Source organism: Zingiber officinale, chromosome 1B, assembly GCF_018446385.1.
Source record: "Zingiber officinale cultivar Zhangliang chromosome 1B, Zo_v1.1, whole genome shotgun sequence".
Lineage (NCBI taxonomy): Eukaryota > Viridiplantae > Streptophyta > Magnoliopsida > Zingiberales > Zingiberaceae > Zingiber > Zingiber officinale.
Window position 1 is genome coordinate 22,328,905 of NC_055986.1, and position 72,089 is coordinate 22,400,993.

Below are 72,089 nucleotides of genomic sequence, written 5' to 3' on the forward strand. Positions count from 1 at the left end.
TAAGGTTTAAAGTATCCAGTTGTCTGTGTGACCGATTGACTATAAAGTTTAAAGTCTCCGGTCATCTGAGCAACTGATCGACTGTAAGGTTTAAAGTCTCTGGCCGTTTGTGTGATCGATTGACTATAAGGTTTAAAGTCTCTGACCGTCTGAGTGATCGATCGACTATTGATGGAGAATAGATCCACTTACTCGGAAGATTGTATAGACTTTTTAGATAATGTTGCTTGCACGTGATATTAATTGTACAAAAAGTTGAACAAAATACATGAATAGGATACAGGCGTACTTGTTAGGTTCTATAAGGTTGCAAATGATTAGCACTCCAAGGTCTATCCCATCTTCGACTTTCAACATCTTTAAGATAATAAGAGCCCAAGGTAAGTTTTTATACCATCCTAAAGGGTCCTCTCTATTGTGGCTCTAGTTTGTTAACATCTTCGATCGGCTTGACACGCTTCCACACCAAATCACCCACTTAAAAGAATCTAGGAATAACTCTTCTATTATAGTTCTGCCTCATTCTTTGGCGATATGACATGAGCCTAGCTGCCGCCTTATCTCGCACTTCTTCTATTAGGTCGAGCTCCATAAGACGTCGACCATCATTATCCTCATCATATAAATATATCCAGTCAGATTCCACGCCCATCTCGATCGAGACTGCTGCTTCACCACCATATACTAAATGAAAATGAGGTATACATGTTGATTCATGGGGAATTGTACGATATGCCCATAATACACTCGGTAGCTCATCCACTCACCTACCACCAAAGTGATCCAGCTTAGTTTTTAGTCCTCTAATAATTTCTCTGTTGGTTACCTCAACTTGCTCATTACTCTGTGGATATGCCACAGAGGTGAAAGATTGTGTAATGTCATATCCCAAACATCATTCTCAGATTCTTCTTTCTTGGAATTGCCTTCCGTTATTAGAAACTAGCTTATGTGGATACCAAATCTGTAAATAATATATTGCCATAAGAACTTAATTACTGTGTGTTCAGTAATCTTGGCCAATGGTTCAGCTTCCACCCATTTAGAGAAGTAGTCCACAACCTCTAATAAATATCTTCTCTGAGCCGGTGCTATAGGAAATGATCCTACTATATCCATAACCCATTGATCAAAAGGACAGGATACTGATGTTTTTAACAAGATAAACATATTCTCACAAGTTGGGCAACATCTATTTGCAAAGTGGGCCAAAAACATCCTACTAATAATATTTTTCTAGCAAGAGACCGACCTCCCATATGATTACCACAAGAGCCTCGATGTTCTTCTTGTAAGATATATTGCATGTCATCGGGTCCTATACACTTAAGTAAAGGACAAGAGAAACTACTTTTATAAAGATGATCCCTAATCATAGTAAACTGTCCAACTCTTTTCTTGAGTATATGTGCTTGCTCTCTATCAGTGGATAGAATACCCTGTTGCAAGAATAGAATGATTGGTATCCTCCAATCACCTTGTATCTCTTGAGCAACCTGTCGTTCAATACAAGCCACCAATAATGTTTGTTCTATAGACCTATCCAAATTCCAAGGAATTATGGTAGAAATCAATTTAGCTAACTCATCTGCTACTTGATTATCTGAACGGGAAATTTTTTATATCACTACTTTTTGAAATTCGGCTTTCAACTTACTAAATGCCTCTGTATATAATTTGAACCTTTCGTTGTTGATCTCAAAATTATCGGACAACTATTATGCTGCTAACTGAGAATCATAATAGATTAAAATCTAAGCAACCCCTATGTTACGAGCTGCAAGTGCACGGCTACATCGTCAGTAATACAAAAGATATCGAACCCACAGGGACTGTTGATTAAGCACTAGTTAACTTCGCACAGTGACCTATCTAGACAATCAAAGGTTAATTAGAAAAGAGAGAGTGAATAAAAGAGAGAATGTAAAGAGTAGAGAAAGAGGGAGAGTTGGATTTGGGGATGGATAGATACTAGGATTTCGATTTCACTATGATGCTAGTTAATGACCCTATGTATTATTCATCTCCTTACCTCCATTCTTATGCACATGTAGAAAGTTACCTGCTCTATATAGGGTAGTTAGATCAACATCCCTTGCAATTAAATAGAAATGATTCCTATGAAGTTCGTTAGCGAGATCTGCCTGTCACTAGCCTCCCTCAGTCATACAACATGGGAACACATGCACAACTTAATAAACATAAAGATGAGGATTACAATTGACTACGACTACCTACTTCCTTATAGAGAATTTCTTCTCCTTTTAAGTTGATACCCTAGACATCTGTTAGCGGGATCTGCCTGTCACTAGCGTCCCTTGGTCATACGATCTAGGATACCCCTCTACAAGATCTGCAATCAATCCACATCTATATGTTTGCACCATTCACACACTTCATCAAACACATAGAAGGCACAACACAAATAGAACAAGACATAACACTTCATTGAATAAGGAAATATCCAAATACATAGTCCATATATCCACAATCACATCATAGCTACTTCCTACATCCTAGATTTAGAGATCTACTCTATAGCAAAGGAAATACAACCAAAGATGAAGAAAGAAGCAAATTACAACCCAATACAAAGAAGTAGAGAGAGGAGAGTGCTTATCCTTGAAGCGTGGCATTCTTGGGGGGTATTCCCTTGCTCTGGAAGTGGACGGATCGGCGAAGATGAGGTTTCTAGGGTTTCCTCAAGAGGGAGAACCCTTTTCCAAGGAATGGGAGAAAGCCCCAAGCCAAAGATTCATGAAAAGGGGAGAAAACCCCTTGATCCGGCGGTAAGAATGGGGGACCCACTTCCTGAAGGGTCTCAGCTTGAGGACCGATGAAGGGCTGACTAAGTGGTTAATGGCCGCGCCGAGCGGCTTAGTAGGTCCGAGCGGAGCTAGAGATAACCCATCCATGGGCTTGGGTTTCCGACGCCAAGGCAGGAGGATCGAAGGGCCGAGCGGGAGTCCGCTCGGCTGGAGCCGAAGGGCCGAGCGGGTTGTCCGTTCGGCCCAGATAAGGGCGAGGGTACAAAGGTGGCCGAGCGGCCTATGCGCTCGGCTCGGAATATGGGATATCAGCAGAAGCATGTCTGATGATTAGGCCGTACACAAGATCGCACGATGGAGGATCTTACCATCACATCATGGAAAGGTTGATACAGTAGCAGTATGGCCTCATGGACGTCTTTCTGACGGATCCATATCTGGACATGGCCCTTCTGACAGACCCATACCTGGGCATGGTCAAATGCAGGTGGTTACTTTGATTGGCGCGCCCAGGCTTCTTCGAGGGGTCTATATAAGGCCTCCATTCCTTCACCGGAGGTATAAAAAATCTTCATCTTGAGGCCACCTTTTTTGTCATTCCTCGCCTGACTTGAGCGTCGGAGGGCCGTCGCCGGGACACCCCTCCCGGCTCAGTTTTGTTGCAGGTTCACCAGAGCACTTGAGGATTCAGCAGGGAGCGCCACGTGCCCAGTGTCCGTTGGCTCCTGGTTCGGATAGGATCAAATTGGCGCCGTCTGTGGGAACGCTCCTGCATTCGAACAAGAACAATGGACGAGGCTGGACGACAACACACGGTGGCGCTTTCAAAAGAAGAACTCGATGCTCTGGTCAAGATGAGGGCTGCCAAACTTATGGAGCAAAGACAAAAAGCATCAGCCGAGCGGCCGGAGCAACAAGCAACATCTGCGTCTGGTGGCTGAGCGGAAGCACCCCAAGCCACCGTCGCATTCCATCGGGCCTTATTTCGCACTCCTGAAGCTGTACCAGCCCGAAGGGATAGAGGATCTTCTTCAGATGAAATGCCGAGGCAGGATGACAGGAAGGGGAAAGCTCCCCGAGCGGATCAATCGCCAATTTTCGGAGGCTATTCTACGAGACCCTCTGCCCAAGCACTACGTGCCTCCGACGATCGGCGAATACAATGGAACAACAGACCCGGATGATCATCTGGGTAAGTTCGATAACACAGCTACGCTCCATCAGTATACAGATGGAGTAAAGTGCCGAGTCTTTCTTACCACTCTCTCGGGATCGGCTCAACGGTGGTTTCGGAGGTTACCGGACGGATCCATCACTAGCTTCAGGGACTTCCGAACGGCCTTCCTCCACCACTTCGCCAGTAGTCGGCATTATCAGAAGACAAGTGTCAGCTTGTTTGCCATCAAGCAAGAGCCGAGAGAATCGCTTCGAGCTTACATCCAGCGATTCAACCAAGTGGCGATGGATATCCCAACGGCCACATCGGAAACGATGATGAATGCCTTCACACAAGGCCTTGTAGATGGGGACTTCTTCCGATCGCTCATCCGAAAGCTGCCCCGAGATTATGATAACATGCTGCATCGGGCCAACGAATACATAAATGTGGAAGAAGCGCAAGCCGCTTGGAAAAAGGAAACTCCAACCGAGCGCGCACCTGTTCATGCCGAGCGAAAACAACACGCCGCTCAGCAGCCACCCAGAGGATCGAGGGCCGAAGCAATTCGATCCCCCCACGCCAGATCGCACGTACAAGAAGTGGCTGCGGCTCGGCCCAAGCCAAAGAAGAGGTGGACCCCTATGTTCTGCTCCTTCCACCAGACGGATACGCACAACACGAGAGATTGCCGAAGTCTTCCCTTCGTGGCCAATCCCGTTCCCAGGAAAGCCGAACGACGGTCTCCTCCCATCGACAGGAGACAAAGGACCCATGAAGCCGACCGGACCCGCACCGAAAGACGACATCAACAGACACCCGATCGGCACCGATCTCCGAGACAGGAGAATCGGCCGGCGTCCAGAGAACGGTCACGACCGTCCACTCGGGAAGAGGAAAACAGGAGCAATACTTCCCGGGGCGAGATCAACGTCATTGCTGGCGGGCCGACCGGAGGAGACTCCAACCGGGCCAGAAAGGCGGGCGTTCGGCAGCTACAAATCCACGCAGTCGGCTGTAGTCAAGAGCGGGCAAGTGGACCGGAAATCACTTTCGGCCCCGGAGACTTAGAAGGAGTAGAAGTGCCCCACGACGACGCTCTGCTCATTAAAGCGGTAATAGCAAATTATACTATTCACCGCATATTTGTTGACACAGGGAGCTCGGTCAACATCATATTCAAGAAGGCGTTCGATTAGCTACAAATTGATCGTGCCGAGCTGCTGCCCATGACGACCCCGCTCTACGGGTTTACTGGCAACGAAGTTCAGCCGGTCGGACAAATTCGGCTAGCTACCTCACTGGGAGAAGAGCCGCTCAGGAGGACCAGGACAATAAACTTCGTGGTGGTCGACTCTCCTTCGTCCTACAATGTCATTTTGGGACGACCGGCGCTTAGCGAATTCCGAGCCGTCGTCTCAACCTTCCACCAGAAGATGAAGTTCCCCGTCGAAGACAAAGTGGGAGAAGTACGGGGGGATCAGTTAGCAGCTCGGCGATGCTATATCGAGATGGTCCGAGCAGAATCCAACTCTGCTCGGAAGGCACCTCGAATCGAGGTAAATGCCATCACCGAGAAACCTCCTGCTTTAATTTATGATGAAAAGGAGGAGGTTCAGATCCATCCGAACCGATCGGAGGCCACAACTTTTATCGCCTCTGATCTGGAGAAGGAGCAGAAGGAGGAGCTGATCCAGTGCCTCCAACGAAATCATGATGTCTTCGTCTGGTCGACACATGAGTTGCCCGGGGTTTCGCCGAGCCTAGCGCAGCATGAATTGCATGTCCGACCGGACGCTCGGCCAGTGAAGCAGAGGAAAAGGGATTTCAGCGCCGAGCAGAATGCCATCATCCGGGCGGAAGTAGAGAAACTTCTGGAGGCCGGCCACATACGAGAAGTGCAGTTCCCGAGCTGGCTGGCTAACGTAGTATTAGTCTCCAAGCCGGGCGGCAAGTGGAGAGTCTGTATCGACTTTCGGGACTTAAACAAAGCATGCCCCAAGGACTTCTATCCTCTGCCCCGGATAGATCAGCTGGTGGACTCTACGGCCAGCTGCGAATTAATTTGCATGCTTGACGCCTATCAAGGATATCATCAAGTGCCGCTCGCCCGGGAAGATCAAGAAAAAGTAAGCTTCGTAACGGCCGACGGCACATATTGCTATAATGTGATGCCGTTCGGATTGAAGAACGCCGGGGCCACCTATCAACGCTTGATGAACAAGGTGTTCAAGGAGCAGATCGGGCGCAATCTGGAAGTTTATGTGGACGACATTCTTATCAAATCCGTCCGAGCGGCCGATCTTTTCAAGGATATGGAAGAAACCTTCCGAACGCTGCGCAAATATGTAGTCAAGCTAAATCCCCAGAAGTGCCTGTTCGGAGCAAAAGGAGGGCGTTTCTTGGGGTACATAGTGACCGAGCGGGGAATCGAAGCAAATCCCAGCAAGGTGAAAGCTCTGCAAGACATGCCGCCCCCAAGAAATACAAGAGAAGTGCAGAGGTTGACCGGTCGGATAACTGCTTTGTCCAGATTCATCTCCAAAACCGCCGACCGGAGCCTTCCATTCTTCAAGATTCTGCGCAAGGCTACTAAGTTCCAGTGGGATGAAGAATGCGACCGAGCGTTCGGAGAATTGAAGACATATCTTAATTCTCTGCCAGTGTTAGGGGTGAGTCACTTTATATTTATTTGTCGTCAACTGAGCATGCTGTAGGCTCAGCACTTGTGAGGGCAAGCGGCGAAGAGCAGCCGGTGTATTTTCTAAGCCACATTTTAAAAGATGTTGAATCTCGTTACACCGGGCTCGAGAAGTTAGCCTTTGCTTTGGTTCTAGCCGCTCGGCACCTTCGACCGTATTTCTTGGCTCACACCATCATTGTCCGGACGAACAGTCCACTCGGAAGAGTACTGTTGAATCCAGAAGCGTCCGGACGGCTCATCAAATGGACGACAGAATTAAGTGAATTTGACATCCAATATCAGCCCCGCTCGGCGATCAAAGCCCAATCCTTGGCTGATTTTGTGACCAAGTGCAAAGGCCGTAACCGGAAGCTATGTGGAGAATATATGTAGATGAGTCCTCCACTCAGTGGGATTGGAATATTGTTGCTCTCACCTCAAGAAGAGAAGATGCACCTATCCGTCCTACTGGATTACAAAGCTACCAACAACGGCCGAGTATGAGGCCCTCATGGCGGATTTGCAGGCGGCCGGCATGTGGGTGCCGTCGGGTGACACTCTATTGATTCACACCGGTCGGCCGAACTATCCGCACCTTTGAAATCACCAGCCGGCTTAAACTCTCTCGAGGCCTTTGAAAAACTCAAAGCTAATTTCCGCGAGGTTCTTATTCAGAAGATTCCCCGAACGGAGAACCAGGCAGCCGATGAGTTGGCCAAACTAGCAAGTTCTATAACGCCGGTCATTATCCCGAAGCCAATTGAACAGGTATCTTTGGTGGCACATGTTGACCGGATGGAAAGCCTCACGTTTCCAGACGATTGGAGGACACCCATCATGGAGTTCCTCCGCTCGGGAGCCACACCTGCCGATCGGGATGCAGCCCAGTTGCTCAGGAGGAGGGCCGGTCGGTTCACACTCATCGGCGATCAACTCTACAAGAAGGCTTTCTCTCGCCCGCTGTTGAAATGCGTGAGCTCGGAAGACTCGGCTTACATCCTCCAAGAGGTACATCAAGGATCTTGTGGAGGACATCCAGGCGGACGATCACTAGCCAAGAAGATACTGCTAGCCGGATACTTTTGGCCGACCTTACAAATAGACGCCGCTCGGACAGTATCTACATGCCTTTCATGCCAGAAGTATCACAACTTCTCCCACCGACCGGCAGAGGAGATGAAGGCATCAACCATCTCGTGTCCGTTCGATCAATGGGGAATGGATATCGTGGGTCCATTTCCGATGGCGACCGGGCAGAGGAAATTTTTGCTGGTGGCAGTCGATTATTTCTCCAAGTGGGTGGAAGCCGAGCCACTAGCCAGGATCACCGAACAGATGGTCAAAAAATTCATATGGCAACACATCATCTGTAGGTTCGGCATCCCTCGACGACTGGTTTCCGACAACGGGCGGCAATTCACAGGGAAGGTGCTAGAAGATTGGTGCAAAAGCTACGGCATCGAGCAACACTTCACGTCTGTGGCATACCCCCAAAGCAATGGCCAATCGGGAAATTCTTCGTATTCTGCGCGCTCGGCTCGACCACTTGGGAGGAAGTTGGCCGGATGAAGTGCCGGGTGTTTTATGGGCCATCTGAACAACTCCCAAGGAAGGAACGGGAGTTACACCTTTCCATCTGGTGTACGGCGGCGAAGCGGTCATTCCGGTTGAAGTCGGTGTCGAGTCCGTCCGGGTCCTGTGTTATGATGAAGGCAACGCCGAGCGGAAGAACATGGAGCTGGATTTGGTCAATGAAGAGCGGGCCAAGGCATCCGTTCGGCTGATGGCGTACCATCAACGGATGAAGCAAAACTACAACCGGCGCGTCATTCCCCGATCATTCCAGGTCGGCGACCTTGTCTTGAAGAAAATCAAGCCGGTCGGCGACGTCGGCAAGCTCGAAGCTCCATGGGTAGGTCCCTTCAAAATCATCGAAAAGCTCCGCTCGGGAGCGTATTATTTGGAGGACGAGGACGGTCGGCAGCTAGATAGGCCGTGGAGCGCGAACCACCTCCAGCCTTACCGGGCAGGGTGAAAGGTGTGCCTATGTAAATCATCTTGTGTACTTTTTTCGACTGAATACTTGAAATGCAGAAACGAAAAATCAAGAGAACAAATAAGACATCGCCAACAAAAAAATGAAGGCCCCGTACCATTCGGACGGAGGTATATTATCCGAGCCAAAATGCTCGACGAAGTAGACCCTGAGCCGTTCGGCCAGGGGGTAATTATCCAAGCTGGTTGAAAGGAAGGCCAAGGTCGCTCGACCTGGTAAGGAGTTAGCCTTAAAGGCCGTCTAGCCCAGACGTTAAACCGTAGAGCCGCGCCGACCGGCTATAAAAACCGAGCGGAAAGCCGACGAGCACCGTCGTTAAATATCGAGAGCCGCGCCGATCGGCTATAAACATCCGTGCCGACGAGCACCGTCGTTAAAAATCGAGAGCCGCGCCGATCGGCTATAAACATCCGCGCCGACGAGCACCGTCGTTAAAAATCGAGAGCCGCGCCGATCGGCTATAAATATCCGCGCCGACGAGCACCGTCGTTAAATATCGAGAGCCGCGCCGATCGGCTATAAACATCCGCGCCGACGAGCACCGTCGTTAAAAATCGAGAGCCGCGCCGATCGGCTATAAATATCCGCGCCGACGAGCGCCGTTAAAAATCGAGAGCCGCACCGATCGGCTATAAACATCCGCGCCGACGAGCACCGTTAAATATCGAGAGCCGCCGATCGGCTATAAACATCCGCGCCGACGAGCACCGCCGTTAAAAAGAGCCACGCCGATCGGCTATAAACATCCGCCCCGACCCAGCCGTTAAATAGAGCCGCGCCGATCGGCTATAAATATTCGCGCCGGCGAGCACCCCGTTAAAAATATCCGCGCCGGCGAGCACCGTCGTTAAAATCGAGAGCCGCCGATCGGCTATAAATATCCGCGCCGACGAGCACCGCCGTTAAATATCGAGAGCCGCGCCGATCGGCTATAAATATCGCGCCGACGAGCACCGCCGTTAAATATCGAGAGCCGCGCCGATCGGCTATAAACATCCGCTCCGACGAGCACCGTAAAAATCGAGAGCCGCCCGATCGGCTATAAACATCCGCGCCGACGAGCACCGGCGTTAAATATCGAGAGCCGCGCCGCCGATCGGCTATAAACATCGCGCCGACGAGCACCGCCGTTAAAATCGAGAGCCGCGCCGATCGCCTATAAACATCCGCGCCGACGAGCACCGCCGTTAAAATCGAGCCGCGCCGATCGGCTATAAACATCCGCTACCGACGAGCACCGTCGTTAAAAATCGAGACGTACCGATCGGCTATAAACATCCGCGCCGACGAGCACCGTCATTAAAAATCGAGAGCCGCGCCGATCGGCTATAAATATCCGCGCCGACGAGCACCGTCGTTAAAAATCGAGAGCCGCGCCGATCGGCTATAAATATCCGCGCCGACGAGCACCGTCGTTAAAAATCGAGAGCCGCGCCGATCGGCTATAAATATACCGAGCGGAAGAACGAATATCAGAGTAAGAAACCGCGGAAACTACAAATATTAAAACATTCAGGCCCGATTGGGGGTTGGTCCTTCGATACTCGGCGTTTGTTGACTTCACGCAGGCAGGATACGTGCAGAGCGAGTAGGCCTCCTTGCTCGGACTTTATGCAATGAGCCACGGAAAGGCGGCGACCGCCCGCTCGGGCACGTATAGTCCAGTCAGTCGGACTCACTGCCTCCTTCGACTAGACTTGAAGGGAAGGCAAGTGATCCGGCGGTAAGAATGGGGGACCCACTTCCTGAAGGGTCTCAGCTTGAGGACCGATGAAGGGCTGACTAAGTGGTTAATGGCCGCGCCGAGCGGCTTAGTAGGTCCGAGCGGAGCTAGAGATAACCCATCCATGGGCTTGGGTTTCCGACGCCAAGGCAGGAGGATCGAAGGGCCGAGCGGGAGTCCGCTCGGCTGGAGCCGAAGGGCCGAGCGGGTTGTCCGTTCGGCCCAGATAAGGGCGAGGATACAAAGGTGGCCGAGCGGCCTATGCGCTCGGCTCGGAATATGGGATATCAGCAGAAGCATGTCTGATGATTAGGCCGTACACAAGATCGCACGATGGAGGATCTTACCGTCACATCATGGAAAGGTTGATACAGTAGCAGTATGGCCTCATGAACGTCTTTCTGACGGATCCATATCTGGACATGGCCCTTCTGACAGACCCATACCTGGGCATGGTCAAATGCAGGTGGTTACTTTGATTGGCGCGCCCAGGCTTCTTCGAGGGGTCTATATAAGGCCTCCATTCCTTCACCGGAGGTATAAAAAATCTTCATCTTGAGGCCACCTTTTTTGTCATTCCTCGCCTGACTTGAGCGTCGGAGGGCCGTCGCCGGGACACCCCTCCCGGCTCGGTTTTGTTGCAGGTTCACCGGAGCACTTGAGGATTCAACAGGGAGCGCCACGTGCCCAGTGTCCGTTGGCTCCTTGTTCGGACAGGATCACCCCTTTTATAGCACTTGGCACAGCCCTTGCACGGGTCGTGACACAGTCGTGTGAATCCATATGGCCATTTGTTGTCTTGGCTCTGGTCTGATGGCACGACCGTGTGGTCCACATGGCCAAAGTATTCTTCTTCTTTGGAACTTCCACACGACCCGTGTGGATTGACACGGCCTAACTCTACTTCTTCTCTAGAAATATGACACGGTCGTGCGGTCCACACAGCCAAAGACTTCTTCTTCTCTAGGAATGTGACATGGTCGTGTGGTCCACATGGCCAAAGGCTTCTTCTTCTTTGGGAATGTGACACGGCCGTGTGGTCCACACGACCATGACTTAACCCTTGCATGACCCCTGACATGGTTGTGCATGGCTATGTCTCATTGCAATATCTTTTAGACCATCAATATGGGGGTTTTCTCTAGTTGAAGTCTTCAGAAACGTTGTAGATCTTGAAGTTATCTATATTTTGATATAAAGAAAATCCCATAACTCTAACCGAGCATAAAGTTATGGTCACTTTAATTTTGGTATGCAGTGCTAAAAATTCCACACAAACTCCACACAGCCGTGTGGATTCCACACGGCCTCTACACGACCTCCACACGACCTCCGCATGGCCAGAACATGGAAAAACTTGATTTTTCACATGCCCGCGTGAGTTCCATATGGCTCGGACACTTTAGAAGCTCTAGACTCCATTTAAGCATCATTTTTACTCCAAATCACGTCCTATCAATCAAAACAAGCAAAGAGTATATCTCCAAATAAAATGAGTAGAAATATGACATTATAATGAAATAGGGTGTAATAAAGATAGATTATGCTAATAAAATATAAGTAGACATGTGTTAAAGTATGCATAAAAGTGTATATAATCTATGCACATCACCCTACGTGTCATGTGGCCTACAATCCTGCTATTAATGCCTTATATTTTTGTTTCATTGTTAGTGGCTCTATAATTTAACTGAATGGATAGTTGCATTCGATCTTCCCTAAGCTATATAAGAAGAATTCCTACACTACCTTGTCAAGTGGAGGACCCATCAACATATATTTTCCAAGTTTCTTCCATCTATGGACCTTGCACTTTTATTATAATGTCGGCTAAAGCTTGAGCTTTGATGGTTGTTCGGGGTTGGTACTGTATATCATATTCGCTAAGTTCAATCGTCTATTTAATCAACCTTCCAGATGTCTCTGGATTAACAAGTACTCGACTCAATGTACTATTAGGTAATACTATAATTGAATGCAATAAAAAGTAAGGACGCAACCTCCGAGCAGCCAAGACCAATCCATAAGCAAACTTTTTGAGTGCAGTGTAGTGGCACTTTGCTCCTTTTAATAAATGGCTCAAAAAGTATACAGATTGTTGTTCTCTTCCCTCCTACCTCACTAATACTGAACCAACAGCATGTTCATTAGCTGATAAATAAATCTACAAAGTTTAGCCCACTATTGGTTTAACTAATATAGGAAGAGTAGAGAGATAGTTTTTTAGCTCCTCAAATGCCTTGTTGCAGTCCTCATCCCATTAGAATTTGGTCACTCGATGCAATACTTTGAAGAAGGGAAGACTTTGATCTGTTGACCGCGAGATGAAACGAGATAAGCTAGTAATTCAGCTGGTTAGTCATTGTGCCTCTTTCAAATTTCATGGAAGGGTCATGTCTTGTAACGCCTAGATTTTGCTGGGATTAGCCTCTATTTCTCATTCAGTTACCATGTAATTGAGAAATTTCTCACTTTTAGCTCCAAACAAACATTTGTTCGGGTTGAGCTTCAGCCCATACTATCTTAAAGTTCTGCAAGTTTCTTCTATGTCTGCACACAGATCTGTAACTTGGAGGGACTTAATGAGGATATCATCCACATAAACTTCCATGTTCTGCCCAATTTGCTTTTTAAAGATTTTGTTCATATGTCTCTCGTATATAGCTCCAGTATTTTTTAGTCCAAAAGACATAACATTATAATAGTAAGTACCTTCAGCAGTTATAAAGCCAACCTTTTCTTGATCCTCCTTGGCGAGCGAAACTTGATGATATCCCTGATAGCCATCCAATATATATATGAATTCACAACTAGCAGTAGAATCTACCACTTGATCAATACGAGGCAATGGATAATAATCTTTTGGGCAAGCTTTGTTAAGATCTATGAAGTCAATACATACTCTCCATTTGTTTCCAGGTTTAGAGACCAGGACAACGTTAGTCAGCCAACTCGAGAATTGCACTTCCCGGATATATCCCGCCTCTAATAGTTTATCCACCTCTTCTTTAATGATTTTTTATGATCAGCTCTAAAATCCCTCTTCCTTTGCTTGACCAGGCGAGCATCAGGTTAGACATGTAACACATGTTCCATGGCCAAAGGAGACACTCCTGTTACTTCTTCAGGCGTCCAGGAAAACACATCATTGTTGCTCGTCAAGCAACTCACTAGCTCAACCTTAAGATCGGGAGTTAGGTCAGCAGCTATGTGTGTGATGGCTTCTGGTTGACCGGGTTAAATCTGCACTTCTTCCTTCTCTTCATACACTAGGATGGGCGGCTTCTCTTGGATGACGTTGGCCTCCATCCTTTGAATTTTTCGAGCGACATTAGCTTCTGTCTTTACTACCTTTACATAACATTTGCGAACCACCAATTGATCACCTTTAACCTCCCCCATCTGATCATCTACGAGAAATTTTATCTTCTGACAGAAAGTTAAAACAACCTTTTGAAATTCATTCAGGGTCGATTGACCTAAAATGATGTTATATGTTGAGGGTGCATTAACAACTATAAATACCGATCGACGTGTCCTCATTAGGGGTTCCTCCCCTAGAGATATAACTAATTTGATTTAGCTGAGTAGTTGGACTTCATTGCCCGTAAATCCATACAAAGAAGTTGACATGGGTTGGAGCTCGCTCGGCTCAATCTGCAACTGATCAAAAGCTTGCTTGAAAATGATATTGACAGAACTACCTATGTTAATGAAAGTACGAGAAATATTATAATTGGCTATCACAGCCTTAATTATCAATACATCATCGTGAGGTACTTCTACCTCCTCTATATCTCTGGGTCCAAGACTTATCTCTGGCTCGACCGCTCGTTCGACACTACATTTGACCTCATGGATGACCAAATGCCGAGCATGTGACTTTCTTGCTCGGTTGGAGTCACCATCATTGGGCCCCCCCACTATCATGCTGATATTACCCCGAGCGGTATTATTGTGATTTTCTTTTTGTCAGATGGATGATTATTCTGGTTGTGCCCGAGCAGACCCTTAAACTTGCTTGGCCGAGAGTTGTACAGTTCCCGACTATGGCTCAGTCACTCGATATTCAATCTTGAGTGAACTATTTTATCGTCTATATAGTCGATGATTTGGGACTGGGGAACGCCGATGATATCTAGGATTACCTTCTCGTTGATTTCACAGACATTCCTCTATGTTATGAGTAGTTGTTTGATGATAGGTACACCACTTTTGTGGAGCCTCTTGAGGAACCGCCACATGTTGTATGGCTTGAAGCCGTGGTTCTATATGCCGATATTGAGGATCTACACGAGGTTCTTTAGGCGAAGGAGCAGATGCTGCAAGGAGCTCAGGAGCAGGGGCAGGTGTGATAAACTCCTTCTTCCGAGCAGCTTGAGCCTCTTCCACATTAATGAACTCAGTTGCTCGCTCAATTAACAGATCAAAGTTGGCTAGAGGCTTTCTAACCAAATCCTTAAAAAAGTCATTATCAATAAGTCCTTGGGAAAAAGCATTTACTAGAATCTTTGTTGTGGCCGTAGGAACATCCATGACCACCTGATTGAACCTTTTGATGTAGGCTTGAATGGACTCCTTAGGCCCTTGTTTAAGTGAGAAGAGACTCCAAGGAGTTTTGTGATATCATCGATTACTAGAGAAGTCATGGAGAAATATCTTGCGAAAATTCTTAAATCGGCGAATAGAATTGTCGGGCAATCGTTTGAACCATCACTGAGCTGCTCCACCAAATGTGGTAAGGAACATCCGGTATTTCACACCATCCGTTAATTGTTGAAGAAGGGAGACGTGCTCAAATTTGAGGAGATGATCTTCTGGATCAGTGGTTCCCGAGTATTCTCCAATATTCAAGTTTTGATATCACTTGGGTAATGGATCATTCAATACCCTTTGAGAGAATGGAGTAGCAATTCACTCAAGAGAACTATCACTAGCTATAACTTTTCCTCTATATCGATCTCGTACAGGTACTTCTCCAAAAGACTCTTGAGGGATTATTCCTTAGCCCAATTGCTCTAAGGGCGTGCGAAAAAGTGCTCAAGGACGCCGGGTTGGTGAGAGAGATGCAGGGAGTAAGCGAGTATGACCTTCTTCTTGAAACCCCCCCCCCCCCTCCCTTTGAAGAGCGTTGGTTGATGCTTCTGAATTTAGTGGTGGCAACATGCCACCGGTATTAGCTTGTTGTTGCTGTTGAAGTAATTTCTACACTCTAGCGTTGATGAGTAACTCCAGATCTTCTTGTGTTAGGGTTATAGTATTGAGTTTCCCAACCTCTTCCATCGCAAAGCTTCAGATTCAAGTGAATGTTCTCACAGACGGTGCCAAATTTGATCCTATCTGGAGGCGATGAGATGGTGTGTTGGATTCGGTGAATGAAGAACTGTACACTTTTCAAGATCTGAAGGGACTCCTTGATGATCCTGCACACACTCAGACAATCCAACAAAGAGTTAGTGACCTAAGATCGAGATGAGAATCCCTACCTAGGCCCTCTAACGCTCAAGTAAGTCTCCTTGCTCAAATAACAGTAATAGAAAGTGCAAGAAAAATGGAACTACGGATGCAGGTGCTTGTGTTTGCCTACCTTACTAGTGGAGAAGAGTCCCCTTTTTATACCACCTCACATAACCTCCACAATCGTGAGGTGGTCCCAGATATGTTAGAGTTTGTAAGAAGATAAGAAAAGTACAACCTAAACTTCGTGCAATAATCCTCTGAGGAATCTTTTTTCTACCCTAGATGTACCCTCTTTATCATTTATGACTTGAATCCTTGATATGATGACATATGCAAAAGAGTACTTCGTTGTAATCGATTAATAAATGAAGAAGCTTCGAGAGAATATTTCTCGACAAGTATGTCAGGCTGTCATGAAGTTGTTGACTGCTTGTCTACTAAATATATATTGGCCAATCCTTAAGTCGGTTGTATTATGAGACACTTTCTGTTGAATATATCTCGGCCGATCATGCATTAAGAATATCTTCTGTTGAATATATTCCGGTAGGTCATGCATTAAGAATACCTTCTGCTGAATATATCTCGGTCGATCATGTATTAAGAATACCTTCTGTTGAATATATTTCGACCGGTCATACATTAAGAATGCCTTCTATTGAATATATCCCAGTCGATCATGTTAGACCAGTTAGGGCCGACAAGAGGGGTTGAGTTTATCTGTCAAAAAGTAAAATAATATCTTTCTCGATCGTTCAACTCAGATTAGCAGCAATAGTATAATTAAATAAATAGCAAAAATTTGAAGGAAGAGGCGTAGGGTTTACTTGGTTACAACCTACATGATTGTTAATTCAAGGACAATGAAAGCTCTAAAAATCTCCTTCGGTGAAGGTAGAGAAGCCTCTTACACTCGTTAATTGCTCATACTATTGCTAGGAAAAGAATACAAGAGTTACTGTCTATTTCCTAGATCCAGGGGTCTTTTTATAGCTCTTGGAAAATCTTATCTGTGGCTTGAAGGTGCCTTCCATAGGGCTGGAAGGCGCCTCCAGCGAGGCGACAAAGGATAAAGTTTTATCCTTTGGCAACGGCTAAAATCAGTCTGGTCGAAGGTACCTTCTATAGGGTTGGAAGGTGTCTTTGTACTGTTCATCGAAGGTGCCTTCTAACCATGGGAGACGCCTTTCACAGTGAAGGTGCAGGGTGCCTTCAATTCACTTTGAAGGCACCTTTAGCATCAATTCCAACCTCCTTTCACTCTTCTACTACTCCGATCACCTGGGTGATCATGGCCATCTGAAATAGGGCTCACCTAGACCCATTTTTTGGCCTTCTCCTCGAGCAGACTTCCGCTCTGGCTTCTCGTCCCTCGAAACGTCTCACACGTCCTTCTCGTCCACTGGTGTACTCTTCCATATTACCTCGTCCCTCAGATGCACCAAGTCCGTCGACTCCCTTCTCGTATCATCTTTCTCACTAGCTGCGTCTTTTGCTTGACTTCTTGTATTCTTAAGCTCCTACACACTTGGACACAATGGTTAAATACAACAAGACCTAACCTGGTTGATCATATCAAAACTACCACGGGGTTCCAACAATCTCCTCTTTTTTGATGTGCATCAATCCAAGTTCAAGTTAGGGTAAAAAAAATGCAATAAAAGTATTGTAAAGAAATTGGAATACTAACTTTTTAGGAACATTAAGTATAATGTTGCAAAATTCAAAATTTTATAATGTTGTAAAATTTAAATTTTATAATGTTGCAAAATTCAAAATTTGTAAAATTTAAAATGTTAAAGTTAAAATACAAAATTCAAAGTGTTAAAGTTAAAATACAAAATTTTAAAATCTCCCCCTAAAAATCTCTCCCTAAAATAAGAAAATAAGATAAAAAGTTAGAAAGTTTTGAAGTTAACTTTGAGGGGTACTTAATAAAATAGTAAACATAATGGTTAAAATTTTCATAACGTCATTTTGTATAAAAAAATTAATGAAAAAACATTTAAAAAGAAATCTTACTTTGTTAACAGGGTAAATCATTTTAACAATTAGTTAATTAAATATCTAGTTCGATAATTGGCTTCCAGACTGTGGTGAGGCACTAGGCCTTCTTGAATATTGGAGCAACAACCACTTTATTAGACAAAGTCTTTTAAAAAAATTAATATTCAATTTAACTCTTTTATAGGTATGATCTTGGAACCCAATATAAGTTCCTATCTACTGGATTAATCAAAAGTTTTAGAGGTACATAATTTTTAGGAATATTCCTAATTTATCTCTGGTGATGTCTAATATACTAGTTCAAATTATTATATCTCCTAATATTTTGATTTTAAGTATGCACGATTTTTCAAGTATTCTATTTTTGTTTTCAGTTTATCATTTTCTATTTTAAAATTATCAAACAAATCTAATGGGCATACTTTTGCTAATTGTCTTTTCAAATCATTGTTTTCTTTTTCAAGTTTTAAAAAACTTCTGTGAAAGAACTTTAATGAACTGAAAAGATTGTTCAGGTGCAAGAGCGCATAGCTCACTTACCTTAAGTTCTGATGCTCCCCCTTCATCATAGCTTTCCTATGTTGATCCTCCCCCTTCGTCGATGATCATCTCTGAGTTGGTTTCATCTTCTGTTTGATGGTCTGCTATTAGGGCTAGTCCAGCGTAGGCTTTGATTTTGGAGTTGGAGGACGACGATTCATCCCATGTGGCTTTTAGATTATGTTTGGATCAAGCTGACTTCTTATTCTTTTCTTTGTCTTTGTTCTTCAATTTTTGGTAGTCATCCTTGATATGCCCTTCTTCATTACAGTTGTAGCATTGGACCATCCTCTTGTTTTGATAATGCTTTCTTGTCTGTGATTTAAATTTATTAGATTTAATAAATTTATTAAATTTTCTTACTAGTAGTGTCGCTTCATCTTCGTTGATTGACGCTTCAGAGTCAGGACCTTCCTTCTTGGCTCTTCAGGAAATATTGTTGTTTGACTTTTCAATTTCTTTAGAATCTGTACATCGAGTTTTGTGAAGCTCAAAAGTGGAAAATAAATTCTCTAGTATGCTTACCTCAAAATCCTAAGAGATGTAGTATGCATCTACTAAGGATGACCATTCTGGAGTTCTTGGAAAGGCGTTGAGTGCATACCAGATTGAATCTCGGTTCATTACTAATTCTCTGAGATTGTTGAGCTGAGTGATGAGTTCTTTGATTCATGCTTGAAGTTGAGCTACCTTTTCTCCATTGTTCATCCGTAGGTTTGTTAGCTGGGTTTAGAGGATGTCTCGCCTTACTAAATTTGCTTCCGAAGTACCTTCATGGAGTTCTAGGAACTTCTCCCAGACCTCTTTGGTGGAGTCATAGCTGCCGATTTGATTGATTTCCTAGGAAGGAAGGACGTTGAGCATATGGAATTCTATTTTACCATTTGCCATGAAATCGGCTTGCTCCTTCTTCATCCACTGGTATTCTTCTTTGTCTTTCGGAACTACAAAATCATATTTCAAATTAACAAAATCTCAAAATCTATTTTAAAGAAAACCTCTATCTAGTGTTTCCATTGCTTGAAGTCTCCCTCAAATTTTGGTGGGTGGATACTTGCATCGACCATCATCTCGTTGCTTCAGTCAGTAGTTAGTCCTTTTGAGGCATCCTAGTTCTGATACCACTTGTTAGACCAGTTAGGGTGCCCGACAAAAGGAGGTAGAGTTTATCTGTCAAAAAGAAAAATAACATCTTTCTCGACCGTTCAACTCAGATTAGCAGCAATACTATAATTAAAATAAACAACAAAAAATTGAAGGAAGAGACACAGGATTTACTTGGTTACAACCTACATGGTTGTTAATCCAAAGACAATGAAAGCTCTAAAAATCTCTTTCAGTGAAGGCGAAGAAGTTTCTTACACTCATTAATTGCTCAGACTATTGCTAGAAAAAGAATACAAGAGTTGATTTCTATTTTCTAGGTCCAGGGGCCTTTTTATAGCCCCTAGAAAATCTTATCCGTGGCTTGAATGTGCCTTCCATAAGGGTGGAAGGTGCCTCTAGCAAGGTGCCAAAGGATAAAGCTTTATCCTTTGGCAACGGCTAAAATCAGTCTGGTCGAAGGCGCCTTCCATAGGGCTAGAAGGTGCCTTTATACTATTCATCGAAGGTGCCTTCTAACCATGGGAGGTGCCTTTCACAGTGAAGGTGCGGGGGCGCTTTCAATTCACTTTAAAGGCGCCTTTAGCAGCAATTCCAGCCTCCTTTCACTCTTATACTGCTCCGATCGCCTCGGTGATCGTGACCATCCAAAATAGGGCTCACCCAGACCCATTTTTCGGCCTTCTCCTCAAGCAAGCTTCCGCTTCAGCTTCTCGTCCCTTAGAACGTCTCGCATGTCCTTCTTGCCCACCGGTGTACTCTTCTACAGCACCTCGTCCCTCGGATGCACCGAGCCCGTCAACTCCCTTCTTGTGCCATCATTCTCTCTAGCTACGTCTTCTGCTAGACTTCTTGTATTTCTAAGCTCATGCACACTTAGACACAAGTGTTAAATACAACAGGACCTAACCTGGTTGATCATATCAAAACTACCACGGGGTTCCAACAGGTCATGCATATTCTTTGCTGAATATATCCCACTCAGTCGTGCATTAAGAATACCTTCTGTTGAATATATCTCGACTGATCATGCATTAAGAATACTTTCTGCTGAATATATCCTAGTCGATCATGCATTAAGAATACCCTCTACTGAATATAATCCTGGTAGGTCATTAAGTCGATCATATGCTAAAAGCTTTATAAGACTGAGTGCCTTTAGGCTCAATCGGTTTTGCCCGGTTGAGCACATACAAGCACCCTTACGCTCGTCCGACCTTCGCTCGACCGACTGTATGCTAGAAACTTTCTAAGACTGAGTGCCTTTAGGCTCGATCGGGCTTTACTCGATCGAGTGCATACGAACACCCCTATACTTGCTCAGCCTTCACTTGGTTGACTGTATGCTAGAAACTTTATAAGGCTAAGTGCCTTTAGACTTGATCGGGCTTTGCCTAGTCGAAAACATACAGGCACCCTTATGTTCATTCAACCTTCGTTAGGTCGATTGTATATCAAGTTATAAGGCGGGATACCTGTTGTCCCAAGCAGATTTATGTTCGTCCAAGTACATGTAGAGAGCATTGTATTCAGTCGATCAATACTCGACCGACCATACACTATAGATTAGATAAGGCTAAGCATATTTGGGCTCAGCCAGTCTTTCCTGTCTGGACATATACAAAGAACCTTATGCTCAACCAGGTTTGGGTGTCATCCCATCCTCTCAACTTTGGCTTCCCCTTTATTTAAAGAGTTCACTCACTATTACCCATATCAAAAGATAATAATCAATTTATGTTTAGAAAATAAGTGAATAAGTGATCAGTTTATGTTTAGCATTCACTTTAAACTTATCTCTTCCCATTTGACATACATCAAAAAGAACAATAATGAAAATAATAGCTAAAAGAAAGTAATGATTGTTCTACAATAATATGATAGTTTCCAAAGACTAGACATTTTGTAAGACAAACTGAACATGATTAACCAAACTAAGTCAAAATATAGATAATTAAGTCAAACTGCAAGACAACCTAATAATCTAGCATAGAGTATCATAGAGTGAAAAAGTTCCTAATACAAAACACAATACAATCAAGCCTAGATAAATGAGGATCTATGATGGAGGAGGCAGCTAACTCATGTGCCAAACTTTGATAAAGTCAAACATCTCCTTTTAACTCTTCATTAGTCTATCAAATCGGTCACTCATTTGCTTGTTTAGTTGCTGAAAGCCTTCTTGCATCTCCTGTATTGATAGTCCAATTGTGGAGAGATTGCAGGAGCTGGAGGGGCTATATCGATGGGTGTACCAGTAGGCTCCACAGTTGGCTAAGCAGTTGGCTCCTCATCCTTAGGTTCCTCCTCGTGTGGTGCACGTGGATAACGATCCTTAAATACCAAGGCCTGACCTCCTGTTTCTATCCCAGCCAAGGACAATTATCTAATGCCTATTTTATCAAACTGAATGGATATAGGTTTGACATTTCCTGTTGTAGTGTTAACGTCGAAAGAACCTAGTAAATATGTGATGACGTGATAATAAGCCATGTGGACTTTTTTGGAAGAACTAAAACCAGAATAATGAATGATGGTCTTCAACATCCATAAACCTATGTCAATGTCAAGTTGATGCTTAAGAGCATACATGAGAAACAAGTGACAGAGTCTAATAATAGACTGACCTCTAATGGCCACTGGCAAAATACAACCAACAATTACTTTATAAAAAAGCATTGTCTTGAGGCCATAGATCAACATAGTTGATTATAGGAGGACGAGGACCTTCAAAGAAATCAGCATACATAGAGTCTAAAGTAAGATGACTATAAGGTTGTTACGTCACCACAAGTACACGGTTTCATCGTCAGTAATAAAAAGATATCGATCTCATAGGGACTGATTATAAGTACTAGAGATGTCTCACGAAGAATTATCTAAACAGTATACTAAATAAGAATTGATTTGGGTAAAGAAACTAGAAATAGAAATAAGAAAGTAAATGAGGTACTTGGTTTTTGTGAATGTTCTAGGAATTCAATTTCATTGTGATATTCATCAATGTAAAATGGTTCACCAATTAATATCCTCAATTAACATGAATTTGTAGGAAGTTGTTAGTTTTCTCCCGCGAAAGATAGCCGACAGAAGATAACCGGCAAGGGATCTAGATCTACACCACTAGTAATCAAATAGATATGATTCCCATGAAGTCTGTTAGCGGGACTGCCTGACACTAGCGTCCCTTGGTCATACAAGATAGAAACACATCTCTACTCAATACACAAATGATGTAGGTAATAATTGTATTCATCCATCCCACTTCCTTGTAGAAACTTACTTCACCTTTCAAGGTGACACCCTAAACGTCCATTAGCGGGACTGCCTATCACTAGCGTCTCTCGATCATACAATCTAGGGTATCCCTCTATGGGATCCATGAGCATCACAAACATTCAATCAAACATGGTAATTAAGTCCACACATATGAATCCACACAAGATTAAATAGATACAAAACATGCTAACATCATCTAGATAAGAAATTGGCATATCCATGAGTTCTTAGATCAAATCAGACCATAATTACTCCCTTAATCCTAGAATAATAGATCTACTCCATAGCACAAAGATAAAGATCCGAAGTTATAAGGATTACAAGCATTCCAATCCTAACTTGGAGAAAGGGAAGAGAAATGCTTATCTAATTGCGATGAGTGATCTTCAGAACCAATCCTTAACTTCCGGAGTCGATATAGAGATGGAGATGGCCTCGGATCGTCGAACCAAGAGCGGAGATGATGGAGAATAGCACCAAGATGGATCTCCCCAAAGGGAGAGCCTTCCTCCTTTAGAAAGGGGAAGAAACTCCCCTTTTATAAAGCAAGGCACATACACCACACGGCACGTGACACGGTCGTGTGGCCTTCACACGGTCTCGTGCATCTTCCTCTCGGCTAGGGTGACATGGACATGTGGATTCCACACGCTCGTGTTCTGCTTTAGCTCTGGATAGCCTACACGGTCATGTGGCTTACACAGTCTGGCCATTCTTAACCTCTGAAAATCCTGCATGGTCGTGTGGACCACACGGCCAAACCCAGCTTACTCTCTGGAAGTGTTGCATGGTCGTGTAGATCCACATGGCTATGCTTTGGATATGCTGCTAAGGTGACATGGCCGTGTGGATCTACATGGCCATGTCATACTCCCCCTTTGATGAAGCCACATGGGTTGTGTGCACCACACGGCCAAGGTCACTTTCCTCCTTGCTTCTTTAACATGGTCGTGTAGGTCACATGGACAGTGATATTTTCTTTTAGTTGTTGTCTGGATTGATCACGAACACTATTTCCTCTACAAATTCAGCTCCTGTCAATAGAAAATACACAAAGAACAAATCTTCGAATAAAGAAGAGTAATTATGATGAAAGTAAGACAAAGAGTATGAAAGTGCATAGATAAAGCATGCGTAAAGTATATGAATGTGCATCAAAACATGCTTAATAAGTGTATATAATATACGCACATCACACCCCAAGACTTAAATCTTTGCTTGTCCTCAAGCAAAAGTCGCAATCTAAACTCATGTGCTCTATAATGCGTCATAATTCCTAGAACACTTTCCTAACTCTATCTACAAGCTTCATTGTTGAGCATGATCATGGAAGTAACTCAAGTATGACCTAAGCATAAGTTTCTTGTGTACAGTGCAATAAGTGACTCAAACTCTTCAAGTCTCAATCCCTATCCTAGTCAAGTCGTCATCCAATTGAGTTTCTAATGTTCCCGGTGATAGGCACTTACCTGCCACACACTTGGTTCATATTCCTCAATCCACCCATGGTTTCAAAGGTGTGCTCGATATCAAGAGAAATATAGCAGTGGTTTCACCAGTAACCTAACTCGGTCTCAAAGGGGTAACTTACTAGTTTTCACTCACGACAACTATTTTTTATATCCCTTATTCATTCATTTTTTATATATATAAGTGATAGTAAGATGCAACACTTGAACACAAATGCGCATAAATGCAAATGTTGAGATATTTATTTCTCTAAATGAGCTTACATGATTTGAGCATCATCCAGTAACCAAAATGTAGTTCGAGAAATCACCATATGAACTAAGTACTAAACAAATAAGATGAATCATGACTATTCCAATGATATCAACCATTCAATCTCAAGTAAAGTGAGAATAAGATCTTTAAGGTTAAGCCAAAACTCAAATTTATTTCCATACAATACTTAGCTCATATCATGCTACTTGAGATAGGGAAAAGAGGTGCACTAAATATACTAGCATTAGATCCACAACATCATGAATCAAGATATGAACGTGCAACCAATTTTTCTTTTAGACAAGTCAGCAGCAGTGAGGAATGATATTCTCAATATGTCATAAAATATTTCAAAAGACAATCAAGTGATAGTCAAAACTGAGATAAACAAAAACTGAAAGCAGGCTAAGTAAAATAAAGTACAGAACAAATGAAAATGCTAAAAATGTAAAAGAAAATATAAAATAAATAAAAGAAAATACAAAAAATTCAGGTTACAAACACTCCCCCAGACTCAAACTTTTCATCATCCCGATAAAATCAATATAGTGGACGGGGAAATGGAGGTATGCGTGGTCGGCAAGAAGGAAAACTAGGAAAGCCCGAAGACTGACTTAGGATCCTATAATATTCGTAGAGGGCATCAACTTGTTGACTAGTAATGCTCATGGCCTCTATGAATTCTCTCATTCTAGCCTGATCAATGTCATAATCCTGGACAAATTCGACCACTTGACCTTGGAAATTCCTTGTAAACTGAAAGTGATCTTGCACCTCTCTATACTAATCATCCAACAAAGTAAAGCGACCCTCCAACATTATTCATTGGGCCTCTTGTTTTTTGTGAAGTGAATCCAAAGAGGCGCGAAAGTTAGAAAAATCAAATCTGGAGTGGCTCGTGCCATAGGAAAAAGAGTGCCTAGTAGATTCTGGATGTCCGGACGGCTGTGGGTGTCCAGATGACAAAGGCTCAAGGTGGGACTCGGTGTCTCCGGACAAGGAGGGAACATTCTTGGGAATTGAATCGGTGATCACCCAATTAGCAGGGTTGCAAACTGAGGTCCACTCGAAACAAGGAAGAGGCAATGGGAAACCGTCTCTCTTAAGAAAGGTAAACTCATTCTCATCCCGGCAAATCATCTTCATAGCAAGACATGCATCAATATCGATCATGTTGTTGCCATGGATGATGTCTACCTTGTTTAGATTATAGCCCAGATTTATAGCTATTTGGGTAATCAAACCACCAAAGACAATCAACCTCGAGGTTGCTTTCCCGGCTCTCACAAGGTTTTGTAGAAAATGGAAATCGGAATCAAAGTCAATCTTATGCAACATAGCCCAAAGAGCATAAAGTTTCACTTTTCTTACAACTCCATCACTTTCCCCTCTACCCAAGATACTTTTACTCATGACTCGATGTAAGTACCTAAAGATGGGGTTTTGCATATGGGAAGTTTTAGCTCTAGAGGGCTCCTAAGGTTGATCCAATCCGGTAATTGAGTTCCAAAAAGTATTCCAATTAAACCTAGGGGCAAACCTACGAGAGCCGCCAGTGGATAAGCCAAAACAACTATTAAAGTCACTAAATATCCACTGAAATTCTTGATTCATTAATTTAAAATTAATTTTGCCAATATAATTATCCTCATTAGTGAAGTGGACATCTAGTGAGCTAAAAAATTCAAAGATAATTTGAGAAAATGTGGGTAGATGTGTGTACATAATATCATCCCAATCAAGAGAACTAATCAGCCAATCCATATCATCTCTAATTCCTAAGATATCCAAAATAGTTGTCCATATATCGTATGCACACAATCTTTCTTGCGACAAGAATATTAAATCTAGCTTTATGATCATCATTTCTAAAGACAATATTAAATTCATTGTCATTACCTTCGTTGCATGTCATTCTCTTGCCTTTGCCCTTTGTGACTTTCTCCTTACGCTTTTCTCTTGATGGTTCCTTTTCTCCGCTGGATCCGCCACTTCCCTTTCGAAGCCTTTTAAGAAGATTATACATGATGTATAGTTAAGAGAGTGTAAGGTGATTGATTGGAGAAATGAGATCTTGAGAAAAAGAAAATAGATCTTGAGAAAGAAGATCTTAAGGAAGGAGAATTAGACCTTGAGGAAGGAGGAGGAGAAGAGTTACTGTTTAGATCTAGAACTAGATCTAGTTTATAGAGAAAAATGAGTAGGAGATCTAGATCTGAGAAGTAAAAGAAGGGAGGTTGAAGATGAGAGAGGTTAGAGAAAAAGAATTCTGCTTGGGGGTGTGGTCGACACAGTCTTGGCACGGCCGTGTTTTATAGACATGGCCAGGTCTTTATATTCCACACGACTTTGTAGATCTATACGGCCTAAATCTTCCTCTTCTCGACCAGATCCACACGTCCATGCCAATTGGCACGGGCAGTGTCATCTCCCTCTCGATTGAGCTCACACGGCCTGTGTGTGTTATACGATCGAGTTCTTTTCCTTTATTATTAGCCTCACATGGTTGTGTGTGTCACACAGCCACCTTCGTCTTCTCCTTTGGAACTTTCACATGACTGTGTCAAATCACACGACCTTGTCCATCATCTTCTTGGGTTAGCTCACACAACCTATGTGAGATACATGGCCAGATGCTCCTCCTTTTTTGTCTGTTTCACACAGTCGTGTGGGGTACACAGTCGGGCCTTGTTAGGTCTAGAATTGCTGGATTTTCTCCTTTCTGACTTTTCCAACACCTCCATACCCATGAAATGATCATGGCCGACTCATGGAGGCAATATACAACCTGAAAACAAAAATAACCAAAGTTTAAAAACACTAACTAATGAAAAAGAGAACTAAAATTGAGTCTAAATAAAAAAGAACCCTTGGGTTGCCTCCCAAGAAGCGCTTGTTTAAGGTCATTAGCTCGACCCCATCTCAGTTTCCACGGATTATACCCAAGGTGGCACGGATTTTCCTCCTCGGGTTGATGTTGCTTCCTCTTCCTTTATTTTTTCCCTCGGAGGGTAGAGGTACTTCTCATTATTTATTAGGAGCCTTCTCCCAATATTTGTCGGATTGTGTTCTTCATCCGGCGGCCTCTCATGAGGATGGAAGTTCCATTTCTCAGCTTTGTAAGCATCTGCCTCACTACAAATGCTTACCAGGAAAGAAGAGACACGGTTAGGAGAATTAGATAAATCATACTCTAACCTTTCCTTACTAATAACCAAAGAAAGTTTATGGTTTTTCACATCGATAATGGCTCCAGCTGTTGCAAGGAAATGTCTTCCCAATATAATTAGAATTTTTGGGTCTTCCTCCATGTCTAGCACAACAAAATCTGTAGGTATGATGCTGCCACCCACTTCTACTAGCACATCTTCAACAATACCCATAGGATACCTACAAGAATGATCAACTAATTGCAGTGCCATGATAGTAAGTTTAAAGTTTTTGAGACCTAGCTTATTATAAATTGAATATGGTATGAGGCTAATACTTGCCTCCAAATCACAGAAAGCTTTTTCAATGAATTCAAATCCTATGGTGCAAGGGATATAAAAACTTCCAGGATCTTGGACCTTTGGGGAAGTGTTCTTCTCAAATAAAGCACTGCATTCTTCTGTTAGAGCTACGGTCTCGATCTCTCCCTTTCTTCTTTTGTTGGGCATAATGCCCTTCAAAAACTTGGCAAACTTTGACATTTATTGAATTGCGTCAATTAGAGGGAGTTCAACATAGATGTATTTAACTTTGTCAAGGAACCTGTCGAATTCTTCATCTTTCTTTGTCATAGTAAGTCTTTGTGGAAAAGAGATTGCTTGACTTTGAGGGTGGAGTGGAAGAGCCTCTTCAACCTTCTTGGTATTCCCTTCATCATCTTGAATCTGAATTGGTTCAAGTGTTGGAAGAAAGAGCTCTTCTTGAAGTTTCATCCCTTTTGGAGCAGTCATTTGAGGATTTCCCAAAGTCCATCCACTCCTAAGCTCAATTCTATTGCAGTGTTCCATTGGGTTGACATAAGGTTTTCCAGAAAATTATCTTGGTGCTCTTGAGGATGATGCAGCTATCTGAGCAATTTGGCAATCTTACATCTTCTGGTGTTTCTCTGAAGTATTCATTCTTTGTTTAAGTAGCTCGATTTCTTGTTTCAATTCATTTTGACTAGAAATAACTTCTTCAAGCATTTTCTCCAATTTGGAAAATTGATAGCCTTGAGAAAGTTGTTGTTGTTGATAGCTTTATTGTTCAGGTTGGTAGCTTGGTCTAGCCCCCGTGGATGGTCCCTGCTCTTGATTATTATGATAAGAGAAGTTTGGATGATTCTTCCAACTAGGGTTGTATGTGTTAGAATATGGGTTATTCCGCCTTTGATTGTAGCCCACAATAGCGTTACACTGCTCAAGTTGATTAATTTGCATAGAGATGGCTCTTAATGGGCATGAGTCTTGAGTGTGGTCTATGCTACCACATGTCTCACATACACATACTATGGCATTGACCATGCTTGAATTTATTCCCATATTCTCTAGCTTTTTGGTAAGAGCATCCAGCTTTGCAGACATCAAAGTAATTACCTCTACATTAAATTTTCCTGATGCTTTAATTGGGTTTATAGATGAATAACCTCCACATCTTTCTGATGCCCACTAATGATGGTTCTGTGCTACATTTTCAATAATAACCTCGGCCTCATCAAGACTTTTGTTTATTAGTGCCCCTCCAACTACCGAATCTAGGGATACTTTTGTATGGTAATTGATGTCATTATAAAATGTATGTAACATTAGCCTTTTTTCAAGTCCATGATGTGGTCATTGTTTGAGCATATTATTAAATCTATCACATGCTTCAAATAATGATTCTGAGTCTGACTGTCTAAAGCTTGCTATTAAATTTCTCATATGAGTAGTCTTGCTAGGGGTATAGAATTTGTCCAGAAATTATTGTTCACATTGCTCCCAAGTGGATATGCTATTGGCTGGTAAAGAATTTAACCACTGTTTGACTCTATCTCTCAAAGAAAACCCAAACAATAATAGTCATGCTGCTTCTACTGGAACACCGTTCATTTTCATTGTATTGCATATTTCATAAAAGACTTCAAGGTGTTGATTCGGATCTTCATGTGGTCTGCCCCCAAATTGGTCATGTTGTACCATAGTGATTATTGCAGGCTTTATCTCAAAGTTATTGGCTTCAATGGATGATCTGGTGATGCTAGATCGAAGCTCTCATGCATATGGTGTTGCGTAATCCTTCAATGGTTTGTTTGCCATAACTGAATGTTCTTGTTCTTCCTGATGTCTTTGGAAGATTCTTCTTCTATGAAATGTCTTGTCAATTTCTGAATCAAGGGGTAATAGATCTCCTGCAAAGTTATATCTATGCATACAAGAGCAAGATTGTAAATTTGAAGGTTTTAAATTGCAAAAAGGAAGATTGCAGATAAAGAAATAAGCAATGCAAGGTAAAATTGCAAAAACAGAATTTCTAGGTCTAGTTACAAGTATATAATAGAAAAGAAAGAAAAGTTTAGTCAAACTCAAATGATTATCTCTAATGTTATAGACACAGCCCCCGGCAACGGCGCAAAAAACTTGTTACGTCACCATGAGTGCACGGTTTTATCGTCAGTAATAAAAAGATATCGATCCCACAAGGACTGATTTTTTAAATTAATTAAGTTATTAATTGAGTTTAATTAAGTTTTTTAATTAATTAAGTTTAATAATTAATTAAGTTTAATTAATATTTAAAAATTATTTTTAAATTACTTTTGATTAAGAATTTTGAAGAAGGTTGTTGAACTCATATTAGATTCAAACTTAGTTTTGGGTCAATCAAGTAAGCTTCCTAAGGATAAATTTTCAGTCAGTAGCGAGACATATGGTCTTATTGTGTATCAACGGTGGACCACTTTGTGACTACTTTCTAAATTAGTCCTGTCCAAAAATTTTAATAATAGGTTTTGGTCTAACTAACCCATGTTTGACTGTGGTAGCTTCGTTCAGATCTACTAAGTCTAATGCACCAGGTAGAATACACAAGATTCAGCCTAGACTTGCCTTCAACAGAGCTTCCTTGACGTACCATCATCTCAATCCATTCCGATGCTATGTTATTAGGGTTTGGTAAACATTTTTAACTAACTGTTCTAAGCAGAAAGTAAACCTAATCCTAAGCATGCAAAATTGATTAATCAAGTTGGTTGAATAATTTTTCTATTTGCTCCCCCTGAATCATAGCTTAGATATGGTATATCTAAGTAGTGAATTTGACTCTTAGGGATCAAATAAAGATTTGGTCTGATTGGTTTGGTTAAGCATTTTATTGGAGCCCATGCTTGGACTTGACTTCTAACATTTTAACTAATTAAAGACAGATATAGTGTGTTGGTTTTGTTTGGTTTATAGCCAAGTCCCGATTTATTGTACACGGCTCATTGCGACCCAAGTACCATGTTTAGACATTTGGATCCCAGTTTAAACTTTTTCAACGTTTTCTTAAGTCGCACGATTTGACCTTTCAAGTTAGAATTTTCTTCCTCAAGTTTTGCAACTTGAGTTGAAGTTCCGACTTGAACTTTGTTAGTCGAGTTACTCAAGTTAACTTGCTCCTTAAGGTGCTCAATTTCCTTAAGTAGCAAGTTATTTTGTTTTTTGGATTTTGTTAATTTTTAAAATAGACATTTGACTATTTTAAGTAAATTTGACTTTGAATAAAAGAGTAACATGTTGGGACCTTCAGAAACGGATACAGATCCATGGTTTCTCTCGGACTCGGTGTCGGTCTCGGACTCGTATTCTTCCTCAGACTTAGAATCTTCATTTCTTGCCATAAGGACAAGATGGCTCGAGTACTTCGACTCTTCCACATCGGACTCCTTGGAAGATGACTCGTCCCATGTCACTTTGAGGGTGTTCTTCCTTCTTATTAATTTTTAAATTTTCTTCCTTCCGATTAGGGCATTTCTTTTTGAAATGCTCCTTCTTGTTGCATCCATAACAAATTATTTTTGATTTATTTTGTGTCTGGTTGGTTGGTGTCTTCTTAGTGCTTCTTTTGAATCTCCTTTTTGTCAATAGTTTTCTAACCATATTGACCAGCTCCTCTTCATTTGTTGATTCTGAGTCAAACTCACTTTCTGGTTCATCCTTGATTCTGGTCTTCATTTCTTTTCTTGATCCTGCATACAAGGTAATTCCTTTCTCGTCTTTGTTGGAGCAATCCCAATAGTCCGTGCGACCATGTGTTTTGGTGTTTGGGCAAAGGGTTTAAGTTAGGTTCACCCTTGTATTTGATATATGTATTTGAGTTGTGCAGGTTTGCAGGATACACATGTGACTCAGGTTGATGGCTTCGGGTCTGGTGAAGGATGGAGCATCTGAGGGACCGTGGACAAGGCAGCGAGGACAAGGGCCAAGGGAAGCGTATTCGAGGCATACGCGAAAGATGACATTGGGGACGAGCCACGGGCTTGAATGCATCCGAAGGACGAGAGCCAAAGGAAGTAGGCTTGAAGGAAAGAGGTCAAAGTTGTAAATGAAGCATCAAATGAGTCATAAGGGTGAGGATACAAGTGCATGAGAGATTGTACTCTGAGTAAAATCCTAGTTTTAGGGTTTCACTGTAGCAGTACTGTAGCGCTACTGTAACAATACTGTAGCAGTCGACTGCATGTTTTAGCAGTCGATTGGTGCAGTCAACTGGGGCAGTCGACTGGCAGCGAACAGAATGTCTCTGTTCGCTCGGTTAGTGTGAAATCGAGCCGTTGGGATGTAACGGTCGAATTTCCACAGAGGGCAGTCGACTGCATGTTTTAGCAGTTGACTGGTAGGTGGGGTTTTCCAACCCGCGGCCTATATAACCATAGCTTGGAAGCTTAGTTATCTGTGACGAAATTAGACTTGGTTAAAGTCTAATTAGTAGTCTACAAGTGCTCAAGAGTTTCCCTTGTGTCCAAGAGGTCTTGGTGAGTTTATGGTGAGGTTTCTCCACCCATAAGGAGGTTTGAGCTAGCCGGAGGTCTTCCGGGGAGTAATCCACCGACGGATAGGGATCGTCTACCTTACGGACCCGCCGTGGAGTAGGAGCTTTATCTCCGAACCACGTAAATGATCGTGTAGCTTGGTTTGCATTTCTTATCTTGTATTTTGTTTAGCTTGTTTATTTTTGTATTATTCCGCTGCGCAAGCTAACAACGTAGGAAGCGAACGATTTGGGGGCGTCGTCTATCCAACCCCCCTTCAAGCCGGCCACCGATCTCCCAACAAGTGGTATCAGAGCGAGGACGCTCTCTATTGGACTAACCGCCAAAGAGGCAAAAGATGACCGGCTTGATTGAACCCCCAAAGTTTGAAGGAGGAAGCCTTGGGGACATCACCTATTGGATGGTGAAGATAGAGATCTTCTTCAACACGGATTGGGACACCATGATGGTGGTAAAGGAGTCATTCAAAGTCTCAAAGGACAAGAAAGGAAAGAAGCTCCAAACACGACATTGGACGGAGGAGCAAACCTCACGATCGGAGACAAACTCAAAGGTAATAGCAATTTTAATTGATTTATTACCTCCTAATGTGATAAGTGGTGTAGGTAAATATGAGAATGCCCATGAATTGTGGAGCAAAGTGAAGAAATTACCATGGGAGGAATTTTTGCCTATACAAGAAGATGAAAAATCTGAAGAAAGTGATGAAGTGGTCCAAGAGGAGAAGAAGGAGCAATCGGATGTGGAGACCAATTCAACATCAAAAGAAGAAGAGGAAGTAAATTTGGTCACATTTGAGGAAAAGGATCAAGAAAGGTCATCCACAAGTGTGGATGAGGAAGATATAGCATCCACATCCTCAAAGGTTGAAGAAGAATCCAAAACAAGTGAAGAAGAAGAAGAAGAAATCTTGGAAGAAGTCAACATAGTGAGCACCTCCACCGAAGCAAAGTCAAAATATCACATCATTTGTTTCGGGTGCAATGAGAAGGGACACTACAAGAGTAGATGTCCTATGGGTAAGAAAGAGGTATCTCCTAAACTCAATTCAATCTCTTTAGAATCTAATTTGAGTTGTAGGAAGAAGAAGGAGAAGAAGCACATTAGATGCTTCACATGTGGAGAACTTGGACACTACCACACAAGATGCTCTAGGAAGGGAGAGTTCAAGAAGTTGGAGCATCTAAAGAAGTGGGAGAAGAAGAAGAGGAGCTCAAGTCAAGGGGGAGCTTCAAGGGTAAGGGAGGTATACCCTAATTTGAAGTGTAATTCAAATTTAAATTCTTATACTCCCATGCATGCTAGAAATAAGTGTTATTATTTACCCATGCAAAATTTTGGATTTAGATATCATGATAGGAATAGGGTTAATGTAGATCAAAACCCTAGGAAATCTATGCATGAAAAATCTAGAAACAATAGACCTAGGGAGACCCAAGGCATTAATCCCAAGAAGGGAGACACATGCCTAGGAAGGGTAGGTCAGGAATGTCCAATTTGGACAAATTAACTCTAGGGTTAGAAACCTAGAGAAGGAGAATCAAGCTTTAAGGGGAAAGCTTGATAAGTTAGAACAATTCCTTAAGAGATTCAATGTTGGATCTAAGGAATTAAGGATGATGTTGAGTCGCCAAAGACCCAACAATGATAGATCGAGCTTGGGATACCGATCTAATCCCTCCAAGGCCAATGAGAGTTCATATGCTAGGGTGGCAAATGATCATGGCAAGGGAGAGGTCTCCAAAGCTAAGGGAAAGTCTTATGCTAGGGTTGCATATGACTATAGCAAGGAGAAACCAATAAATGGCAAGGGAAAGCCATTTAATGGTAAGGAGAAATTAACTAAGGACAAAGTGTCCAAGGTTAAGAAAGTTAGATTTGTAGGCCAAGTGTCACCGGAGGTGCACCGGAATGGCCTAGCCATTGTGGATGAGTCACCTAGGGAGGTGGCTAAGGCAAAGAGCTCTAGGGGGAGCTCAAAGAGTCAATTTGGGACCCATAGCCAATGGATCTCAAGTGGGTTTTACTTGGGAGTCTAAATTGGGTCATGGATTGTGTCAAGTGGTTTGGAGACGGACTTGAGTCTCAAACCTAGGGATTTGGCATAATTGGATTGTGTTTCATGCAAGAAATATGACATTGGGGTCATATAGCATGATAATTAGTTTTGGATGTATAGATGTCATATAAATCAATGCTAGGGATGCATTGTGGGTTGACATGGGCAAATACATCAAGAGGAAGCCAAAACTAGGACTTTAGGTCAAGGTTAAATTGAACCATTTAGCTAGTTTTGAGTTTTATGTCAATCTTGGGATTGGTGATAGATACATTTTTGAATGTATTTTTCCCAAGTAGACATGGGTAAAACAGACCTCTCCACAAAATTTGGGGATTTTTGGAGGTCTGTGGAATTATTGGTGCATTTCTGAAATTGGGTCAGAAATGTTGAAAAAGGCTGAAAAACTGTGCCAGTCGACTGCTAGTTTTAGCAGTCGACTGCACCATTCGACTGCTAAAACATGCAGTCGACTGGCTGGAAACAGAAACATTCTGTTCACTCAGCCAGTAGCGACCAGTCGACTGATACTTCTTGCAGTCGACTGATACCAGTCTAAAATTATCTTCAGCACTGAATTTTGACCAAGTCAACTCATACAAGTGTATGAAATCCATGGGGGATAAACACACGAGTTTATGGTCAATTGAAATGACAAGTTTTCAACAATTGAGATATTGTTGGAGGACTTTTTGGATGTTAGGCAAAGGGGGAGAAGTAAGGTTTAGTTGGGAAGCATAGGTGTAAGGGGAGCCTTGGGATAGGTTCTTAAAAAGCCCGTTGTAAAAATCCTAGCTCATGGGGAGCGTAGGTGTAGGGGGAGCCTTGGGATAGGTTCAAATGCATGATGCATTGTTACGGCGATTGCCAAGTGTGTAGCCTTGGCAACGTAAGTCCATTCGGAGTTGTAAGTCCAAGTGTGTAACCTTGGCATCGTAAGACCATTCGGCGGAGTAAGTCCAAGTGTGTAGCCTTGGCATCGTAAGTCCATTGTATGTATTAGCATGTTTATTTGCTATTTGTTTTCCCTAACTTAAACGTATTGTCAAACACCAAAAAGGGGGAGATTGTTGGAGCAATCCCAATGGTCCGTGCGACCATGTATTTTGGTGTTTGGGCAAAGGGTTTAAGTTAGGTTCACCCTTGTATTTGATATGTGTATTTAAGTTGTGCAGGTTTCCAAGTGTGTAACCTTGGCATCGTAAGACCATTCGGCGGAGTAAGTCCAAGTGTGTAGCCTTGGCATCGTAAGTCCATTGTATGTATTAGCATGTTTATTTGCTATTTGTTTTCCCTAACTTAAACGTATTGTCAAACACCAAAAAGGGGGAGATTGTTGGAGCAATCCCAATGGTCCGTGCGACCATGTATTTTGGTGTTTGGGCAAAGGGTTTAAGTTAGGTTCACCCTTGTATTTGATATGTGTATTTAAGTTGTGCAGGTTTGCAGGATACACATGTGACTCAGGTTGATGGCTTCGGGTCCGGTGAAGGATGGAACATCCGAGGGACCGTGGACAAGGCAGCGAGGACAAGGGCCGAGGAAAGCGACTTCGAGGCATATGCGAAGGATGGCATTGGGGACGAGTCACGGGCTTGAATGCATCCGAAGGACGAGAGCCAAAGGAAATAGACTTGAAGGAAAGAGGTCAAAGCTGTAAATGAAGCGTCAAATGAGTCATAAGGGTGAGGGTACGAGTGCATGAGAAATTGTACTCTGAGTAAAATCCTAGTTTTAGGGTTTTACTATTGCAGTACTGTAGCGCTACTGTAGCAGTACTGTAGCACTACTGTAGCAGTCGACTGCATGTTTTAGCAGTCGACTGGTGCAGTCGACTGGGGCAGTCGACTGGCAGCGAACAGAATGTCTCTGTTCGCTCGGTTAGTGTGAAATCGAGCCGTTGGGATGTAACGGTCGAATTTCCACAGAGGGCTGTCGACTGCATGTTTTAGCAGTCGACTAGTAGGCTGGGTTTTCCAACCCGCGGCCTATATAACCATGGCTTGGAAGCTTGGTTATCTGTGACGAAATTAGACTTGGTTAAGGTCTAATTAGTAGTCTACAAGTGCTCAAGAGTTTCCCTTGTGTCCAAGAGGTCTTGGTGAGTTTGTGGTGAGGTTTCTCCACCCACAAGGAGGTTTGAGCTAGCCGGAGGTCTTCCGGGGAGTAATCCACCAACGGATAGGGATCGTCCACCTTACGGACCCGCCGTGGAGTAGGAGCTTTATCTCCGAACCACGTAAATGATCGTGTAGCTTGGTTTGCATTTCTTGTCTTGTATTTTGTTTAGCTTGTTTATTTTTGCATTATTCCGCTGCGCAAGCTAACAACTTAGGAAGCGAACGATTTGGGGGCGCCGTCTATCCAACCCCCTTCAAGTCGGCCACCGATCTCCCAACAAGTGGTATCAGAGCGAGGACGCTCTCTATTGGACTAACCGCCAAAGAGGTAAAAGATGACCGGCTTGATTGAACCCCCAAAGTTTGAAGGAGGAAGCCTTGGGGACATCACCTATTGGATGGTGAAGATAGAGATCTTCTTCAACACGGATTGGGACACCATGATGGTGGTAAAGGAGTCATTCAAAGTCCCAAAGGACAAGAAAGGAAAGAAGCTCCGAACACGACATTGGACGGAGGAGCAAACCTCACGATCGGAGACAAACTCAAAGGTAATAGCAATTTTAATTGATTTATTACCTCCTAATGTGATAAGTGGTGTAGGTAAATATGAGAATGCCCATGAATTGTGGAGCAAAGTGAAGAAATTACCATGGGAGGAATTTTTGCCTACACAAGAAGATGAAAAATCTGAAGAAAGTGATGAAGTGGTCCAAGAGGAGAAGAAGGAGCAATCGGATGTGGAGACCAATTCAACATCAAAAGAAGAAGAGGAAGTAAATTTGGTCACATTTGAGGAAAAGGATGAAGAAAGGTCATCCACAAGTGTAGCATCCACATCCTCAAAGGTTGAAGAAGAATCCAAAACAAGTGAAGAAGGAGAAGAAGAAATCTTGGAAGAAGTCAACCTAGTGAGCACCTCCACCGAAGCAAAGTCAAAATATCACATCATTTGTTTCGGGTGCAATGAGAAGGGACACTACAAGAGTAGATGTCCTATGGGTAAGAAAGAGGTATCTCCTAAACTCAATTCAATCTCTTTAGAATCTAATTTGAGTTGTAGGAAGAAGAAGGAGAAGAAGGACATTAGATGCTTCACATGTGGAGAACTTGGACACTACCACACAAGATGCTCAAGGAAGGGAGAGTTCAAGAAGTTGGAACATCTAAAGAAGTGTGAGAAGAAGAAGAGGAGCTCAAATCAAGGGGGAGCTTCAAGGGTAAGGGAGGTATACCCTAATTTGAAGTGTAATTCAAATTTAAATTCTTATACTCTCATGCATGTTAGAAATAAGTGTTATTATTTACCCATGCAAAATTTTGGATTTAGATATCATGATAGGAATAGGGTTAATGTAGATCAAAACCCTAGGAAATCTATGCATGAAAAATCTAGAAACAATAGACCTAGGGAGACCCAATGCATTAATCCCAAGAAGGGGAGACACATGCCTAGGAAGGGTAGGTCTAGTAATGTCTAATTTGGACAAATTAACTCTAGGGTAAGAAACCTAGAGAAGGAGAATCAAGCTTTAAGGGGAAAGCTTGATAAGTTAGAATAATTCCTTAAGAGAATCAATGTTGGATCTAAGGAATTAAGGATGATGTTGGGTAGCCAAAGACCCAACAATGATAGATCGGGCTTGGGATACCGATCTAATCCCTCCAAGGCAAATGAGAGTTCATATGCTAGGGTAGCAAATGATCATGACAAGGGAGAGGTCTCCAAAGCTAAGGGAAAGTCTTATGCTAGGGTTGCATATGACTATATCAAGGAGAAGCCAATAAATGTCAAGGGAAAGCCATTTAATGGTAAGGAGAAATTAACCAAGGACAAAGTGTCCAAGGTTAAGAAAGTTAGATTTGTAGGCCAAGTGTCACCGGAGGTGCACCGGAATGGCCTAGCCATTGTGGATGAGTCACCTAGGGAGGTGGCTAAGGCTAAGAGCTCTAGGGGGAGCTCAAAGAGTCAATTTGGGACTCATAGCCAATGGATTTCAAGTAGGTTTTACTTAGGAGTCTAAATTGGGCCATGAATTATGTCAAGTGATTTGGAGACGGACTTGAGTCTCAAACATTGGGATTTGGCATAATTGGATTGTGTTTCATACAAGAAATATGACATTGGGGTCATATAGCATGATAATTAGTTTTGGATGTATAGATGCCATATAAATCAATGCTAGGGATGCATTGTGGGTTGACATGGGCAAATACATCAAGAGGAAGCCAAAACTAGGACTTTAGGTCAAGGTTAAATTGAACCATTTAGCTAGTTTTGAGTTTTATGTCAATTTTGGGATTGGTATAAGATACATTTTTGAATGTATTTTTCCCAAGTAGACATGGGTAAAACAGACCTCTCCATAAAATTTGGAGATTTTTGGAGGTCTGTGGAATTATTGGTGCATTTCTGAAATTGGGTCAGAAATGCTGAAAAAGGCTGAAAAACTGTGCCAGTCGACTGCTAGTTTTAGCAGTCGACTGGCTGGAAACAGAAACATTCTGTTCGCTCAGCCAGTAGCGACCAGTCGACTGATACTTCTTGCAGTCGACTGATACCAGTCTGAAATTGTCTTCAGCACTGAATTTTGACCAAGTCAACTCATACAAGTGTATGAAATCCATGGGGGATAAACACACGAGTTTAGGGTCAATTGGAATGACAAGTTTTCAACAATTGGGATATTGTTGGAGGACTTTTTGGATGTTAGGCAAAGGGGGAGAAGTAAGGTTTAGTTGGGAAAACCTGAACGTGCCTTTGCGTAGGGGTAGCCTTGGGATAGGTTCTTAAAAAGCCCGTTGTAAAAATCCTTGCTCATGGGGAGCGTAGGTGTAGGAGGAGCCTTGGGATAGGTTCAAATGCATGATGCATTGTTACGGCGGTTGCCAAGTGTGTAGCCTTGGCAACGTAAGCCCATTCGGCGTTGTAAGTCCAAGTGTGTAGCCTTGGCATCGTAAGACCATTCGGCGGAGTAAGTCCAAGTGTGTAGCCTTGGCATCATAAGTCCATTGTATGTATTAGCATGTTTATTTGCTATTTATTTTCCCTAACTTAAACGTATTGCCAAATACCAAAAAGGGGGAGATTGTTGGAGCAATCCTAATGGTCCGTGCGACCATGTGTTTTGGTGTTTGGGCAAAAGGTTTAAGTTAGGTTCACCCTTGTATTTGATATGTGTATTTGAGTTGTGCAGGTTTGCAGGATACACATGTGACTCAGGTTGATGGCTTCGGGTCTGGTGAAGGATGGAGCATCCGAGGGACCGTGGACAAGGCATCGAGGACAAGGGCCGAGGGAAGCGACTTCGAGGCATACGCGAAGGATGGCATTGGGGATGAGCCGCGGGCTTGAATGCATACGAAGGACGAGAGCCAAAGGAAGTAGGCTTGAAGGAAAGAGGTCAAAGCTGTAAATGAAGCGTCAAATGAGTCATAAGGGTGAGGGTACGAGTGCATGAGAGATTGTACTCTGAGTAAATTCTTAGTTTTAGGATTTTACTGTAGCCGTACTGTAGTGCTACTGTAGCAGTACTGTATCAGTCGACTACATATTTTAGCAATCGACTGGTGCAGTCGCTCGGTTAGTGTGAAATCGAGCCGTTGGGATGTAACGGTCGAATTTTCACAGAGGGCAGTCGACTGCATGTTTTAGCAGTCGACTGGTAGGCGGGGTTTTCCAACCCGCGGCCTATATAACCATGGCTTGGAAGCTTGGTTATCTGTGACGAAATTAGACTTGGTTAAGGTCTAATTAGTAGTCTACAAGTGCTCAAGAGTTTCCCTTGTGTCCAAGAGGTCTTGGTGAGTTTGTGGTGAGATTTCTCCACCCACAAGGAGGTTTGAGCTAGCCGGAGGTCTTCCGGGGAGTAATCCACCGACGGATAGGGATCGTCCACCTTACGGACACGCCGTGGAGTAGGAGCTTTATCTCCGAACCACGTAAATGATCGTGTAGCTTGGTTTGTATTTCTTGTCTTCTATTTTGTTTAGCTTGTTTATTTTTGTATTATTCCGCTGCGCAAGCTAACAACGTAGGAAGCGAACGATTTGGGGGCGCCGTCTATCCAACCCCCCTTCAAGCCGGCCACCGATCTCCTAACAATCTTGACTCAAGTTAGATTGTTCATGTAATTCTAATTCACAAAAAAGTTCATCTAACTTAAGAATGGAAATGTCCCTTGAAACTTTGTATGCATCTACTATTGATGCCCATAAAGCATTTCTCAGGAAGGCGTTTAGTGGGTACCTTATCATGTTGTGATTCTCCAGGTTATGTCTGATTAGATGTAAGCCATTGAGAATATCTTTTAGTCTAGCATGTACTTGCATGGCCGTCTCTCCAGGAAGTAGTTTAATATTAAATAAATTATGTAATAGTAAATTTCTTTTATTTACCTTAGATTCGTCAGTTCCTTCATGCAGCTTTACCAGATGGTCTCAGAATTCTTTTACATTTTTGTAAGGCCCAACTCTGTTCAGTTCTTCCATGGTCAGGCCGCACTATATTGTATTGATTATTTTGTAGTTTAGTTGTACCTTTTTTATCATCGGGGGAGTCCAGTTTTCTGGTTCTATTATCTTTCCATTTACCATCAGGGGAGTGTATCCTTTGAATATGGTGAAACAAAGTTCGATGTCAGATTTAAGGTAACATTCCATTCTGTTTTTCCAATAGCTGAAGTTCTCCCCTTTGAACAATGGTGGGTGGACGGTGTTGTACTCTTTTTGGTAGGAGTTCGACATCCTTGTGATAAAGAGTAAAATGAAAAAAAAATATTCAAGACTCTCGTCTTGGGATTAATAGTGTGGCATAAAGAAAAAAACTATTACTTATGAATTAAAGAAAACACTTTTAAAGAAAAAGAAAAAGTTTTTAAAATTACTCGAAAAATGGTTAAGTAATTACAGAGCAACCTGGCTCCGATACCAATTAAAGGATCGAAAGATATGATAGAGAGGGGGGTGAATATCACACGTTAAAAACTTTTCTTTTATTGTAAAGATAAATCAGAATAAGCAGCAGAAAATAAAGACACATTTCAGTTACTTGCTTCGGAGCATAAGTTGGCTCCTACTCCAAGACCCGCGATCCTTGATCACACCAATGGGTAATTTACTAAAGCCATTCTTTCTTAAACCTCCGGAAAGAAGCAATTTGTACAATGAAATGTATAAGATCTTAGATTGAGTAGCAGCTTGATTGAAAATGAGTAGTAGAGTACTAGCACAAACAACAGCTTTGCACAGAGGTGAATTGAAAACAGATACACTACCTCAGTCCTTGAGCTCCCCTTTTATAAGCATCGTTCGATCGACTGATAAACCTATCAGTAGACTGATAAGTTCAGTCAATCGAACCTCCTATTGGTTGACTGATCACACTCTCTTCCTTCTTTGCTGAGATCCGATCTTCGCACATTTAATGAGCTTTAATGGTTCAGTAGGCCGATCCCTTTATTCGGTCGACCGAATAGTGAATTTCCCTGTTCATCAAGATTCACACTTAATGCATCATTAATGGAGTGATCATTCAGTCGGCTGATCCCTATGTTCGGTCAATCGATAAGGATACCTTCCATCTCTGCTTCTGATCAATTTAATCTGTGTCACGTCTGCATGGTTCAGTCGATTGATTAGTCACTTTACCAAACTCTGCTTCGACTGATCTCTAGTCTGAATCAACTTGGTTTGGTCGACTGATAAACTTTGGTTCCTGCAAAACAGAGTTAGAATGAAAGTTCCTAAAAAACAGAGTTAGAACGAAAGTTCCTAAAAAACAAAGTTAGCACAGTAATAGTAAGATGCATGAGTAATAATAGATAGTAAGTCTGTCTTTATCTCAACTTGAAAATATTCCCGGTTTCTTCAGTTGAATCAGCGACCTAGAGTTTGTTCCCTCCCGGAACACGTCCTCACTGTCGCTCTCCTTTAGTTGCTTATCTCAACTTACCTGCCAAACATTGGTCCTCCAGATCTATTTGAACTTTGCCGCTTATCATCAGACCGGTCCACCAGGACTTTCTCTCGATCTTCAGTCCTCCAAACCTATCGAGTTTCCCTGCCAAGTGTTGGATCCTCTCGACCCACTCGGGCTTTCTGTCGAGTTTCCATGATCTGCTAAGACTTTCTCCAAGTTGAATAAGCAGCCTGCACATTTAGTCAACTTATTAGATCACAACATGACTTAACTTGAACCTTTGATAATATCAAAATTCAGATTCGATTCTGCTACAATCTGCACCAACAAAACTCTCCGATGTAATATCTTCCGACTACCATATTTTCATCGTAATTTCATTGTTAAACCAATATAGCGACAGAATTACGACAGAATTTTTCGTTAGTAATAAGGGTTTTTTATAGTGGGTAGAACGTCTTTTCAATTTTTCAGATATCTAATGATCTTATTCCAACTTTGGTGAATTAACGGATAAATTTCGATGGTTAACCTAAGAACGTTGAGCTGATGGATCGCTTGCTGCGAGCGTTTTCAATTTATTCTGGTAGCCAATAAAAAATTTCTATGAAATTGGATCGATTATCCTTTGAATTAGTACCTAATGTCAATTAAAAAGAAATAAATAATAATAATAATAATAATAATAATAATAATAATAAAAAGGAATGGAACAGAGTAGGTTGGAAGAATTGAAAATGTAATGTCAATTAAAAAAATATTGATGAACATGTCAAGACCTCGTGATGGAAATGCTTCAACATCCTCACCAGTTTAAATGGCTTTAGGAAAAAAAAACAAAAAAAAATTAAGATGGCAATCACATCTAAATGATTGATCAGATTGACATGGGAAGGGAGTCTAGAAGATCGGTTAAGTCGTGATTTGATCAATAAAAAAAGTTACATCCTCTTTTAAAAAAAAACAATTACAGTGGAAATATATTAGAATAATTGTATGCAAAATATAAAATCTTATTTATTAAAAAAATAAACGAAGATATTAGATATAATTAAATGAAAGTATCCCACCATAAAACATCTCAAAAAATATATATATTGGTTATCTCTTTAATGGTGTCGCGAGGTAATTGTGACATAAAGCACTAAGGTGCGCCTTTGCCGACTATTTCACGATTATTCTTTTCAAAATGGGTGTCCATCATCCCATGTAACAGTGACATAAAGCTAACAAATAACACCATTCTTCTCCACACTACCTCATTGTTTTATTATTTTTATTTTATTTTATTTTTTGTGGATTAAAAAAGGGATTGATTCCACCAGCACGTGATGGCGCGTTTGCTTCCTTTGAGCGTGCCGGCCTTAAACTTCGGACGCCATTTCGTCTAATTTAATGTAATGTAATTTCATTTGATTTGATTGGTTAGACTCTACACTCCACTCGAAGGTGCGATGTTTCGCCAGGTTGTTGGGGAGTTAATTTGAATGAGTGTCCCGTTTTGAAAATTTGCAACGGCCTGGACCGGGGTTTCGGGCGGTTTGAACCGGCTCGGTGTCGCGGTTGACTTTTCTAGAACCTCGTCGATGGGATGATTATGACGACCTCCGAAATTAGACCCAAAGCAAACCGGGCAAGGGAAACGGGCGATGAGATCGCCGTCTTCGTTGGTTGGATCGGTGGAGGAAGATAATTAGGAGAGCAAATGAGTCGAAAGCTGAACAGTAAAAGCTTGGGCTCGGACTCAATTTATTATTTCTAAGTTCGAGCTCAGCTTAGATCTTTAATACTTAAGCTCGAGCCCAATTTGAGATTGATTAAATCTTTAGTTTTTAAGCTCAAGTTTAACCCCGTAATAAAATTAAATAGTTTGAGCTCCATTTGAACTTAGTTCGAAAAAAAGTCGTTTAAAAATTAAACTAATTTAGTTCGAATTATTTAAGATAATTAATTATAATAATTAATAATATTTTATATATATAAATGAACCTCTTAATAAATATATTTACGAGTTCATGAATTAAATATTATTAAGCTCGAGTTCAGTTTGATAATATTTTTGAGTTCAAAATTAAACTCGAATTTAATTCATTAACTTAATCGAATGGACAAATTCGAATGAATTTTTCTAATTAAGATTCAAATAGCTCGACCAGTTTAACTTGTTTATGTCTCTAAAGAAAATCATGAGCATCCATCGAGCATCGGACGGTGAGAGAAGGGCCAGATTATCGACACGTGACTTGCATGGGCGTTTCGGGAACCGAGTGTGGAATCGAGGAGTGCGAACGGGCAACTTTAGAGGGGACCGGGAATCGGGAATCGGGAATCGGGAATCGGGAATCGGGAATCGGGAATCGGGAATCGGGAATCGGGAATCGGGAATCGGGAATCGGGAATCGGGAATCGCGAAGAGGAAGCATCTGCCCTTTCCCACCACTGCCGTACCACGTGACGGCCTCTTATTGGCGCTGCGATTTCCACGCCTCTTCGTCTTATAAAAAGCAGAGCCCCCGCCGCTGTCCAAGATGATCCATGGTCGGGACATAAATCTTCTTTCCGACGCCCGATCGGAGAGAGGTTTCTTCTCAAAAGCTTCAGTCGAGCGGCCTTTGGGGTTCTTGCAATGGTGGTCGTGGATCGGTGGATGGGCTTCCTTAACTCTGCTGAAGCTGTTTGACATCGCGCTGGTCGACTGTAAGTTTTTCTCTGACTTGTGCCGCTTTTGGATGCGGTGGCCGGCGTCAAATTGGAGTCCGAGTTTCTCTCTGCTTTCGTGGTTGTATTTTTTCTTCTCTCTTTCATTTACTCTCGGTTCGTGTTCCTGGATTAGCTGATACAAAGTTTCAGTATCAAGAAAGGCGGCTTCATGGTCTGAAGGAGAAAAGTTAGGGTTTTGTATAGATTTGTAAGGGGGGTTGAGATTTTTTGTCAGGGAAGATAAGAATCGATTGGTTCTTCGCTATGTGGATGCTGTTTTTCAATGGAAAGTATAACACAGAGGAGAACTGAGGATCCCTGTTAAGGAGAGAAAAGTCAGGTTTTCCCCATCTCCAGTTTTGATACCTTGCCAAACAACTTGGTTCTGCGGACTGTGGGAGCTCAAAGGGTCTCTGAACTTTTGGGCTTCTAGGAAATTTCTGCTTTTCCTCTCTGAAAGATGAGCTGCATCGATAATTGTAGAGATGGCAAAATTAATGAAGAGGAGTTCAGGCGACCGGGAGGGAACAGAGTATCGGATGATTCTCTTGCGCTTGACCAGGATGCGTTAGGGAAAAATTGTACTTATGCGTCTTCACAGCTCGATATTGATGAGAACCTATTGATCGATCCAAAATTACTCTATATTGGAGCCAAGATTGGAGAGGGAGCGCATGGGAAAGTCTATCAGGGGAAGTAAGTTCAAGAAATCAATTGGATCAACATTTTTTATTGACTTGTTTTATTCCTGTTGTTGGTAGAATACACTGAATGTTTCTGTGGATACTTATTTTCCAGATGAATGATGCCGGAGTTAGCTTTTGAAGTTTGAATTGTTTTTGTGTTTTCTTCCCATGGCTGTTATCTGAAAACATAAGTATATGGTTCTGACAGTTTGTACACACATCTATACTGATTAAGTAGCAAAGCTAGTGTTTTCTTGAGCTCCTTGTCAGCATCTGAAAAGATCATGTAGATTTTCTGATAGGAACTCCTCAAAATGTCCAACCATATCACTTTGACACATTAAATTGGAGTCCTCCCTATATAGTACTATTTTGGAAGTAAGGTTGATTTTAATTTATTCATAAAAAGGAGGTTCCTATTAGGAACTCCAAAGGCTCCTTCATATTGTTTTGATAAATAATTTTTACACCTCATGTTTTTATTTCCTCTTTTCTCAAATTCAAAGTGCTTGTGAATCACTTTTAATCACCCTTCTAACCAAAGATGTTAATGAAAACATTTTTTTTCCCTTCATAGCTTTCAACTCAAAAAGTTCTTCTATTCCTCTTTTACTAATTTAGATCCTTGGGCTTGGCCTATGGGAGCTAAAAAATTCTCTACATCTGTATGTTGAAAGGCGAAGTACAGTAGCATATTGAACAAGGAGTGAAAATTAAAGCTAATACTCACTCAATCATAAAGGAAATATACAAACTGAGGAATAAAATGTTTTGCTATTTAAGACGCCATGACCATAACATAAATTTATTTTTGTTGACCAAATGTCAATAAGTGGTATTGATTGTGTCTTTTCATTCTTTGATCATTACTATGGGAAATAAAACAGTTTGGGAATGCAAAACTCAACATAGAACCATGGAGGAAAAGTTCACCACTGGTTAGTAAATCTCAATGCTAGGAGAATGACTGGATTGCCATATCAACAAGATAAGATGAAATGCTCTTATTTGCAAAGCTAATTCATGAACTAGAAATTATTTAATTTAATATGAGGATTTCTTCAACATCCTTCTAATAATCATACACTAAGGAGCTTGGGCCTGATTCAGCTGAACCTCTTTCTTAGTTGTTCAGAAGTAGAAAACATGGGAACTTAAAATGGACTTTCTAATCAACATAATATTCATTGTCCAAGTTTGTTCTCCAATTCCATTTCTCAAATATGGGTTTCTGTGCAAAGTTAAATCGCGTAAGTGGGCACTTATACTTAAAATTGAGGTAAAGCTGAGAGGGGTGGTGCCTATATGCCCTCAGTAATACTGTACCTTATCTCATTTGAAAGCATGTTTGATATGCATTATGGCTGTATACTTTTTTGTTACATCCTCTTTGAATCAGGTACCATGACCAAATTGTGGCTATCAAAGTTCTCAACAGTGGTACCACTCCTGAGGAGAAGGCGACCCTTCAGGCTCGTTTTATTCGAGAAGTAAATATGATGTCCAGGGTGCAGCATGAGAATCTTGTCCAGGTCTTTTTATGATTGTTCTTAATTTGTTGATCATGTTGTGCCCTTATAGTTTCAATTCTCAAGATGGATTGGATATGAATGTTAGCTTAACATTCACATTTAAATCCTAGCATTTTCATTACTTTTTCAACATTATGACAAGTATTCTTTCTTTCATGAAGTTTGTTGGTGCCTGCAAGGATCCTGTTATGGTGATTGCCACTGAGCTTCTTCCAGGAATGTCATTGAAGAAATACTTGAGCAGCATCCGCCCCAAACAACTAGAAATTCATAAAGCAATAAGCTTTGCAATTGACATTGCTCGCGCGATGGACTGTTTACATGCTAATGGAATTATACACAGAGACCTGAAACCTGGTTTGTATTCACCCTTTTTAAATTTATTTTGCATTAGAATCTGCATCATTCAAAATCTAAGTTGTAGCTTGTACAAATTTATCTATGACCATTAAACAAATAACAGTATCAAAATTATTGCTCTTTGAAATTTGTATTGAGATATCTTTGAAGGAAACATCTTATTTACATTTCATTGTTCCTTGTGGGTATCTATCAACAAATGTGCAATTCAATCGTTTGATTTATGTGTATATACATACACCCATATATATAATATATATCAATGTAGGGTGTTATGGGTTACATTACTAATGCTGGAGAGACTGCTATCTAATATACTAGCATAATTGCAGAGAAATTTACATGGCATAGTATCTCCAATTGGAAGTAAATGATGCTATCTGCGACCATAATAGTAAAACTTCATTGAAATTTCAGGCTTTCTTTTTGTTGCCTGAGATACATGTTTGGAAAAACAACAATGATTTAATCAAAATCATGGACTACACATCGTTGGTTCAAGTCAATGGTAAATATGATGCAACTTATTACAGTCTATTTAGTTCATATGCAGGATCAATAGCTGTCATTGTTCTTAATTATACATGTTAGTGTTATTGTGTTTTAAAATCTTCAAGCTGCATAATGTCACTTGCCTATCATTGGTTTTGTGTCTTTATTATTATTTAATGCCATAATACTCAAGTTAATGTGCAGATAATTTGCTGCTTACTGCAAATCAGAATAATGTGAAGCTCATTGATTTTGGACTTGCAAGAGAAGAAACAGTTACTGAGATGATGACTGCTGAAACTGGGACTTATAGATGGATGGCTCCTGAGGTGATATATCTTTGACTCAATTAATTATACATGTTTATCTTTCTTTTAGTCTTTTACATGTTGGTTAACTATGGATTGAATGGTATTGGGTGAAGAATATCATCATGCAATCATATATAGAGCTTTGTCTTGTATAAGTGGTAATCTGCCATCTGTTTATGATTTCACTTTTATGTGAAAATCTTTTTCCTTTACGGGTAGAAACCTAAACACCAATAGCAAATCTATATGCTTCATGATGCATTTACTACAGAAAGAATGGAGGGAACATTGAGGGAAAAAAGAGAAAGCAGGAAGGGATTATGGTCATCTATGGTAGGCCCAAGAGAAAGTGAACATTTTAAAGTTTTTGTTCCTGTCTATGCTCATTGTTCACTCTGCAATCTCTGTTTGATGTGGTCTTTTCATTTTTTTTTATGAGACCTCATTGATGCAGTCTCCTAGTAATTTCTTTGAACCACCTCAGTTGTATCCTGCAGTTATATAGTACTGTGACTTTGCGTCGTGGTGAGAAGAAGCACTACACCAACAAGGTTGATGTGTACAGCTTTGGCATCGTTTTGTGGGAGTTGTTGACCAACCGAATGCCTTTTGAAGGCATGTCTAACTTGCAGGCTGCATATGCTGCAGCTTTTAAGGTTAGCCTCTTTCAACATCAAAATTCCTTGTAAATTTACTGATCATTTGTTGAGCCTTCTTACTTCCTAATCGCTTTTCTTTTCATGATATTTCATTTTTCTATATCAAAGTGAAAGGTGAATAGTTTAGCTAAACTAGTCCTACTTGTGGAGTTAAACTTTGAGTTATTGGTGAACTAGTAAAAAGACTAAACACTTGAACACGAAAGTATACCTTTTGTCTTCTGAATTATCATTATCATAATAATTGACTCTATTGTGTACTCAATACCCTGTGATATTGTTGGATGTGTTCTACACAATCTTATGTGAAAATGAGATTTTTAAGTCTCTGTTTACCTGGAGGGAGAGGAGTAGAGGAGAGAGAGAAGGGGAAGAAGAACAGGAGTAGAAGGGGAAGGAGAGGATAGGATTTTGCCCCTTTCAGTGTTTACCTGCACACAGAATCAGCAGAGAGGAGATGTGGGTGGCAAAAATACTATTTAACCAAAACACCCTTGAATTGTTAAGTATATTTTAGTTAAAATAAAGGTTATTTATGTCCTTTTACCTCCCCTATCTTCTCTTCTCCATGTCTTCTAAAAAAATTGGCTGATGCATTTGGTAGTGAATTTGGACTCGAGTCACTCTGCTCATTTCATTGCTCAAATCATGTTGGTAAATAATGGTGTGAGGGAGACTCTACTCCTTTCCTCTCCCATTGGGTAAACAGGCTCTGAATTCATATCTGTTTAAACTATGTTGGATATGTGATTCCTGTGAGTAGAGGTACTCCGTCTTTACGTGGTCAATTTCCCCCTTTATAATGTTGTGAACTACCTCTAGAATATATGTAGTATATCAGAGCTTGTAGGATTCACAATTGACTCAAAATATGAATGTGATATTGGCTTTGTAGTGATGATTGTGGATCATGGATACTTGTGCTTGTGTTGCTCAACGTCAATAAAATTTCATTTGTCTTGTTACTATTAAGAACCACTTTCTTCTAGGTATAATATTCTATTTTTCTTCAAAATGTAAAGGTCCTTACTTTGAATATTATTTAACCACATTATAGACTAAATGCATTAAAATGAGAATAATGAATGAGTGTGACACAGGCTTTATGCTTCTGTCCGTCTCTAATCTACTTTTCCCTCTTATAATGTTGTGAATCACATGCCTATATTTTACAAACGTGGATGTCGCTAGCTTGCAAGTTGTTGTCACCTTTAATTATTAGGATGGATCTAGACCTTTTACAGATTGTCTTTTACCAGATTCTCATGATTATTTCACTTGCATCTATTGCTGGTATGGTGTGGATCTTAACTAAAAGAAATGGAGTTGAAATTGGATAAGCTCTGCTAAAGAATGCTGTCTAATGTGTAATGATTGAGGGAAATAAATCTGGAACAAAGACAATACATTTTTTAAGCATTGCAAAATGCCAGAATTGTTAAAACTTCTTAAAATTTCAATTTTCTAATTCCTATGGACAATTTAATTTAAAGCAATTAGTCTGTTAATGGAATAAAAAGATTTACAAAGATTATAACAGGAAGTTGAAGCTGGAAGTAAGGAAGTGAACAATCACTTCTTAATGAAAGATTATTGTAGATGAAGTTGCTCGAGGTGATTGTATTCGTAGAACTCTTGTTTATTTAGCTGTGAGACATATAAAATTGACATAAACATGAAGTTGCACTGGAAATGATAACTCGAGCAAGTTGCTCATATACCTGACGTTTCATGGTATTAGATTAGTACAGTAGTCAATACATGGTTTCGCACAGCATTAGAATTTTTCATCTTTTATTCTTTGATAATAAGTTGAATGAGAGGTGCTTGTATGTTGGATGTTTCGTTCAAATTATCAGAACTCTTAATATTATTAATTCTTTAAGCTCCGATATGACATAAATCAGATATTTTCTTGGGTGATTATTGATTTCCAGCAACAGAGATAATGCTTTCAGTTTATATTTGTTAGTTATCGTTGCTCTGTAGAATAAGCTCATTCTTATGATACTTTCACATGAAGTAAATTTTTTTTTAACTGATTGAAACAGTGATCAACTTTTGTCATATAATAGCTAGAGAGAAATTGGTTCTAAGAATTGGATACCCGGTGCTAATTAAAAAAAAAAAAGGAGAGAGAAGTGGTACTGAATGTCGAAAAAATTATCTTCGTTCCGTTGATTGTTCATATGATCTGATGCAGCAAATGCGACCACCACTACCTGATGATGCCCCACCAGAGCTGGTCTTCTTAGTGCAATCATGCTGGGTGGAGGATCCTAACACACGGCCCAGCTTCAGCCAGATTATACGGATGCTGAACGCCTTCCTTTACACTCTCCCACAAGCTTCTTCACCAGAATCAGAGACCAGCTTTCCATCCCTGATGAGCACGAGTGGCGCCATTACAACGACTTCTGCACGTAGGGGAGGCAAGTTAAGCTTTCTTCGTCAGCTCTTCGCTGTAAAAAAGGCAAGCAGCAGTAGTGCATAAGCAATTAATGGAAATTTGTACTTTTCCCTGTGAACGACTAATGAAGTATAGGTAACATGTAATACAGGAGAAATCATGCTATATTTTTGGCAGATGTTGTAAGAAAAACTAGCGACGACAATATTTATGCAAGCTATAGATATCTAATCTGACATTCTAACTTACTTTTGCTCATTAATGCGAGTTATCCTTTCAGTCATCTAAGAGGTGATTTGTCTTCGAGGCTATATAATTGTTGGCAGCATATATTGACTCTCGCTTCTCACAGTAACGCAGGTTACGTGGACCAGAGCTGAGACGGATCACGCGCTGTCAAGTACGCCTTGGAGTTGGAGCTTTTAGCCAACTCCACCAAGCCCACGCTCAATTATTTTTGAGCAAATATCAAGAAGTTTTTTTTTTCAAATCGTAGGCGCCCAATTTTGATTTTTTAATTAAAAAAAAAACACCCATCGCATTGTTCATTATAATTAATAAATTGATCTCCGGGATCACGATGTTACGATAGGATATTTAAATTATCATTCGTATCCATAATTCGATCTCAGTTATGGTGTATTTATAAAATAAAATTCTTCAAATGGGGAGCGCAAGCAAAGGATGCTAAACTCTTGGGCTACCTATCACGTGCGTTTTCCGATTTACCCTAGTGGTGAGTGAAAAAATTCCTTGAGGTCGGATCGGTCATCCTCAGAAATAGTCAATGAGGTTAACTGAGTTTATTATTTTTATTATAATTAATAAATTATCCTCGGGTAAGGTTGAGTTGGCTAGTGAGTTGTTATCATAGGACAAAAATTCGAATCTTGGCAAAGTCAAGGAAAAAAAAAATCCTTTCCACACTGATCAATTACAACTTCTCAATTTACCTCCTCACGGATAGCATGTGAGATCGACCATATGAGACCGTTGAGATGATGGATTCCATCTTTTGTTATCATTAAAATTATTAAATTTATTTAGAATGGGCATAATTATCCTACTACAATTATAATTATTAAATTATCTATCGATGGTCTTAATTCCTTTTTACATACATATGTTATTGTTGGGCGAACTCTTATGTGATTTATTTCCCTTCCAGATAATAAGGGGCCATTTTGGAGGAGCCGTTAAGATGACAATTTTATTTTTTTTATTGTCAATTATAATTACTAAATTATCCTCCCATACCTTTAGTATTATTATCTCCCATTTAAGTCTTTTATTTAATTTATGAAAAATAGGATATATTATAGTAACTATCAAATTATAGTTGTTACACAATGAATAACGTGTTCTATAACTTTTTCGTTTTTTTTCCTTTATCATTTTACTTCTTTATATGTTTCATTTTGTTTATTATAGTTTTTTCTTTGTTGTTTGGAATTTTGTTGATGATGTGTTTATTTGGATGTAACATATATAAAAAAATTTCACTTTGATATAGGATTGTAAACGAGCTAAGTTGAACTCGAGTCAACCTACTCAAGCTTGGCTTGGCTTGACTCGATTTATACTAGCTCGACTCGAGCTCGAGCTCAAATTTTTTAAAATTTTTATTATTTTTAATAAAAAAATTTATATATTATATATTATATATTATAAAAATATATATTATTACTAGCTTGTTTGGCTTGACCAGCCAGTAATAATTAGGTTCGAGCTCAGTTCAATTTCTAATCAAGCCAGCTCAAGTTTGGCTCAATTTCTAATAAGTCGGCTCAAGCTTGGCTTGAGCTCGGTTAACTTTAAGCTCGGTTTGAGTTTTAATCGAGCCGCTCGTGAATAGCTCACAAGTAGCTTAGCTCATTTGCACCCCTACTTTGATCTACATGACCAATCTTAATCTACAATGTGGATTCAACTTTGCTCACTTACTATTTATGTTATAGTAGTTATGAAATCGTAGTGGTTACAACTATGTGGCAATTTAGTTATAGCAGCTACGAAACCATAACTACTATAACTGTGTAGCAGTTGTGATTTTGTAGATGTTACAACACACTCTCTCGATTCAAGATTTGGATGAGAAATATAAATAGTAGATAATTGATCCTGTTTGAAATATGTGAAGATGAACACTGATTCTGATGAATGAAGATGACCTCCGATGAAGACGAACTCCGCAGATATGAAGAAACTCCTCAACGCTCCTGCGCACAGTGAGACGAGCCAACAAAACATTAGTGACCTAAGACCGGGGTGGGGATCCCTGGCTAGGCCCTCCGACGCTCAAGTCAGTTCCTCTCATAAATGGAAGAAGAAGAAGAGTAACTGAAGTGAAAAAAAGAATTTAGATGCTAGACCTTGCGTACACTACCAATAGAGAATATTCCCCTTTTTATACCACCTCATGTGACCTCCGTAGTCATGAGGTGGTCCCCGATTTGTTAGGGTTTGTTAGGAGATGAAGTCATCTCCTATGCTTCGTGCAATAATCCCTTAAGGAATCTTTTCTTTACCCCAGATGTACTCGTTTTGTCGTTTATAACACGTTATCATAATTGAAAAAACTTCTAGAATATATGTCCCGCCAAATATTCTGTTAAGCATGTTTTGACCGATTGTTCAAGCCTACCGTGTATACTGTTCAAAATACCCCTGTTAAATATGTCTCGGTCGGTCATTCCAGCTGATCGTGTATACTGTTAGGAATACCTCCTGCTGAATATGTCTTGTTTGGTTATTCAAGTCAGTCGCATATACTGTTTAGAATACTTCCTGTTGAATATATCTCGGTCGATCGTTTAAGCTAGCCACATATACTGTTAAGAATGCTTCCTGTTGAATATATCTCGACCGGCCGTTTAAGCCGGCTGTATATTGAGAGTTACACATAAGGCTAAATACCTTTATGCTCAGGTGGGCTTTGCCTAGCCAAGCATATATGAGCACGTGGGCGCTCTCTCGGTCTGCGGTCGGCCAGTTATATGTTGAGGGTTACACATAAGGCTAAATACCTTTATGCTTGTGCAGTCTTTGCCCGACTGAGAATATATGAGCACATGGGTGCTCTCTCAGCCTGCGGTCGGCTGGTTATATACTGAGAGTTACACATAAGGCTAAATACCTTTATGCTCGGGCGGGCTTTGTCCGACCAAGTATATATGAGCACGTGGGCGCTCTCTCGGCCTGCGGTCGGCCTGTCATATGCTGTGAATCTTATATAAGGCTAAATGTTTTTATACTCGGGCGGACTTTGCCCGGCCGAGTATATATGAGCACGTAGGCGCTCTCTCGGTCTGCGGTAGGTCGATTATATGCTGAGAGTTACATATAAAGCCAAATGTTTTTATGCTCGGGCGGGCTTTGCCAGGCCAAGCATATATGAGCACGTGGGCACTCTCTCGGTCTGCGGTTGGCCGGTTATATGTTGAGCGTTACACATAAGGCTAAATACCTTTATGCTTGGGCGAGCTTTGCCCAGCCAAACATATATGAGCACGTGGGCGCTCTCTCGGCCTGCGGTCGCCCGGTCATATGCTGTGAATCTTATATAAAGCTAAATGTCTTTATGCTCGGGCAGGCTTTACCCGACCGAGCATGTACGAGCATGTGAGCACTCTCTCGGCCTGCGATCGTCCGATTATATGCTGAGAATTATACATAAGGCCAAATACCTTTATGCTCGAGCGAGCTTTGCCTGGCCGAGCATACATAGGCACAGAGGCGATCGGTCGGCCTTTATTCGACCAGTGATATACCTCTCCTATCTTTCTGGACTTAAATCCCTCCTTTATTTGCTCGACTCATCTAACATAACCCGTATCACTAGCATTCCTTTCAAGTCTAGTCGAAGGAGGTGTAGCCGACTGACTAGACCTAAGTCTATTTCTGCCCTTTTTTACAATTCACTGTAGTTATCTCATGATACCTTATACAGTGATCCCGTGACACCCTCTACAATGATCCTGTGATACAGAGGTGTGATCTTACCCTTTACAACATCAACCTTTGCTCTTTCTTGCTTTACCCTCTTCTAAAGATTTTACTGGGAGTTATGGCTTTCGATCTTCCCCTCTGGGATCAATTGTTATCTGAGAAGGAAAAGTCCTTAGCTGAGGCTATGCAAGCTCTAGATCTACATCATTCACAACAAAGAGAACTAGAGATACGTTTGTTAGCAGTTTGGTCCCATGTTCGATCGGAAGTAGCCTTGAGGGATAAAGCATACTTGGATTTAAAGCAAAAGACTGAGGAGTTAGATGATCTAAAAGCCCAGCATTCTTCAAAGATAACCATCTTGACCCGGAAGGTTCGTGTAGACGATTCACTGATATCACAACAATAACAAGACTTAGACCATCAGAAGGCTAAGGTGGATTTTCTGCAAGCTGAGTTGGATCAACTTAGATCAGAGAGAGCTTCTTAGTCACAGGTCCTGAAGGGTGAATCATACAAGTGCCAGAGGACAGGACAAACTTCTCCCTTCTGTCTAGGCTGTCATTCTACCACACGCCCACACTTGAGCTGGGAAGAACAATCTGGTGGTTCCAAATAAAAGTTAAATTTCGTTAGTAAGCAATCAAACATCAGTTAGTGTCAGTTAGCGAAGGCAAGCAAAGCATGGTAAGTTCTTCGTATCTTCGTATATCGAGTGTTATGTATGAATACTATAAGACATAAAAAATGATTATCTATGTTGTATGTTAACCGCATATGAAGTTTCTACAAACGTAGTGTTGCATTCTAAAGGCATGAAACCAAAAACTGTAAACGGTAAATATTTACAACGATCTCCCATAGATCTGCAATTGACGACAAAATGTGATCTTCAGACTTGTTGTCGAAAGAGCGATCACATAATTGGAAAGCTCTCCGCAATTTCACAAACCAAATCCCACCGCCTCGAATCTTATCCTAATCCTCTCTATTCTCAACACATTTCATTATCTTTCTTCCTCTGAATAATCCTTGGACACACCCCTTATAAAGGGAAAATAACCCAGGGGTATAAGGGACAATTTTCTCGTAAGAAGTAGACAACGTGGGTTTCACCCACGTTCCCATTTCTTACATCTCTCACTCGTCCAAGGTAAGTCACTAAGACTAGTTCATCCAAGTTAGTCACTATGACCAGTTAGTCACAAAGACTAAATAAGTCACATAGACTATTTGATAGTTTAGTCACAAAGACCATATTAGAATATCCAATCCATACTTAGAGAAAATGGTTCGTGCGACAGCAAGCACACTGAGCGATAGTTCCTAAGAAGATTATTACACCTTACATAGTCGCTCTCTGAGCGATCAATGATAACAAAGTTATTATACTTTACTTAGCCGCTCTTCTAAATAAATTAGAGACACACTCTTCATAGCACATAGCCTCTTTCCTGGCGGTACATATCCATTATCCAGGAAACATCCAATCTCCCGGTGGCATACAGTCATTATCTTGGAGATATCCATGTCTTGTTATTTATTCAGATTAAATAATCTTCATTTACATCAATATGAGCATCTCTAATCCCTTATAATAACTATTATTCAAGAGCATGTTCCATATTCAAATATTCACTATCATTTCTATACATAACATAAATGGGTTGATTAATGAATAACATCCAAAGATTTAAATCTATTTAATCTTCCTTTTTAACTAAAATCTATTCATTCTAATCAGTTGTTTTCCTAGTTATGTTCCATAGACTGAATCATATATAGTCATAGGATACATGATAAAGTAGCAGACACTAATTAAAACTTCAAGTAAACATTTAAATAGTCACTAAGGGCAAAAAACTGAGATTAACTTATAATCTCAAAGGTATCACATAGTAGAGAAACAAGGATCTATTCTCCTACTACCTTTATTGTCGCAATAGCACATGTGGTATGAATTACATGCTACGATATTATTCTCTTTATTAAAAAGAGTGCATGTTTTCTTCAAATTTAACATCGTACAGATTTTGATCTAAACATACCTAATGTCTAATCCTAAATTCAACATATGAATTCTAATCTGCCTTTTAACAGATTCATTAAATGGTGAGTTCATTTACTTCGATTATTATTAACACATAAATGATCTCAATTTGACATAATTATCTATATGACCTTAACTTATGGATCTGTCTCTGTTCATAGCTACGTAAGTTGCCCCATAAGTAACAGTCTTACATTTATTTGTACTCAACAAACAGAGATGATTGTCCATGTGAGTTGACCAATCTTAACTTGTCAATATACTCACCGAGATCTTATATGAATGTAATAAAATCATATACATTGAATAAAGTATGGCAAATTAAACAATCAAATCACAATATTTGATTGTAATTAAAATGTGACATCCCAAGATTTTTTTTTACCATACGGGCGCCACGACTCATAATTGCACTTATAACCATTTCATATTCTCAACTTGAATGAATGAAGTACTTAGTTCATAAACAAATAACTACTAGCGACTTCTAGTACTAGTTATATAGTCCCGCTGTCATTGTCCCGAGCTGGGTCACTGGTCATTACCTCCTGCCTCAATCGTCTCACTACCTGAAATAGTTAAGATCTGTGAGTCAAGAGACTCATCATATTCCAAACCTTGTTATGTAATAGTTAGCATCTATAACCTAGTGTACTGAGGGAAATGCATGGTAGGTAGCTTAGGACTTACCTACTGCACATCATGGACATGAGCATAAACGTCTACATAGGCATACAAGCATAAACATAAGCCTAAGCATGTATATAAGTTAAGTATAAAATAGACACAACCAGGAGCATGTATATAAACATAGGCATAAGCATACTTACATGGCATAACGTATATACTATGGATGAACAAAAACATAAGCATGAGTATGTAAATAAACTAAGCATGAAATAGACATAATCATGAGTATGCATATAAAGATAGGCATAAGCATACTAGCTGGCATAAACGTACATATTATGGATGAACAAAAGTATAAGCATAAGCATGTAATTAAACTAAGAATAAAATAGATATAATCATGAGCATGTACATAAGCATAGATATAAGCATGTAAATAAGCTAAACATGGAAAAGATCATAATCACATAGAGTTAGTGAGCTCCCGGGCTAAGGACACCGGTCGCACTCAACCACTTAGAATTTTGGTGAGCTCCCGGGCTGAGGACACCGGTCACACTCGACCATGTAGATTTGGTGAGCTCCCGGGCTGAGGACACCGGTCACACTCGACCACTTAGATTTGGCCAACTCCCGGGCTGAGGACACCGGTCACACTCGACCACGTAAATTTGGTGAGCTCCTGGGCTGAAGATACCAGTTGTTGGAACCCCAAGATTATTTTGATGTGATCAAATAATTTAAGTTAGGTCCTATTTAGTTTAACCCCTGTGTCTAAGTGTGCAGGATCTTAGGAGCACAGGAAGTTGAGCAAAAGACGCGACTAGCGAGAAGGATGGCACGGGAGAGAGTCGGCGGGCTCTGTGCGTCCGAGGGACGAGGTGTTGTGGAAGAGTACATCGATAGACGAGAAGAACGTATGCGACGTTCGAGGGACGAGAAGCCAGGGAGGAAGACTGCTCGAGGAGAAGGCTGGAAATTGAGTTCGGGTGAGCCCTATTCCGGATGGCCGAGATCACCCAAGCGAGCGAAATCGAAGTGGAAGATCCGGACCAAGGTGAGCAGAACCAGAGCAGAGGGTCCAAATCAAACAAGTCAACCATGTTGACTTTTGTGGGTCTGGGCGCCCAGAGCTATTACGGGCGCCCAGAACTCAACTTTTATTAGAATCGACATGCACGTTGACCAACGCATCGGGGATAGAATTCTATCTCACTCCAGGCGCCCAGAACCCTTCCAAGTGCCCGGAATAGTGCTATAAATATAGTTTTGATTTCAGTAGTTCAGATAACAACTTGTAATTCATTTCTTTCTGTTCTACTTTCATTTGTGAGCTGTTAACGTTGTAAGAGGCTACTGTGCCCAAAGGATATCATCATAAAGTGTGGTTCATTTTCCTTGGATTAGAAATCTTATGATTGCAATCCAAGTAAGTCTCCTTGTGTTTCTGTCTCTGTAATTAATCTCTTAGTTTTTTATTACAAGTGTTCTTTATTAAGTTATAAGTCGAGAAAGAGTTGAGTTTGTTTTTTTAGGGCAATTCACCCCTCCCCTCTTGCCGACCACCAAGGGTCCAACACCAGTCACACTCAACCACGTAGACTTGGCAAGCTCTCGGGCTGAGGACACCGGTCACACTTGACCACATAGATTTGGTGAGCTCCCGGGCTGAGGACACCGGTCACACTCGACCGCGTTCATTACTTTAACATGGACTTAAAGCATAATCATTCACTTAATATAAACTTGTTCACTACTCAAATATGGACATAATCATAAATCTTAACATAGCATGCAAATTCATAACATAAGTTTAAACATAGATTTCAACGTCATTCTGTGCATAAACATAGTGTGAGGATGCATAAACATAAACATGACATAATTGTAAGCCTAAACATAAGCATGTAAATTTTATATCATAAGCTTAAGCATTGACTGCATCAGCTTAGCATGTGCATGCTTAGGAACATAAACAGGGCATAATCGTGAACCTAAACATAGGCATGCAAAGATCTGTTGTTTCTAATGGAAAATAAATAGAAGAATATGAAATCATTGTAGAGCAACCTCATGGTGATTAAACCCTTAAAAACAGAATTTAGTCTACTCCTATAAATATGAAATTTACAAGTTTTATACTTCGAATTAAGCATGAATCTTCTAAGAGAAGACAACTAGAAGCATGGCCCCCAAATTGTAGTGCAACATTCATAACTCTTAAAACAGAATTTTAATCTACATTTATCATGTCCGAAACTTGCAAGGTCTATAACTTATTTTGATCATGCATAGTTCTCTAGTTCCTAAGGGTTTCCAATTAGTAAAATATGAAACAACTCGTTGAAAAAGATCATGATGACTAAAGCTCTAAAATAGAACTTAAAACTCACCACAACATAACCAAAAGCAGCAAGATCACAGCATAATTCCAGATTCGTCGGTCAGTGGTATAAAAATCATATAAAATTCATCTTTGATCCGAAAAGGGTTTTGTAAATTGGTAATGAAATCTAACTAAATTTTCTACATTTTAACAGAAGACGTCGTAGTCAAATTCGTTCACCTATTGAGGCTAATTTACACCACAACAGAACTAAAAGCAGCAGGGTCACAACATAATTCCAAATTCATCAGTCAATAGTATAAAAATCATATGAAATTCATCTTTAATCCGAAAAGGGTTCTGTAAATTAGTAATAAAAGATAACTAAATTAATACATTTCAATAGAAGACATCAAAGTGAAATTCGTTCACCCATTGAGGCTAATTTACAATACAACAGAACCAAAAGCAGCAGGGTCACAACATGGTTCCAGATTCATCAATCAGTGGTATAAAAATCATATGAAATTCATCTTTGATTCGAAAAGGGTTCTGTAAATTGATAATTAAAGCTAACTAAATTTTCTACATTTCAATAGAAGACACCGAAGTGAAATTCGTTCACCTATTGAGGCTAATTTACACCACAACAGAACCAAAAACAGCAGGGTCACAGCATAATTCCAAAACATCTATAAAACATCAACCCAATCTAAGGTACCTAAAATTCACAAAACATAGAAGCTAAATAAAACAATAACATGGTTGAGAACATGCCTTAAGTGCTTAGTTATTACTCCTTGTCTTCCTTTGAAACTCTAGCACCGGTAGAGTACAAAAAGGGTGAGGGAATCTCCTTAGGGCCGACAGCAATAAGAAGATAAGGTGGGGTTTTAAGTAAGGGTTTTATATAAGATGGAGGCTTTAGGACTTGATCTAGATTTTTATCTATTAAATCTTACAAATTCTTATACTAGATAGACCTTATAATTGCTAAGTCACACATTTTTTTTTTATAAAACTTTATATATATCCATGGCTATACAATTCATATGAGATAATATTATATATATATATATATATATATATATATATATATATATATATATATATATATATTGCACGTTAATTAGGCATACATGTTGAAAAATTCTTTATTTAATTTTGTATATATAATTTTCTAAATTTTATATAGAACCTTACACTGAGTTTTATCCATATCCATAATTATATAGATAATTCGTATGGAATAGTATTGAAATTACATATAATATTTAGCTTATCTGTTATATAGATGCATGTTAGGCTTAGATGTTAATATATATATATTTTTTTATATTTTATTATCTTCTTAATATAATTATTAAATTCCTAATATGAATTCTAATTAATTACCATTAATCTAATAAATCTCTTAATTAAATAAGGGGTTTCAGACACTACATAAAATATTATTACATTCTACAAAGTCCCAAAGACTTTATATGTTCTTTAAATGACTCTCTAATCATTAGCTTAGTAAAAGGATCTGTAAGTATAGCACGTATAGGGATATACTCAAGAATTATTTTTCTTTCAGCCACAATATCTCTCACAAAGTTATATGTTATCATTATATACTTGCCTTTGTTGTGATATTTGGTATCCTTAGAAAAAGCTATTGTAGTTTGACTGTCACAATAGATAGTTACTGGACTCCCACTATTCTCAGCAATCTTCAGATGCTTCAAGAACCTTCTCAACCAGACTACTTCTTGCATAGCCGTTGAACATGCCACATATTCAGCTTCTATAGTTGACAAAGCTACACAAACTTGTTTCTTGTTGTTCCATGAGATGACGCCACCATTCAACAAGAACGCATAGCCTGATGTGGATTTTCTATCATCCAGGTCCCCAGCCCAATCTGCATCTGAATAACCTTTCAGACTCATATCTGATCCTTGGAAATAGAGAGAATAATCTATTGTCGCCTTCAGATATCTAAATATCCTTTTTACTGTCTTCCAGTATCTCAGTCCTAGGTTTGACTGGAAGTGACTGACTAAGCCAACAACATAGCTAATATCGGGGCGTGTACACAACATAGTGTACATCAAACTACTAATAACATTGGCATATGATTTTTTTATTCATTTCAGCTATTTTCTATGGAGTTTTAGGATACATACTCTTGCTCAAAATAATACCTTTCATAATAGGTGTATGTTCTATGTTGCAATTAGATATTCTGAAATGATGTAACATCTTATTTATATAAGACTCTTGTAACAGACCCAAAAGTCTTTTGGAACAATCTCTAATGATCTTCACCTCTAAGATGTACTCAACTTCTCCCATATCCATTGTATCAAATTGTGATGACAGTCACTTCTTGACTTCATTCACATACTCGATGTCATTTCTAGCTATCAGCATATCATCAATATATAATGATAAAATGATATACTTTCCTTTTTCTCTTTTTAAAAAAACACAATGATCCTCATTAATCATCTCAAAATTATAAGATAAAATGGCTTCGTTAAATCTTATGTTCCATTGTCTTGACGCTTGCTTTAGCCCATATATAGACTTTTTAAGTCTACATACTTTCTCCTCTTGGCTTTTTGCAATGAAACTTTCTGATTAAACCATACAGATTTCCTCGTCAAGTTCACCATTAAGGAAAGTGATTTTTACATTCATTTGATGTAATTCCAAATCATGATGTGCCATAAAGGCTAAAATAACTCGTATTGATACAAATTTCATGACAGGAGAAAATGTCTCTTCAAAGTCAATACCCTCCATTTGGGTATATCCTTTTGCAACTAAACGAGCTTTGTTTCTGTTAATCGATCTATCAGCTTTCCTCTTTATTTTGAGAATTTACTTATTCCCCATAGTCTTTCGACCAGGAGGAAGATTGACTAAGTCCCAAACATGATTCTGAATCATAAACTTCATCTCTTCATCCATTGCATCTTTCCACTTTTCTCTAACTCTATATCCCAATGCTTCCTCAATAGATTGAGGTTTGTCATCGCCAACTAGAAGTGTTATCAATGCCTCTTTCTCAATATCAAACCTCTTCTTAGGTTTGATTTTACGAACACTTCTTCGTAAGTTGGGTTGTTGAGAAGTCAACTCATGACTTGGCATATCACTCCCACTCAGTTGACTAGACTCAGGCATTCCTTTTGATACCTCTTTTGTTGATAATATCTCATCCTCCTCAAATAGAGGAACTGTTTTATCAACATCACCTCTGGTTGGGAACTCTATTTCAAGAAAAGTTACATCTCTCGAATCTATTTTAGAGATGGTTCTATCTAGTTGCTCACCTATGAAAACATAACCTTTGAAGGTCTTATGATATCTAATAAAGATACATTTCTTACCCCTAGATCCTAATTTTCCATACTTGTGAGAACTATCATGAACATAAGCAGTTGACATCTAGGGTCTTAGATTACTTAAATCTGATTTTCTACCTGTCTAACGTTCATATGGGGTAGATGGAACTGACTTTGAAGGTACTTTGTTAAGTATATAGGCCGCAGTTAATAATGCATCTCCCTAATAGGAGATAGGCAAATTAGCTTGCGCCATCATAAACCTAACCATTTCAAGAAGAATCCTATTTCTTCTTTCAAATACCCCATTTTGCTGTGGAGTTTTAGGAATTGTCAGCTGTCTTATAATCCCTCTATCATTATATATTATCTTGAACATATCAGACAAATATTCCCCTCCATGGTCAGTGCATAAAGTCTTAACTTTACATTCTGTTTGATTCTCAACTTCATTTATGTAACGAATGAAGCAATCCAATGGTTCAAATTTATGAGAAATAAAATACACATGACTGAAATGAGAGAAATCATCAATAAATGTAAGAAAAAAGAAACTCCATGTCTAGCCTTCATATTCATTGAACCACAAATATTTGAATGAATTAACTGCAATGATGATTCAGCTCTAATAGTCTTACTAAATGGTTTCCTTGTTATTTTTCTAGCAAGACAATGTTCATATATAGACAAGTGAATCTTAGCTTGAGTGTCCAATAGACCCTCTCTAGCCAACTGATTCATACATTATGTTGGCCCAGATAGGCCGAAGGGAGGGGAGGTGAACTGGCTATTAAGAAAAACATTCCTCGACTTTTAACTCAGATTAATAGTGTAAAAAAACAACAGAATAAATGAACAACCAAAAAAACGAGGCCAAAAGAGTTACTTGGTTACAACCGGAGAGATTGTTAATCCAAGGCAAGTAAACCCACTAAAGATATCATTCTTTGAAGGTGGAGAAACCTTTTACACTCGTTGGAAGCTTAGAAAGTAACTAGGAAATGAATACAAAAGTTGTTTTACTATTTGCTAGGTCCAGGTGTCTTTTTATAGCCCTTGGGAAAAGTTTGTTGGAGTAATCCCAATGGTCCGGGGACTATGTGTTTTGGTGTTTGGGCAAAGGGTTTAAGTTAGGTTCACCCTTGTTATTTGATATGTGTATGTGAGTGTGCAGGTATGCAGGATACACATGTGACTCAGGTTGATGGCTTCGGGTCCGATGAAGGATGGAGCATCCGAGGGACCGTGGACAAGGCAGCGAGGACAAGGGTCGAGGGAAGTGACTTCGAGGCATACGCGAAGGATGACATTGGGGACGAGCCGCATGCTTGTATGCATCCGAGGGACGAGAGCCAAAGGAAGAATGCTTGAAGGCAAGAGGTCAAGGTTGCAAAGAAGCGTCAAGTGAGTCATAAGGGTGAGGGTATGAGTGCACAAGAGATTGTACTCAGAGTAAAATCCTAGTTTTAGGATTTTACTATATCATTACTATAGCAGTACCGTAGCGTTACTGTAGTAGTACTGTAGCGTTACTGTAGCAGTCGACTGCATGTTTTAGCAGTCGACTGGCAGCGAACAGAATGTTTCTGTTCACTCGGTCAGTGTGGAGCAGTCGACTGCTAGTTTTAGCAATCGACTGATATCGAGCCGTTGGGATGTAACGGTCGAATTTCCACAGAGGGCAGTCGACTGCATGTTTTGGCAGTCGACTAGTATGCGGGGTTTTCAACCCACGACCTATATAACCAAGGCTTGGAAGCTTGGTTATCCCTGACGAAATTAGTGGTGGTAAACCCTAATTAGTAGTCTACTTGTTCTCAATTGTTTGTGAGTGTTGTGGTGAGGTTTCTCCACCCGCAAGGAGCTACTTGAGATAGCCGGAGTTTGTTGGGGGCTAATCCACCGACGGATCGGGATCGTCCACCTCAAGGACACGCCGTGGAGTAGGAGCCCTAATCTCCGAACCACGTTAAACAACGTGTTAGCGGTTTGCTTGTTTCTTTCCTTTAGTGTTTAGCTTGTTTGTTTTTGTATTATTCCGCTGCGCAAGCTAACAATAGTGTAGGAAGCTATCGATTTGGGGTTGTTGTCTATCGAATTGCCCTTCAAGCCGGTCACCAATCCCCAACAAAGTTATCCATGGATGGAAGGCGCCTCCAACAGGTTGGAAGGCACCTCCAGTAAGGCGCCAAAGGATAAAGGTTTATCCTTTGGCAACAGCTAAACTCAGCCTGATTGAAGGCGCCTTCCATAGGGCTGGAAGGCGCCTTCGTACTATTCATCGAAGGTGACTTCCAGCTATAGAAGGTGCCTTCCACAGTGAAGGTACTGAGGCGCGTTAGAGGCGCCTTCAACTTCCTTTGAAGGTGCCTCGAAGGCGCCTTTAACTCCCTTTGAAGGTGCCTCCAGTAGTATTTTCAGCCTTCTTTTTGCTCTTCTGCTGCTCCGATCGCCTGGGTGATCGCGGTCATCCGGGATAGGGCTCACCCGAACTCATTTTCTAATCTTCTCCTTGAGCAGGCTTTCACTCCGGCTTCTCATCCCTTGGAACGTCACGCATATCCTTCTCATCCACCGGTGTACTCTTCCACATGCAGCACCTTATCCCTCAGATGCACCGAGCCTGTCTGCTCCCTTCCTATGCCATCCTTCTCGCTAGCTACGTCTTTCGCTCAACTTCTTGTATTCTTAAGCTCATGTATACTTAGACACAAGGTTTAAACACTAACAGGACCTAACCTGACTTAGTTGATTACATCAAAACTACCACGGGGTACCAACACATTCTTGTCCCATGTGTCCTAATCTAGCATGTCAAACCTCATTAGTTATACTCGCATCACTAATTAAAGCAATGTTCAAAAAATAACTTCCAATTTGACAATTGATATTTGGTTCTACATCAAGAACTATAAAACAATTTGTTAAAAAATCATGTATGATTGACACTAAGTCAATCTTATGTTCAACACACCGATTGTAAAAATTAATACAATATCCTAAATCAAGAAGACAAATAACGGAAACAAGATTTCATCAAATTTTAGGAGCATACAGGACATCATGTAGAAACAAAACACTACCACCATGGAGGTTGAGTTTGCAAGTGCTAACTCTTTTGACTTCAACTCTTGCATTATTTCCCACATAGATCCACTTGTTGCCAGCTTCAGCTGGTACCCGATGGTACTCAACAAATGTAACTAGTTCCCAAGCTATATGGTTGGTTGCTCCTGAATCTATAAACTACAAAGGATAAGAATCAGCTAATAACACTGAGCTAGCAACAAAATACTCAGAAAAAGAAGACACACATGGATTTACCTTTTTCGTCTCAGTACACTCCCGAGCGAAGTGACCTTTCTGGCCACAGTTAAAATAAGTTAACTTGTTTTTAGGTTTCTTTCCTATCTTCTTGATTGGGCCCTGTCCCACAGTAGCAGCTTCTTTCTTCTTTCCTTTCCCTTTCTTGAACTATTTCTTTTTCATGGATCCAGATGATCCAATAGAACCGGCTAGTCCAGAAATCCTTGTGAATTCAACTCTCTCTGCCTCCAATTCTCCATGGTGTGAGACGTCAGTGAAAGTCTTAATACTCTCACTGTAAGTTAGGGTATGTTTCATGGTCTCCCAAGAATCTAAAAGAGAATGAATAACTACTTGAACATGTTGTTCATCGGTCAACTCATGATTAGCAGTTTTAAGTTCCCAAATTATGTTCGACATCTTCCTAAGGTGTTGAACCATTGATACATTTGGACGCTTCTTGTAGTTGTCAAACTTGATCATCAGCTATCGAAGCTTGCTCAGACTTACTCCATTATATTTCTCCTTAAGGGCTACCTAGACTGCATTAGCCAAAAGATATGACTCATACTCAAAAGCTAGATCATCTATCATTGAACTAATCAATATGCCCTTTGCAGTAGAGTCCTTTTTCTTCCATGCCTTATAGGCATCAAGATCTCGTCTGTGCTGTATAGTGGGACCATCTACAGGTTCTACCATAACCTAATTTACATCCTCCAGAACTTCTTGTTCCTCAAGTACATAATGTATCCTGAGATGTCAAATCTTATAGTTATCTCCATTAAGCTTTTCATCCTTGTTGAGTTCAGCTATAATATTTTTGGTTGTCATAATCTATCATAAATAAATACATTATTTAGTATTCAGTGTAATTCATATGTATGTAATTTATGATTAACTCAATATTAATTTGAGTTGGTTTATAAAATCAAGTGATAACTGTGTTTTCACTCATCATTTGTATAACCAATCAAATCAATATTGATCAATTCTATTACACACATCCCAACAAATGAACTAATAATTATAGCATGATTTCTTTAATTAAATAAAGTAATCATTTAATAAAATTAACTAATCATGTATCATACATCATGTAAAGTAAACAACGTAAATGAATGAATATATCATTAACATAAAAATATGTTGCAAATTGTTAACACATAACAAATTAACATAAACGAAATGGACTAATCTTGTTAATACATAACGATAATAATAATAATAGAATTCTAATAAACTAGATAGACTATCACCACTCTCACTAGAACAGACACTAGTGCAGTGGTCAACATAATCTCTTTCAACCTGAACTCATTTGGGGTAATAACAGGTGGGACAGCTTCAGGATTTTTCATCGGATCTACAATTAGATCTATCTCTGGATTCTCCACACATTCTTCCAGATCCTCCTTTGATTCTTCAAGATCTTCTTCTAAATCCTCCTTGGATTCATTGGGATTCTCCTCTGGATCCTCTTCTAATTCTTTAGGACCCCAAGCGAAATGAAGTAATTGTCTGCACATCTCTGAATATGAGATGTGCCCATCAGAATCATCCCAAAGTTGGACTGCTATCTGCCTAAGATTTTCTAGTAGTGAATAGACCAGAGTCCATCTTCTGTGTATGTCTTGAACTGGAAACTCTTCTCGCTCGAGTTTCTGGAACAACCGATCGAGCTAACCAATAAGCCATCCGACTTCATAAACCGGGTCATAATAAAGCTCCTTAATTTTCTCCTAAAGCTCATGTTGTCGTATATCGCGATTAGCCATCTGAAAAATTGAAATTAAATAAGTCAGTATAAAATTGGTTTAATTTAATTTATACAGGCATAGTACCAACATAATCAATCAAGAAAAATAAATCTTCTTGATTTTCAGAAGTCTAAGTCTAATAACCCATCGGATCGGTCGATCGGGAATCAACATCCTAAGTTTGGTCCATTGTCCTTGTTAGAACTAATCTAATTGGACATAAATTTTTATTTACCTATGTTCTGTAATTGTGTAATCTAAGTTCGCTCATCCAATCTCAGATTTATTGATCAAACTCAAGTCTGTTTGATCAAACTAATACTCATTTAATTCAATTTAATCAATTAGAACAAATCTAATCATTTTAATCAAATTTGACCCAAACTCAATTAATCAATCCAAATTAATTTAGATTTGGATCAACTTAGTTCAGTTAAATCAACTAATAATTTAATCTTGACCGAGATCTAATGATCTATACTTATACCATCTGGTTTAAACCTATTTGGCTTGAATCCGACCGGTTATTAGAAGAAAAAAAAATTATTCACGTGAACCTCACTGCTCACGTTTTGCTTTGTATTTTTTTTAATTCCTCTAAACAGCAAAACTTATCTATGCAAAGAAAAGGAAAAAAAACGTTATCCCTTTTTTTATTTTATTTGATTTATAAAAATCAAACTTTACCTCAAGGACACTGTGCTTCATTTTTTTCATCTGTTTTCTTCACCGCAAGCCACCCACACTGCACACCGGCTGTTTTCTTCACCGCAAGCCACCCACACTGCACACCGTGCATGCCGCACGCCACGCAACCACGACAGACACGGTCACCGGCCACAAAGGCCAATCTCCAGCCTACTCGGGCGATTACTGATCCTTTTCGGAACACCATCACCAACATATCCCCAACTTGCGAAGCTGGTTGCCTGTGACCCACTGTTGGTCATCGGCATCTACGACGAGGAGAGATGACGAGAATTAGTCTTCAGTGCGTCACCGGCCTTAGGTGCGTTGTCGGCCATCTTGGATGCCATCTTCGACCTAGGAACTCGGTTACCAGTGACCTTCCGTGATGCTAGCCCTTCACCGGTGGAAGTTACGACACTATCGTAATTTTTCAGACTGTCATGACACTGTTCACAGCAGCAATGTGTCCTCCAGCGAGCGACTTTGTCGCTGACTACATCCCTCTTTCGAGACACTGTCACCGACGAGCCTTTGCCGTGACACGGAGTCACCGTCCTTGGCTTTTCTTGTAACACTTATGCAATCACGGCTCAGTCGCAATTTCAACACAGAGATAAGGGATGAACAGAGAATATGAGCATTATCATGTAACTCAAATATGCATCGTATTGTCATTAGAATGCATACTACTCTGATACCAATGTTGCATTCTAAAGATATGAAACCAAAAATTGTAAACGGTAAATACTTACAACGATCTCTCGTAGATCTGTAATCGGCGACAGAATGTGATCTTTGGACTTGTTGTCGAAAGAGCGATCACAGAATTAGAAAGCTCTCTGTAATTTCACAAATCAAATCCCACCGTCTCGGATGTTCTCCCAGTTCTCTCTATTCTCAACATACTTTGTTGTCTTTCTTTCCCTGAATAATCCTTGGACGCACCCTTTATAAAAAGAAAATAATCTCAAGAGTATAAGGGATAATTTGCCCTAAGAAGTGGGCAATGTGAGTTTTCCCCACGTTCCCATTTCCTACACGTATTGTATATATTGTCCCATTTTCTATTTGGACATTTTAATTAGTTTTGGGGTCTCAAAAATTTATGATATTTTTCATGAAATAATGAAAGCATGTGCAATTTTTGACATACAATAAGGTTTTCCATCATTATTACATGATTGTGTAGCTTGCGTTGCTATGTTCAATTGTTAGGGTTTATTTTATTTGGGGTTTTTCTTACTGGCATAGAGTCTATTTGGTCTGATGGTAAAAATAGTGTCTATGTGATGTCTTTTTGTGATGGTTATTATTTGATATCATCTAGTGTGTGATTGTGTTATTTATTTTAGGGCCCTTTATTTCATCCCGATGTCTGCATTGTGTGATTCAAAAATTAAACCTACGTTTTTTTTGTTTTTATTGCATGTAGGCTGCAAATGATATAATGTTCAGACTTAAAATCCATTATGGAAATATGACATAGGAAATCAACAATGTTGATCCTGACAAGTACTCATGCATTATTTTAGTGTCTGACATTATTATGTTTTTTTGGTGATGGAATGCATGGAAAACTTTGTAATTATCTATTACATGTTTAATGCATGGCAACAATGATATGATGGTGCTAGATAGTGAGAACAAGGTGCATGGCAGACATGTTTAGGTTATATTCTAGTCAAGAAGTGATCAACATATATATCTAAGGGATCAGTAGCTATAATTTGAACTTTGATGATGTTTTTAATATTAATTTTGATATTGGTATGGATGTGAACAATACTAGTGATAGTGGGGTGAAGAAAAACTGTAAGAAGAAACTTAAGAAGTCAGTCACAAGTAAGTGTAGGAGATGTAAAAGATTATCAATGAAAGAGGGATGTAAAGAGACTGTTAGAGAAGAAAGTTATGATAGGGGGATGAGGATGAATTGTATGTTATTTTTGATAATGAGGAGAAAAATGTTATTAGGACACTCTGGTAGCTAGAGGGATGAATAACTTCTTTTGCTTCGTCTTATTGATTTGTGCAGTGGAAAACTCGAAGCAATCGCTAACACTAGGGCTTATTTGATATCCACCTCCTTGAGATTGTTGGTTGATACTCGGAACACCGTTCTGTTTCTCCTGTACAAAAATTTATATAAGCATAGAACTTAACCTAGCTACCCATGTGCTCTACTGAAATTAAACTTGGATTGCAAATGATGCTTAACATTATTAATCCAAGTTGATCTTCAGAAGTTAAACTTAGATTGGAAATGATACTTAACATTTTTACTCCAAGTTTAACCGATGTGATCTTCCT

At 40.4% G+C, this 72,089-nt stretch overlaps 1 protein-coding gene and 1 non-coding gene across 3 annotated transcripts; both read left to right on the forward strand.

Annotated features, from left to right (window-relative positions):
• The first annotated feature begins 29,289 nt into the window (after positions 1-29,289).
• Positions 29,290-29,396, forward strand: LOC121994106. The gene has a single exon (XR_006115585.1). It is a non-coding gene; the product is annotated as a small nucleolar RNA R71 (small nucleolar RNA).
• Positions 29,397-45,085: 15,689 nt separating this feature from the next.
• Positions 45,086-51,979, forward strand: LOC122052629 (serine/threonine/tyrosine-protein kinase HT1-like). 2 transcript variants are annotated; one of them, XM_042614255.1, is made up of 7 exons: positions 45,086-45,278; positions 45,415-45,977; positions 47,367-47,499; positions 47,661-47,856; positions 48,556-48,680; positions 49,160-49,318; positions 51,525-51,979. In XM_042614255.1, exons 2-7 carry the CDS (start codon positions 45,742-45,744, stop codon positions 51,813-51,815), a joined length of 1,140 nt encoding a protein of 379 aa, XP_042470189.1. In that variant the 5' UTR covers positions 45,086-45,278; positions 45,415-45,741; the 3' UTR covers positions 51,816-51,979. The 2 variants fall into 2 exon arrangements, with proteins under 2 accessions (XP_042470189.1, XP_042470181.1); XM_042614247.1 differs by having other exon boundaries at positions 45,086-45,977.
• The last annotated feature ends 20,110 nt before the right edge of the window (positions 51,980-72,089 follow it).

Coding starts and splice junctions, on each gene's coding strand:
- LOC122052629 (XM_042614247.1), top strand. CDS start 45,742: ATGAGCTGCATCGATAATTGTAGAGATGGCAAAATTAATGAAGAGGAG. Junction 45,978..47,366: donor GGGAAAGTCTATCAGGGGAA/GTAAGTTCAAGA, acceptor TCTTTGAATCAG/GTACCATGACCAAATTGTGG. Junction 49,319..51,524: donor CATATGCTGCAGCTTTTAAG/GTTAGCCTCTTT, acceptor GATCTGATGCAG/CAAATGCGACCACCACTACC.